This window comes from Erythrolamprus reginae, chromosome 1 (assembly GCF_031021105.1).
Source record: "Erythrolamprus reginae isolate rEryReg1 chromosome 1, rEryReg1.hap1, whole genome shotgun sequence".
Taxonomy (NCBI): Eukaryota; Metazoa; Chordata; class Lepidosauria; order Squamata; family Dipsadidae; genus Erythrolamprus; species Erythrolamprus reginae.
Window position 1 is genome coordinate 232,484,981 of NC_091950.1, and position 72,089 is coordinate 232,557,069.

The 72,089-nt window shown below is 43.3% G+C and overlaps 2 protein-coding genes across 2 annotated transcripts in view; one reads left to right on the forward strand and one right to left on the reverse strand.

Moving 5' to 3' along the window:
* The first annotated feature begins 18,305 nt into the window (after positions 1 to 18,305).
* On the forward strand, positions 18,306 to 49,274 carry LOC139156646 (cysteine-rich venom protein LIO1). Its single transcript, XM_070732518.1, has 8 exons — positions 18,306 to 18,339; positions 21,279 to 21,337; positions 22,349 to 22,462; positions 26,504 to 26,591; positions 44,461 to 44,609; positions 45,456 to 45,550; positions 48,090 to 48,178; positions 48,773 to 49,274. The coding sequence occupies exons 2-8, from the start codon at positions 21,281 to 21,283 to the stop codon at positions 48,898 to 48,900; spliced, it is 720 nt and encodes a 239-aa protein (XP_070588619.1). The 5' UTR covers positions 18,306 to 18,339; positions 21,279 to 21,280; the 3' UTR covers positions 48,901 to 49,274.
* Positions 49,275 to 62,843: 13,569 nt separating this feature from the next.
* FAM161A (FAM161 centrosomal protein A) overlaps positions 62,844 to 72,089 on the reverse strand; it is a 9,255-nt gene continuing 9 nt past the window's right edge. The window contains exons 1-6 of the mRNA XM_070732520.1: positions 71,796 to 72,089; positions 69,653 to 69,888; positions 67,400 to 68,563; positions 64,979 to 65,078; positions 63,514 to 63,674; positions 62,844 to 63,103 (exon numbers count right to left, since the gene is read on the reverse strand). The exon at positions 71,796 to 72,089 is cut by the window's right edge and continues 9 nt beyond it. Coding sequence (XP_070588621.1) covers positions 62,869 to 63,103; positions 63,514 to 63,674; positions 64,979 to 65,078; positions 67,400 to 68,563; positions 69,653 to 69,888; positions 71,796 to 71,930 — 2,031 coding nt within the window. The 5' untranslated portion in view covers positions 71,931 to 72,089 and the 3' untranslated portion in view covers positions 62,844 to 62,868. The remainder of the gene's footprint in view (positions 63,104 to 63,513; positions 63,675 to 64,978; positions 65,079 to 67,399; positions 68,564 to 69,652; positions 69,889 to 71,795) is intronic.

Below are 72,089 nucleotides of genomic sequence, written 5' to 3' on the forward strand. Positions count from 1 at the left end.
TTAATTTTATTGGATCCTGGATCAACATTCTTCAAATGAGAGTGTCTTTTCCTGAGATTGGTGATCTTCTTTTTTAAACTTCAGGTTTGACAAAAATTAATTTAGAAACATACCTGATTTGTTTGTTTGTTTGTTTTTATAAAGTGTATTAGCTACCCACCTTACCATCAGGTAACTCTGGTAATCTTATAATAATAAAATATAAATATATACATATATTATAATACATACATATAATAATAAAATATACATATATACATATATTAAAAACATACATAAATTAATACAGCAACCCTAATCTTCATAAATCATTGTGTTGGTCAGCAATCCCATTTATGTTGGCCTGACTACAATAGTCAATCATCAAGCTAGCAACAGAAGCGTCAAAATATGACATACATTTCATAGTATAATTTAATATCATTGACTTTAAATCATCAAATTCAAGAACATAATATTGATGTTTGTGATGCATAGAATCATAGTGTATTTACCTTGAAATTTGTGTTTCAGAAACTAGTTAAGAATCTAGTACTGTAATTGCGATTTGAATGCTTTCCTGTTGAATGATAAAATAAATTGCCCAACAAATATTGGTTGACATCTTACAATACTATGATTTGAATTCAGAAACATCAAATGCCTGGATTTTTGAGTGTGAAACAGCGGTGGGCTATGAACTGGAATGCTAAATTGCACTCACCGCCGCAGCTCGTAAGTTCTTTTGGGACCAGCGCGATTTTGATACTGCATCTGTGGAGATAGCAAAATTGCACCCATGTTTCGGCGAGGTTTTACCGCTGGTGAAAAGTATATAAGGAGGCTTCAGGGCCAAGCTGAGGAATTTGTTCAATAATTAAACTACTGTACTTAGTTATAATCACCCAAGCTCGCTGCTCCCAATTCTAAAGGTCTATAAGGCAAAAACCACACCTGTGCTAACATATGGTGCGGAATTGTGGGGCCTGTTAAAGGCTGCACCACTGGAACAAAACCAAGCATACTTTCTAAGAACTATCTTGGGGACCGACAGAAATACACCCACAGCAGCAGTAAGAGCCGAAACTGGCATCCATTCCATCTACAGTTTAACAGTTATTAAAGTCTTCAACTATTGGTGGAGGGTTCTCTAAATGGAACCTGATAGACTTCCAAAAATCTGCTTAGAAGAACAGATGGGCAAACCCTAACCCACTACATGGGTCAATCAACTTTCTCAAACTACCCTACATTTTGGCTTTTCAATGCAACACCTGCTTTCAGCTGGACATCAGGCCAAGGCAATATTCAAACAAAGAGTTTTAGATGTTAATGCACAAACTGACATTGACGCACTTGCAGGCCACTGAAATGGCTAGCCAAGAACAAAATATCCTTTCAACTAGAAAAATACCTGACAATGGGTCTGACCCAATACCATAGAACAGCTCTCACTAGAGCAAGATTTGAGCAGTTAGATTCTATGGTTAAATATGGACGATTCCACCAAGTACCATATTTTGAGAGAACATGCATTTGTGGTGCACCAGAAATAGAAGACACTGCGCATGTGCTACTCAATTGTAAATTATACTCTTCAGTAAGACCTCAGGATTTACAGCCCCTACTTGACAAAATCATACACTGGGACTGTAATAAAGAATTATCTTACTTTCTTCAGGGTACAAATATATATGTAGTTTCTAGAACCATTAAGTTTATAGTCAGGGCTTTTCAAATGAGAATACGGTTTATAGAATATATTGGGGTGGCATGCAAAGGAGATGAATTCACTTAAGAATATTTTATATCAGTACCTTACATTTGATTAATATAATCCTTTGTATGAGTTATATTCTCATGTTTTACTACTCAGGTTTAGCATATTATACTGCATTTTAACTTATTTATCCAAATTCCCTTTATTTTATCCAATTTTATTGTATTTTAACTAGTCACAGTTTTATGACAACCGATGTGGTCCCTGTTTTTGCTTTGATATGGTCGATTGACTAATCAAATCAAGTTGATTGTTGTTGTTGTTGTTCAATACCTGGCAAAGAAAGTCACTTGGATTCATTTCCAGTTGGAATCATGTGTGGTCCAAGTCCATATGAGATGCCTGGGGGGGGGGGGAGTCTGGAAACAGTTTGATTCTTTGGATCTGACAAAGTGGACAAGGTCCTTGAGGATATCAGTGCACACCACTTACCGATTAGATGCTTGTCCCTCCTAATGTCCAAATATCCAAAATATCTAATATTTCGTTTTCAATAATAAATTCCCAACATCTAACAAATCTCATTAAAACAGCCATTAATAACGATTCAACACAAGTAATTGCAGAAATTACATTTCCATCCTAATGCTAATTAGAGAAGCCTAGGAAGATTCCAGTATTAAAATTATGAGGAACGTTACCTTCATTTTTTGAAAACATTATTACTCACAAAATAAATCCCATAGATTTTAAATTTCTCAAATATGGTACAGAATAAATTATTATGTACCATTGATATATGACAGCAGAAAAATTATCTACAATGCATAAAGGTCCTTCAAATGTATATTGCAATGTCAACAACAAAAAGGGTTGTTTTATCATGCTGGGATGTGTAAAAACCCTAGAAGGCTTTGGGGTCAAACATACCCACAGATTGAGAACATTGTTTTACACACATACAAGCATACATACAGTACATACATACATACATATTGTACATAGATACAATTATTACATGGCCAGTAATGGAAAGGATAGATAATACGTACAACAGAGCAGTAGTTGGTGAACATGATAGATAGAACTTGCTGAGATGACCAAATTGACCTGTGATGAGAGAAAAAAACAATCATCTACATTTATTAATGTCAGGAAACCTTATGGACTTTTTGTTTAAAACAGAAAAACATACTTACACACTATGATTTTGACAAGTAGATAAGATAAGGTTACAGAAAGAAAAGAGTCACAATGTAATTTTAGAAAAAAGGTAAATCTATAATTGTATTTAAAAGTGCTGCAAAGAAGATTGGAAGCCACTTCTTTATATCTTTTTTCTCTCTTTTCTATTTTTCTTGTGTCTTTTTTCTTTTTTCTTTTTAGCTTTCTCTTTTATTTCCTTTTCACTCTCATTTTAGTTTGCATTAATTTTTACTGTTTAAAAACTTTCAACGTTATATTTTTTAAAAAAGTGGTACAAAACAAATTTTATAAATTTCAGATCCAGCAAACAATGGTAGTTTTAAAATGCTTGCATTTCTGCACAGTTGTGAAAGGCTAACTTTTTTTTTGCTTTGGATCTTTTTATTCATATACAAAATTCAAGTAAGTTTCCAGCCAAATGTGACTCTAAAAATAAACAGCCTGGAGGAAAAATGTTAGAATGGGAATGAAAGGGCACTTTCATTTAGAAACTCCTAGTAGTTTGCTAAACTGCTTCTTTATGCTTACTCAGTTTAACTCTGCAATCAAACAAGACAAACCCAGACTTCAACAGATAATTAGAACTGCAGAAAAAAACAATTGCTGCCAACCTGCCTTCCATTATGATTGCTTTTTATATTAAGGGTTTCTAAATTGTTTTAATCAATTGGATTTGTACTGTTTTATTGTTGTGAGCCGCTCCGAGTCTTCGGAGAGGGGCGGCATACAAATCTAATAAATAAAATAAATAAAATTGAGGACCTATATACTGCACGAATCAAAAAGAGGGCTGACAAAATATCTACAGATCCCTCACATCCTGGACATAAATTGTTTCAACTTCTACTCTCAAAATGACCCTATAGGGCACTGCACACCAGCTAGACACAAGGACAGTTTTTTAACTATTTACTAAGACTGCATTACTATTATTCTTCTCATCCTTCCTATTACTTATCTCCTCCCATTTATGACTATAACCATGTTGCTTGTATTTTTACTATTTACATTGTTCTGTTTGTTTCCTAATGTGATTTGCTTATTAGTAACCTATGACTATCACAAAGTGTTGTATCATATGATTCTTGATTAATGTATTTATTTATTTATTTATTTATTTATTTTTATGTACAAAGTCAAATTCCTTGTGTGTCCAATCACACTTGGCCAATAAAGAAGTCTGTTCTGTTCTACTCTACTCTGCTCCAGTCTAGTCAACTCTATTCTATTCTGTGTAGAACATTCATAAGAGAAATCCCATTACTGCAGTTTAGATATAGCAATGAAATGTCTACATATATCTCCAGTAGGTGATGCCCCCTCTCAGAATTGGGAAATTTTGTGTGGGTTTTAATGAAAGGAGCCATATGAAAAACACTGATTCTTCCTTTGTTTTTTTATATAGTTTTGCAAAAGCACTTTGGGCTCCCCAATCTATTTCTCTTTGTCTTCTCCACTTTGTTTGTTTTTTTTTAAGAAGGAAAAACTGATTCCAAATTGTCAGAAGAGGCAAAAGAAAAAAAAAGTAATTTGGAAAGAAGATGACATTCTCTTAGATTAGTACAATGAGCTTTGCAAATATTTACAAAATATTAGATGTTCAATTTTATATGACATTCATGTCATTTCTTAAGCTTTAAGTAAATCTGCTCTGATTTGTAAGCCTTAAGCTTACTTAAAGACCTAAAGAGGTGTTTAGTCTGGATGTTGTAGCATGGCCATGTGAAAAGTAATATTGTACCATCCTTGGTGTGGTACTAAGACCAAAAGGCACTATGGATGTCCTATGGATAGATTTGACAGCAGTACCCAAAATGTTACAAGTATTTGGGTTCCATATTAGACAGGTGGTTATTGTGAGTATTCTGTGGCTAAATTTGGTTGTGATAGTCAGACTAACACAGGGTGTTTGAGGATCAATGTTCCTTTCCCTAAAATTTCACAGAAACACCTTCAGATATCCTTGAGTCAATCTTGATAGATGTCCCTAGCAGGTAGTGGCTAGGTCCACCTGTTTGACAGGGGCAGAGGTGGGACGCACCCTGTCCAAATCAATCTTCAGCCAATGGCCCATTAACATTTCAGCTGGGTTAAGGTTGATTAATGGGCCCAGGGTGGAATGTTGAGCCAAGAGGTATCTATCTAGGTTGGTCTCCCTGGCTCCAGGCTCCAATTTTGCCAAGGCACCCTTCACTGTTCTAACGGCCCTTTCAGCTAGCCTGTTACTAGATGGGTACCACAGAGATACCATGGTGTGCCGGATCCCATGGGATGTCAAAAAGGTTTGGAAGTGGGCTGAGAGCAACTGAGGTTTATTGGATACCGTAACATCAAGCAGGCCATGTGTTGCAAATAGACAGTGAATGATCTTTATGGTGGTCTCCACCGTGGTGACTTGCAAGCAGACCATTTCGACCCACTTAGGGTAGGCATGAATAATTGCCCATGAAAGGGTACAGCGAAATCCATGTGGATTAGGGACCACAGGACCTTGGGAATCTCCCATTCCCTAGCTGGTGCCATAGGGGTGCCAGGAATGATTGCTGACACTGTGGGCAATTTCCTACCAATTTGGCTATATCCTTATCCAACCCAGGCTACCACAAATAACTGCATCTGAGGGCTTTTGTCCTGACTATGCCAGGATGACTTTCATGCAAAGCCCTCAGTAGTGGCATCTGCAAAACTTTTAGAATTACTACTCTATTTCCCCAAAGCACACACACACGTAGTACTGACAGCTCATAATGTCTAGATCTGTAGCAGAGAAATTCCCTATCTACGTCCTCAACAGAGGACATAGTGGTAGTTCAACAAAGTCCCAACCCGGGGTGTGTTCCTCCTGGTTTGGACTAGTTCACCCGAACTAGTAGTGACCCACTGGTGAGATCATGATGACATCACTGAACCAGGTCGGTCAGTGCTGGTCCATGGATACTACCATCTTTTTTAAAAAAAAAAAAATTCCTTCTGCGCATGCGCAGAAGCCAAGTTTCTGGCACTGTGCATACAGTCGCCATGCAAACCCCAAATTGAAGCCTGTGATATGCAAAGCCATCATGATGTTTGTGTCTCCATTGTGGCTTGGTCCACAGAGAGTTGCTGATAAGCCTGTTATAAATTCAGCTTAGCAAATAGGTATCCCTGTGAATGCAATAAATGATGGACTAGGGATTTGCTTCCAAAGCCTTGTTCAAAGTTGCTTTGTAATCAGCACAAATCTTGATAGGGCAATTGGGTTTGATAGAGACAACAATTGGTGTTTCCCATTTGGCATAATCCACAGGTTCTAAAACCTCTGTGCCAACAATTTGTCCAATTCCTGATCCACTCGGTGGTGAAGAGCAAAAGGGACCCATCTTGGCTGAAGCTTGATTGGGGCAACTGCAAGATCAAGATTGAAAGACAGCCGTGTGCCCTTGTAGTGGCCCAGTTTTCATCAAAAAAATCAGAAAACTCTGACAGTAATGGGCCAAAATCACAGTCACTAAAGGCATGGATGCTGGTCACAGCAAATCCAAAACATCAACCGGATTAATCCCAATAATGAGGGATTAATTGTCAACAGCAATTACTTTCAGGCAGTAAGGAAATCCTTTGTATTTGATGGGAAATTTCCCACAACCCTCAACGGGGATCTGATTACCTTGATAATCTTGAAGGTGCAATTATTGGTAGAAGCCAATCACTGTTTGGACATGGAGGGTACTGAAATGAATGAGACTCAGACAGGAGTGCAAGATGGTTCCGTTTATTCAGCTCTCTCGAAAGTGACTTCAGCAAGGAACGCATCTGAGCTGTCAGTGTCAGAACAGCCCTTTTTATACGTTTAAGGCTCGCGCCTAAAAGAAACGGCCGTGCGTCTTAGCCAATCAGACGCGGCCAAGGTTTATTCATAGTTTAAACAGTATTTACAAGGTCTTTTCTTTTACAGAGTTTTACATTGGTTATATACAGACTTAACACCCCTCCCTCATTAGTTCAGCCAAACTGTCAATCAGTAAGCCAAGTGACGTAGTCCTCCAATCGATTGGGCCGGCGTGACGTGCGCTCAGACCTGCGCAGATCATTACCGGCTGGTATGTCTATGGTGGAGGTTGGCTCGTCGTTGTCTCCTGTCCGCGGCTGGGCCCAAGTTGGGGCTCTGGCCTGCGGAGACAAGTATGCTGATGGCGCACCGTGCCCAGAAGAGGAGGAAGGCTCGGCGTCGCTGGAGGAAGCATCAGGCCGTGGTAAGTCCTTTTGTAATTCCAAAAGTTCGAGTTGCGAATTAATGTCTGCTTGGGGGGAAGAATTTCCGTTAGCGGCCGGCTCTTCATTTGGTGTTATGCGCCCCCTTAAATGATCGATGTGCCGCCTCCATGTGCGGCCATCTTCCAATTGTACCACATAAGATTTTGGGGCTGTTTGTTGCAATATTTTTCCTTTCAGCCAACTCAACCCCCCGTCAAAATTTCTAGCAAAAACCAGTTGCCCTAGGTACATATTTCTTTCAGGTGCTGTACATGTTTCATTATTTACATTTTGAGTACAATAACGAGGGTGCAACCTGTCCAGGGGGGACCTTATTTTTCGACCCATTAAAATTTCTGCTGGGCTTTTGTTTGTGATGGAATTTGGGGTGATATGCTGCATTAATAAAAATTGATCTAATTTGTGTTGTATTTCCCCTGGGCCTGCCCTGCGCAAGGCTTCTTTGGCCACACGTACATAACGTTCTGCAAGGCCATTAACCCATGGCGAGTAAGGGGATGTGAGTGCGTGTCTGACCCCTAAGTTGCTTAAAAAACACTCAAATTGTCTGGCAGTTAATTGTGGCCCGTTATCTGAAACTAGGATGTCTGGGCACCCATGTGTGGCAAACAAATGGTATAATGCTTTAATGGTGGCACAAGTAGTAATGTTTTGCATAGCAATGATTTCCACCCATCTGGAGAACGCGTCTACCACAATTAAAAAGTTTTGGGTTCCAATAGGCCCTGCGAAGTCAATATGAATGCAGGACCATGGCCCAGTGGGTCTTTCCCATTCCAGAGGTGTTGTTTTCGGGGGATTGGGCCGTGACTCCTGGCAAGGGTCACAGTTTGCTACCCATTGCTCAATGTCCCTATCTAAACCTGGCCACCACAAATAGCCCCTGGCCAACCCTTTCATTCTGACAATGCCTGGGTGGCCTGCATGCAACATACTTAGTACCTTCTGTTTTAAGGTATTGGGAATGACCACCCTGTCACCCCATAACACGCATCCCTTCAAGTAAGATAATTCCAACCTTTTAGATTTAAATTCTGACAGCCCAGTTTCCTCAGAGTCTCCCACCCATCCTTTTTGAATACAATTGATTATTTTTAACAATAGTAAATCCTTCTTAGTGTGCTCAGCCACCTCTTTGGCAGTGGTCAGGCAGTTTTCCTCAAGGTCAATTAGTAAGACATCCTCTGTAGGGGTTGGATCTGAGACTAACTCGGGCATGGGGCATCTACTTAACCCGTCAGCATGATTTATTGATTTTCCCCCCTTGTGTGTTAGATGGTATTGGTATCCTGACAGGAAAAGGGCCCATCTTATTAATCTAGGGGACATGAAGGGAGGAGTTGGTTTATTGGCAGCTAGAAGACCAAGCAGGGGTTTGTGATCTGTTATTAGTTCAAAACTCCTCCCACAGAGATAATAATGGAATTTCTTAACGCTAGAGACTAGGGCCAATGCCTCTTTGTCTAATTGGCTGTAGTTTCTCTCTGCCATGGACAATGTTTTAGAAAAGAAGGCGATGGGGGCCTCTGTATTGTTTGGCATTATGTGAGCTAATACCCCGCCAACCCCATACGCCGAAGCGTCGCACGTGAGCCTTATTGGCAAAGTTGAGCTATATTGAACCACTACGCTTTTAGAGGTCAATAACTGTTTTATTTTATGAAAAGCTTCGCGCTCCATTGTGCCCCAGGTCCAGGGAACTCCCTTCTGCAGCAGTCGGTGTAGTGGTTCTGCTGCCGTTGCCTTCTGTTTAAGGAAGACAGAATAAAAATTAAGGAGGCCCAGAAATGCTTGGAGTTCTGTCTTATTATTTGGCTCGGGTGCTTTGGTTATGGCCTCTAGTTTGTCTGCTGTGGGGTGTATTCCCTCACTGTCTATTCTATAGCCCAGAAATTCTATGCTACTTGCTCCCCATACACACTTGTCTGGTTTTACTTTTAACCCCTTAGCTTGCAGTCTAGCCAATACTTCTCTGATGCGCATGTTTAATTCTGCTTGGCTTTTTCCTGATATGAATATATCGTCAAAATATGGGGAGGTTCCTTTTATACCTGCCAATAATCGTTCCATGAAACTTTGGAAAATACCTGGGGCGGTACTGACCCCGAATTGCAGGCGGGTGCACCTAAAAGCACCCCTATGGGTCACTATGGTCTGGGCCAGGGATGTGGCCTCATCGACCGGAAGCTGTTGGTATGCCTGTGCCAGGTCGATTTTCGAAAATACTCTCCCTTCCCCCAAAGAATGAAGCAATTGTTGGACCACTGGGATCGGGTATGGATGGTGTTGAAGGGCCTTATTGATAGTGGCTTTGTAGTCTGCACAGACCCTTAAGGAGCCATCAGGTTTAACTGGAGTGACAATGGGGGTTTCCCATGGCGCTTGTTCTACAGGGACTAAGATGCCCTGGGCAATCAATTTGTCCAATTGGATGTCTAGTTTAGGCAATAGTGGTAGGGGTACCCTACGAGGCTTAAGTCTGACTGGGGGTACCTTGGGATCTAGAGAGAAGGAGATAGGGGCCCCATTATAGGTGCCCAAAGTAGGGCTGAAAACCTCAGGAAATTCTTGGATAAAGTTAGGAATATCAGGTTCAGCATTTACATGACAAAGACCCAGTATTTCAATTCCCAAAGGAGACATCCATGTTAACCCCAGGAGGGAGTGTTTGGCTCCCTCAACCACAATCAGAGGAAGAAAATATTCACAATTTTTAAATTTCACAGGCACATCTACTTTCCCCAAAACAGGTATGACATTACCTTGAAAATCCCTTATTATTAAAGTTGAGTTAACAAAATCAGTTTTAAGAAAATTTGGCATATACATTTTGAATTTGTCCCAAGGCATAATAGAATGCTTAGAGCCTGTATCTAATTCTAGGTTACAAGGTTTGTTATTTAAAAGTAGTGAGATGATAATCTTGTTCCCTCCTTTAGCAGTTGCGCAATTTACGTAAGTTTGTGCTTTACCTCGTGCGTAGTCACGGTTAGCGGTAGAGTCGTTTCTGCGATTGAAGCCTCTGGAAAATTTGTTGTCTCGCGGTTGTTGTGCCTGGTTGTTGAAACGCTGTTGGCGGGGTGTAGAGAAGGACTCCTCTGGAAGGGGCGCTCTGCAAGCCTCGACGATGTGCCCGCGTCGATTGCAGCGGCGGCAAATGGCGTCCCTGAAGGGGCAACGCTGTCGTGGGTGATTTCCTCGGCAACCGGGGCATGGGTTGGAGGGGCGTTGGTATCTGGGTTGTCTGGCTTGCTCGGAAGGCAGCAGGAGACAGGTGTCGTCGTCCGTGGCAGCTGGGCTGAGGTCATCTGTGGTTTCGGCGCGGGAAACAGCAACGGAGATTTTGGAGACGGTGTCTTTCTTTTTGTGTTCCTTGAGTTCTTTGGCGGCCGCGTCAGCTACTTCGGCTGTTTGAGCCAGCTTGATGACTGACTGAAGCGTTGGGTCGTCCTCTGTTAGGATTTTGTTCCGGACGGTCGCATTCTTCATCCCAAAAATCAGAGCGTCTGTGAGGCGAGCTTCTGGGCTGTCAAATTTGCACTTTGACAGCACCGTGCGAAGTCTCGTGGCGAATTGATTGATTGTCTCAGACTCACGCTGGGTCATCCTGGAAAATTGATGTCTGTAGACTACGGCAGGCTTCGTTGGTTTGAAATGGTTTGCCAGTCTTGCTTGGAGGTCGTCCCACGGAACGGATTTAGCTGGAAGCGGGTCGGTAAGCGTTTGGACGAGGTCAAAAATCTCAGTCCCGCAATAGTTCAAGAAGATCGCCCGCTTCCTGTCGTCCTCAGCTTCTCCCATTCCTGCCGCTTCTAGGAAGATTTCAAATTTCGCCATGTAGGCGTCCCAAGACGACTTCTCGGGGTCGAAGTAGTCGGGAGCCCGGCCGATCTGGAGGTGATTCATGCTTGACTCGTGGATTCTTCGTTCTCTCGTCGCCAGTGAAATGAATGAGACTCAGACAGGAGTGCAAGATGGTTCCGTTTATTCAGCTCTCTCGAAAGTGACTTCAGCAAGGAACGCATCTGAGCTGTCAGTGTCAGAACAGCCCTTTTTATACGTTTAAGGCTCGCGCCTAAAAGAAACGGCCGTGCGTCTTAGCCAATCAGACGCGGCCAAGGTTTATTCATAGTTTAAACAGTATTTACAAGGTCTTTTCTTTTACAGAGTTTTACATTGGTTATATACAGACTTAACAGGTACCAAACTCTTCAGGGTGCTTCAAGAAATGATAGAGAGGGAAGATCCAATATCAATTTCCATCTTATAGGGTTTTCCCTCCAATTCTAGTGTGAGGTAAAAAAAATTGGCGACTTCTGTGACGATGTGGCCAACCACAGCTTCTTTATGGCTGGAATCCCTGTAGATGGTAAAACAGTCTTTGTTTTTCCACTCTTGACCTCGTGTCTATGCTGGGCTGCACAAAAGGATTGTGCTGAGGTGGTCCTCGGAAAGGAAGGTTGACCCACTCAGCAAATGTGAGCTAAATGCCACTTTCTGCCACAAAGCCTGCAGGTTGCATTTTTTAAATGGCAAAAGGAGCACTGATGGGCCCCTCCGCAACTTTCCAGAATACTTACGCAACCGTCTTCTGCCGCATGAATCCCAGCGGCCGATTAGGCCCCACAGAGTTGGCCTTCTCCGGGTCCCATCGATTAAACAATGTCGTTTGGTGGGAGCCAGAAGATCCTTCTCTGTGGTGGCCCCGGCCCTCTGCAATCAACTCCTCCCGGAGATTCAAACTGCCCCCACCCTCCTCACCTTCCACAAGATGTTGAAGACTCATTTATGTCACAAGGCAGGGGGGGGCTAATCCCCCCCTTCTGACTTGTAGCATTTGAGTGTGGTGTGATTGTGTAGCATTGATTGTTTTTAGTAATAATGGGTTTTAACCTGTTCTTTTTAATATTAGATTTGTATTATATTGTATTGCTATTGTTGTTGTGAGCCGCCCCGAGTCTTCGGAGAGGGGCAGCATACAAATCTAATAAATTATTATTATTATTATTATTATTATTATTATTATTATTATTATTATTATTATTTCACAGTTCACCTGGGGCCACTTGGCATCTTATTGTCAGGTCATTGCTGGTATAGTTTGTAGTTGGCTCACTTTGTCTTCCTCCTCAGTCAGTCATTTGACCTCCTCCTGGTGTACAGTGGAAGTGTTTTTGCCAGAAGAGAACCCTGCAGACTTTTGCAATTCTACTGCAGATTGAGTGGACATTTCAGAGGCTGTAGCTTCCTCTAATGCTGTTTGGAGAGTGACATCCTTTTTTGCCAACAGTCTCCATTGGAGCCTTAAATCCCTAACCCCACATACTAACTGGTCCAAGAGGATATCTTCTAAATCCCTAAATTTGCAATATTGGGCAGCTGACCTCAAGGCTGCCATATATAATAATAATAATAATAATAATAATAATAATAATAATAATAATTTATTAGATTTGTATGCCGCCCCTCTCCGAAGACTCGGGGCGGCTCACAACAAGCGATAAAACAATATTGTACAGGCACAAATCTAATATTAAGAAAAAACTAAAAACCCTATCAATTTAAAAAACCAAACAACACATACATACCAAACATAAATTATAATAAGCCTGGGGGAAAGGTGTATCAAATCCCCCATGCCTGGTGGTATAGATGGGTCTTAAGTAGTTTACGGAAGACAAGGAGGGTGGGAGCAGTTCTAATCTCCGGGGGGAGTTGATTCCAGAGGGCCGGGGCCGCCACAGAGAAGGCTCTTCCCCTGGGGCCCGCCAGACGACATTGTTTAGTCGACGGGACCCGGAGAAGGCCGACTCTGTGGGACCTTATTGGCCTCTGGGATTCGTGCGGTAGTAGGCGGTTCCAGAGGTATTCTGGTCCAATGCCATGTAGGGCTTTAAAGGTCATGACCAACACTTTGAATTGTGACCGGAAACTGATCGGCAGTTGTTGTAGAAACGTGGGCGAATCTGGGAAGCCCCACGATGGCTCTCGCGGCTGCGTTCTGCACGATCTGAAGTTTCCGAACACTTTTCAAAGGTAGCCCCATGTAGAGAGCGTTGCAGTAATCGAACCTCGAGGTGATAAGGGCATGAGTGACTGTGAGTAATGACTCCCTGTCCAAATAGGGCCGCAACTGGTGCACCAGGCGAACCTGGGCAAACGCCCTCCTCGCCACAGCCGAAAGATGATGTTCCAATGTCAGCTGTGGGTCGAGGAGGACGCCCAAGTTGCGCACCCTCTCTGAGGGGGTCAGTAGTTCCCCCCCCCAGGGTAATGGATGGACAGATGGAATTGTCCTTGGGAGGCAACACCCACAGCCACTCCGTCTTGTCTGGATTGAGTTTGAGTTTGTTGACACCCATCCAGTCCCCAACAGCCTCCAGGCACCGGCACATCACATATATTGATTAATAGTTTCTCCTTCCGAATGATATATGTAACAGAAGTCATGGCGACTTGCAATTTTCAAAGGCAAAGGAGCCTAATGCCCTTGTAATTTATAAACAGTCAAATCTATCTAGAAACAAATCCCAGGAATCAGTCTTTTGGTTAAACAGAGCAAATGTCAAGGGAGTGGCCATGCTGGCAACAGAGACTTCTGAGGCGATTCTGTGGCTGCATTGCTGTTGCGATGTCTCATCACTTTGGGGGGGGGGGAAGGTTTTCCTCAGTGTTTCAGCAGTGACTTTTTATTCCCAAGCTACCTGGATCCCACCTTTGTTGCCAGTAATATGTTTGCTAATGAAGTGCTAATGAGTGAGGCGAGGCTCAGAAAAGTTCAATTCTTTATTTGGGGGCGTCGGCCCCAGCTAGCCAGTGACTCACTCCTTGCTAACATCTGATAGAGAGAGCGGCAACCTTCTGCATGACCGCTCTTTTATAGTCCCAGCTGTCAATGCCTTAACCAATCCCAGGCCAGCAATCTCTCGCTTTTGTAGGAGCCAATCAGCAGGCACCTCCTTGGTCATGTGGTCGTGTGGTCGTGCTGGACATGATATCCCTGGTCCTCAGAGAGGGGCGGTGTTAAATCAGTAGTCAGGAGACTGGATTCGTTCAGTTCTTTTTATTTTAACGGTGCACGACAGCAAACTACTTCACTTTAACTGAAACCCCAACAAGGAACAGTGGCTAAGAAGCTGCTCTATTTATACCTTTACAAAACGCGGGAACTTTTGACAGCCGTTTGTTTTGGCGGCAATTTTCACTTGCCGCGTCGGGGCCAATCAGAATTGGCCTCTCATGGAATGATCAAAGACATAACAGGCAGCATACAAGTCTAATAAATAATAATAAATAATAATTTGTCAAGAAATAGACAACCCTGGTACAATGTTCCCTCTAATTTTTTTCGGTGTGGGTGGAAAAGTATGGTGTCTGAGCAGCAGTCCCTTCAGGACTGGGCAACATAGAAGTATAAATGAATGAATGAATGAATGAATGAATGAATAAATAAATGAATAAATAAATAAATAACACGGCTATTAATAAATCCATGCTTTAAAATCTTCATTTCTTAAATATTTATCACAGTATTATAGGAATCTAATAATACTATGAAAATATATCTGAACACTAATGCATCAATTAATATACAGTATTTCCATATTTACGTTTCTATAATTTCATCCAATATTTCTAAGCTCAATTAATTTTCAGGCACTTAACATTTACTATTATTAACTTTCATCAATCTTCTACATTTCCAAGTATATTTTTAATTCATAATGCAAAGTTATAAAATCATGCATCATAAATAGTGTTGGCGAACCAAACTTGCATAGTTCGGGTCCGTGCCGAACATTGCAGTGTTCGGCATACCGAACCCGAACCCGAACTTTTAAAAAAATCCGTGTTCAGGTTCGGCGTTCGCTCAAACACTGGGATGGGCAGGAGGGGGAGGCGGGGAGGGCTCTTAGTCAGCCAAGCTGGCTGAGGAATTCTAGGAGTTGAAGTCCACAAGTCTTAAAAGTTGCCAAGGTTGGACTAAATAAATAAGTAAGTTAAGGCTCCTTCTCCTCCTCTTCTCAGATGATGACAGCCGGGCGGCGGTGCAGAGGCTGGGGGGGGGGTGTCAGGCTTCATCAAATGGGCGATGGCTGGGAGCTGGGGCTTCCACCCTCCTTAAAAGTTTTCAGGGGTAGCGGCAGGCAGAGGGGAATCCCCCACACTCCCCCAGCCTCAGTGCAGCTGCCCGGCTGTCATCTTCTGAGAAGAGGAGGAGAAGGAGCTGGGCGCCGGTGGCGGTGGAGGAAGGCGAACGCCGGGGAGTTGTCAGCCAGTTGGGAGGCTGGGAGGGAGATGGGAGATGGGAGGAGGAGTAGTGAGGGGAGATGTCAGGCTCCATCAAATGGGCAATGGCCGGGAGCCGCCAAGAATCCCTGCCCCTAGTTCTCTCTCATTTCGGAGGCTCCTGGCCATCACCCGCTTGATGGAGCCTGGCACCTCCCCCCCAGCGATTCACCTCCCACCGGGCAAGAGGGCTCAGGAGGCAGTTTCTGCCGGCCGGCTATTCAGGATTCCAGCTGGCAGCTTCAAGCGGACGGTGGTGGGCAGGAGGGGGAGGCGGGGAGGGCTCTGACTCAGATCGAGATTTTGTCCAGATGGAGCTGGACAAAAGTGTAAGTGTCTGAAATCTGCAGGGAGCTCCTGGATTTGGTATTAGCCCTCAAAGCCGTCACCGCCAGCCCCAGATAACCTCAGCAGTGGTGGCTACAGTTAAAGAAAACAAAAGCGAACTGATCACAGGGAATTAATGGGGCGCCCCAGGCTCGATCTCCACCTTCTTCTGTGAGCTGGATCAAACTGGCCACTCTTTGCTTCCTACAATTTAGCCAGTTACCAATACAGGACAAGACCCGTCCTCTAATTCCATGGCTGAAGAGTTTTTTTAGGAGCCTTTGGTGAGGGACTTTGTCAAAGGTCTTTTGAAAGTCAAGATTTATAAAGGGTCCCCTTTATCTATGTGTCTATTTATACCCTCAAAGAATTCTAACAAGTTAGTAAGACATGATTTGCCTTTGCAGAAACCATGTTGATTTTCTTTCAGCAATGCCTGTTTTTCTATGTGCCCAGTAATTTTATCTTTAATAATGGTTTCCATCACTTTACCTGGAACTGAGGTTAAAGTGACTGGTCTATAATTTCCTGGGCCACGTCTGGATCCTTTCTTGAAGATCGGGTTTAGATTTGCCTCCCTCCAATCCTCAGGTACAGTGCCTGATCTTAGAGAAGGATTATATATTTTAGGTAGAAGTTCAGCAATTTCACAATTGAGTTGCTTGAGAACTCTAGGGTGGATGCCATCTGGACCCAGCGATTTGTTGACATTTAGTTTAGAGAGGCATGCAAGAACATCTTCCTTGTTTATCCCTATCTGGTTTAATTCTTCTAATTCCCACCCTGAGAAAACTAATTCAGCGATAGAGGCAAATGCTCTCTATCCTCCTCTGTGAAAATAGAGGCAAAGAAGTCATTTAGTCTCTCAGCAATCTCCTTGTCTTCTCTGATTATCCCCTTCTGACCATTGTCATCAAGTGGCCCAACTGTTTTTTTTTGGGTTCCTGCTTCTGATGTATTTAAAAAAGGTTTTGTTATTATTTTTAATATTCTTTGCTATATACTCCTAAAAATCTCTCTTGGCTTTCCTGACTATCACCTTGCATTTGGTCTGTCAGAGTTTGTGATCCTTCCTATTCTCCTCGGTAGGGAGAGCCTTCCATTTCTTGAATGAGTTTTTCTTCTTTCCAATAACCTCCTTTACCTCATTCGTAAGCCATACTGGTATCCTCTTGGACTTTCCAGTCCTCTTTCTTCTTTTAGGAATGCATTTTAGTTGAGCCTGTTGCAACATATTTTTAAACAGTTTCCAAGCATTTTGGAGGGGTTTGACTTTTTTTACTGTCCCTTTTAGTTTCTTCTTTACTATTTTCCTCATTTTGGCAAAATTCCCTCCATGAAAGTTTAAGGTCTCTGTGTTAGTTTTCACTGACAGTTTGCTATCCATGGTTAAGTTGAAGGTTATTGTGTTGGGATCGCTGGTTCCTATGGGCTCGGTTACAAAGACATAATGAACCAAATCCTGTGCGTTAGTTAGAATCAAGTCCAGGATCCCCTTTCTCCTGGTTGGTTCCATGACCATCTGCTCAAGGGAATAATCAGCTAACATGTCAAGGAACCTTGTCTTTCTTTCATGTGTACAACAAGAATTTACGCAATCTATTTGGGGATAGTTGAAATCCCCCATTATGACTACCCTATTTTTTTTTAGGCCACCTTAAATTCATTTTCCAAATAGCAATCTGGAGTTTGGTTGGGAGGGCGATAGCAGATTCCTAACGTCAGATTAGTTTCCTGTCCTGGGATTTTTATCCACAATGTTTCTGTAGATGAGTTTGAATTTTCTTGAATTTCAAATTCATGAGATTCTAACTCCTCCTTTTTGTACAAGGCCACACCACCACCATTTCTCCCTCTCCTGTCCATCCTATACAGTTTGTAACCTGGAATCCTTGTGTCCCATTGGTTTTCATCTGTCCATCAGGTTTCAGTTATGCCAACTATATCAATATTATTTTCTTTCGCCAAGCATTCCAATTCCCCTATTTTTGCTCGAAGGCTTCTAGCTTTCGTGTCCCATGCCTCCCTCATGGCATTGTTCCGTGTACCACTATAAATCAAGGTTATCATTCTCCATACTACAGTATTAGTGTATAGAGTTTAAATGATAACATATCCAATGTGTATTCTTTTGCCATTTTATCCTGAAAAAAGACAAAAAAAGTCACAAATCTGTCACATGATCGTGAATTACCGTAACCAGATGTAAATGTAAACTGATTGCCAAGTACTCAAAATACAATCATGTTACCAGGATGGATGGATGGGTGGGGTGGGTGGGGAGCACAGTCATCTCTTCAATGATGGGCTGTAAGCAACTATTTTTGAGTCTGTTATAATGTCAATGATTAAGGGAATGATTGACAACCAAAAAGGAAAAAAACTTGAGACAAATCCAAACTTCTGCCTTACAAGGCTTAAAGGATATAATTTACTGTTGAACATTGAGTCACTGTGAATTACAGGAAGCAGTGAAGGTATATAAATCTGGTATTGTCTGTCTGACTTCCACGATTTTCAGAACGCAACAAAGAAGTTACCTTCAGGTTTATTCAAAACAATAGGTAAGATTTATTATTTTACCACAGTGTGTTTAATTCCATTACTTGTAATTAAGCAAGCTGGGATAATTTGGGGGGGGGGGGGTGTCATACTACTTTTATGAATTGTTTTCTTTTGTTCCATTTTTGAGAATATGTTACATCTATTACCATCATACATTAGGTTTTATACCAGCTTAAATAGCATGACATTCTTTTTAAAAATCTGATACTGCCATTTTTTGAAACAGCCAGTGATCCTATTAGGCACCCCAATCCTGGGATCTTCCCTTACTAAATTAACATTTCTAAGATTCCCCGGAAGGAGGAAATTATAATTAAAACTGTTTCTAGGCTACAGATCTTTTTGTGCATTTATATCAGTGCTTCTCAATTACTTTCTGTTACAACCCCACCCCAGAAAGAAGTAAACATTTTGCACCTCCCCAACTCTCCGCCACAGCTGTAAATAGTCCCCAAATTGAGCCCCATCGTGAGTCACGTTCCTTGGCGTTGTGTCCAGGGCAGCCCATTCTAAAAAAAAAGTCTCGTGTGTTCAAGGAGTTTGATTGAACTCATTAGTCATTTTCTGTTAGAATGGGCTGCCCTGGACACAACATCGAGGAACGCGATGGAAGTACCAGTATAAGTGTCAGATAGGACGTGCGTCCTATCCCCTGTGGCAAAAAAAAAAAAAGCATGTTCCCCGGGGTCATGCACCCCCTCCTAGCATCACTCTGAATGCCCCTACTATTTTAGAAGCAGTGGTTTATATGGATGAAATGCAAATTGAACTCAATGGGACTAAGTTCCAAATAAACATTTGTATCACTGGTCTGTAAATGTATATTGTAATACATAAAACCTCAACTTAATCCTACCCTTTTTTGCTTTTTGGCTTAATACTTTTGACTAAGAGAAACTGAGCTCATAAAATTTATTATTTTTTCTATTTCCTCCTCTATGTTATTATGGATTTTGGCAGTCTGGTTTAGTGCCCCCCAATATTTTATGCTTGGTGCTGGAATTCTTATTCAGCAATGTTATTTTATTTTTAATTTATTATTACATTTATAAGCTGCCCATCTATTTTAAAGTTCATCTCAGCTTTTGCTTCCTGTAGTTTCTCATTAAATGCTACAGCCATGGAAAAGGGCCACAGAAAAGCCAAATCCACATATCATGGTGTCACACTACTTCCTACCACACCTGAGATGTTGGGAAGTCAAGTAAGAATCAGGTTAATCCAATCTGCTTACATGTTCTCAAGATAAAGGCTGCCAGGACAAATTATTGCAATTAGGAACAAATTCTGCTTCCATTGCCTCAGGAGCAATCTCCGTTGCCAAATGTGTAGCCTTTGCATCTGCAAATATAATTGATTATATCTGATATAAGGTAAAAGTTTGAGAAGCAATATATTCTATTTTTTTTAAAAAAAATATTATTTTTCAAAAGACAAACATTACAGACACAACACATAACATGAAAAGGAGCTACATTCGCGCCGCTCTTCATAGTACAAAAAGGAAAAACTTATTATTGTTTAGATCAATTCAGAGAATTTTAAAAAATACCTGTTACATTTCTCTATTTATAGACAAATCTAGTAATAAATTGAAATATATATATTTTCTAAAATCATTAAACATTTTTTTTTATTCAACCAAATATGAACCCTCTCCCAGATTTTATAAAATTCTGATTCCTCTTGATTGTTTAACCACCTACACAATATATTCTAAATGAGCTGTTTCCAACTTGGGGTCTTTCAGACATTATTGAATTTTAGATTCAATAATCTCTGATCGGTGTGATTTTTTAACGGGCTTTTATGGAAATGGCTGGGCTGAAAGTTATCTTTTACTGCAGTTAATCAATAAGGAAAAACTTTAGGAACTACAGTTATCCTTCAATTTTCGCGGGTTCAAACTTCGCGAAACGGCTATACCACGGTTTTTCAAAAAATATTAATTAAAAAATACTCTGCGGTTTTTTTTTCTATACCACGGTTTTTCCCACCCGATGATGTCATACGTCATCACCAAGAGTCACTTCTCTCTCTCTTTCTCTCTCTTTCCTGTCATTCTCTGCTTCAATCATTTTCTCATTTCTTTTTTTTTTCTCCCCTTTTTTCTATCATTTCTCTCTCTCTCTCTCTCTCTCTCTCTCTATCTTCCACTCTCCCCCCTCTTGCTCTCTCGCTCTCTCTCTTTCTCACTCTCTCTCTCCCTCTCTCCTTTCTATCTCGCTCTGTCTGTTGCTCTCTCTCTGTGAGAACGCCTGCCCCGCCTCTCCTGCAGCCCCCTCGCTGACAGCTGGGACAAAAGAGCTCTCAGCTAAGAGACTGCGAGAGGGGCGGGGTGGGCATTCTCAAAGCGCTCAGAGCGGCTAGTGGCCGAATGAGGACGAGAAGCCGTAGCTGCCAGCGCTGCTGCAGGAGGACCCATGCCCCAAGAAAGCCGGTGAGAGGGGCGGATCGGGCGGGTGGGGGGTAGCAGCGAGGGGGCCGGAGGCACTGGGGGGGGTGGAGGCGGCCGACATTCAAAATAATCTTTGCCGGCCTCCGCACTTTCGTCGCTCCCCACCCCCAACTTCAAGCTTGGCTCCTTGCGCGGCCTTGGAAAAGGGTGCGTGGGGGTAGTTTTTGGCTGTCCATAGCAAAAAATTGTGTTTTTACTTCTGCATCTCTACTTCGCGGAAATTCGACTTTCGCGGGCAGTCTGGGAACGCAACCCCCGCGAAAATCGAGGGATCACTGTATTGTAGAGATGATTTGTATATAAATGATTTACATGTCCTTAGAATGAACCATGGATATATAGGATGCCTGTTGGAGTAAAATGGAGTAAAAGTGAGAAAATACTTAAGAGTTAGAGTAACTTTGTGTCTTAGGAGATATCTGAACTATTTCCATTAAGGAGATTAAGCACTGATATATCTCAATATTCTTTTGGTTTTAGAAATGATTGTCTTCATCTTGCTAAGTTTTGCTGCAGTGCTGCAACAGTCTTTTGGACTTGTAAGTTTAATAATTCTGTATCACATATAGCAGTTCAATATATAGAATACATAACTTTCTCTTACAATTAGTCATTCATTAAACTGCCTAATATGTGCTGTATTGTTCCATATGTGTGCTGGTTGATAGAAACAATCTTTAGGAACAAGAAGAGGAGATGCAGCTGAGACGACAGTGAGATAAATCTGAATCCAGACTTTCAACACTCTTGTTGTAACAGTGTAACTTTGTAATCAAATAGTGTTAGCATTTATTACTCTGGTCTGTTAAGTGAAGCTTAGTCAATCTAACTGTGCATTTTCATTCGTAGATATATTCCAGGGCTGAACATGCAAAGCAAACAAAATCATGCTGAATGGGGCAGTCAAATATAATTAAAATGGGCACATTTAATGAAAAGAATATGGCTAATTTTAATGCTTGTGTTGTTTAACAGAACTCAAGTCCCAATCCTCTGGAATATCCCCCCACACATATGAGATTTGAGGGATCCCTACCCTTTTAAGACTTCCAAAGGGCAGTGAAGACCTGGCTCTGCCAACCCCCAAATTTTGGGCTAGGATGGGAATTCAATGAGGCTGATTGGTTTGGCCTTTGATGAGTAGGATGGCTCTCTTTTTATTCCTATTGTGAGCCACTTAGGATCATTATTATAGGAAATAGACAGCTGTATAAGTTCATTAAATAAATACATACATACATATGTACAGACATACATACATATATACATACATACATGGAAATGATTAATTCATTTAACTTGGCTCTTTGATCATCTGTTCCCTATGTTGTGCCTAGTGTCTTTCCAAATATAGACAAATAGGGCCACTGTTTCATAGCTGGGAGTCAAAAGAAAATTGCAGGGTATAGAATGGTGATAGAAGGAGATAGAAAGCAAAGCCATTCATAAGGACTGGTGCTGAGTCCTGAGGCCACTAGTAACCTCTTCTATTTAAAGCCATACCATTTTTAATTGTTTTTCTTCTCTTTTCTTTTGCTTGTTATCTTAAGATTGATATTGATTCTCAGTCACCCCGCAGACCAGAAATACAAAACCTGATTGTTGACACGCACAATTCTTACAGAAGATCTGTCAGTCCAACTGCTACCAACATGCTAAAAATGGTAAACTAAATGTAATTATATTTGTCAGTGAATTTGGAAGTTTACGTTTTTTACTAATATAATATCATGTGATTTACTAATTAGGATAAGATAATATACTTATTATTTATTGATTGAGTAATTCTGAGTTTTGTTTCATTTTTTTTGCCGAAATAGGTTTAGGGGTTTCTATAGTTTTATTTGAATCTATTAGTTATAATAACACTCAGGGAAATATATAATGGGGAAAAAAATCTTTAAAACATATGCCGTAATCAAAGTAGGAAATTGAGGGGGGATTAAGTTAAGAGGGTCTTTAGCAATTTCTAGTATCTCCCTATAGCTGTATTTTTTACATCTGGCCTGGGTGGGACTGGGGATGCTTCCACTTTTGCTAGTAGTTTTTTTACTAGCACTCTGCTAGCAAAAATGGAGCTTGAGGGCCCTGTTCCTCCCCTCAACTTCACTTTCAGATGTGACAGCCTCTTGCAGCCCCCCGTTAGCAAAAACGGTGACTGTGTGTAGCCCGAGCTCTGTTTTCGCTGGCAAAGGTGCTGCAGGCCAGTCCTTTGCTGTTTCCAGAGTGGCCTCATAGGCCAGATCTAAGCATTCTGTGGACTGGATCTGGCCCCCAGGCCTTGAGTTTGACATCCCTAATATAGGGTCTCCTGCTTGGGTGAGTGGGGGGTTGGACTAGATGACCTATAAGGTCCTTTTCAATTCATTAATCTGTTTAAAATGAGAGTGTTGTGATATATCCCTCAGCCCTTACAATATGCATCATAAGATTCAGCAGATGTTGCTGTATAAATTATCAAAGAAGAGTCATACATTAACTGATCATGCAGAAGCCTTGATGAGATTGGTAACTGGGCAGGAGACAGCAGTCCTGGGCCTCTAATATGTGGGGTACCATAGGATTGTTGCCTCTCCTCTCCTCTTTAACATCTAAATGAGATAGCTAGGAGAACTCATCCATCGCCATGGAATGTGATATCATCAATATATTGTTAATATTCAATTCTACAGTTCTGTCCCTCACAAATTAAGTGATGTTCTGGTTGGGGAATAACTGGCTTCACCTGAACCTAGAAAGACTGAGTGGCTTTAGGTTTGTGACCCTCAAGGTCTGGGACTATAACTTCTTTGGTGCTGGATGGCATTATACTGTCCTATGAATGATCCTATGAATGATCTGGGCTTCCTCCTGGACTCACAACTCCTGCTTGAGGGGCAGATGGCAGTTGTGGCTAAGAGAGCCTTCACACAACTTCACATTGTACTCCAGTTGTGACCTTTCCTAGTTCAAGGAGCTCTATTCATAGTGACTTCCCTTTAAAGTCCTACATGGGATGGGAATGAGCTATTGGAGAAACCGCCTCTACCCAGTTACATCTTCCTGTCTCACCAGATCTAATAGAGACGGCACACCGTGCATTTCATTTAGGGAGCTACATTTGGGAGGCCTTAGGCATTGGGCTTTCCTGGCTCTGGTGCCCACATTGTAAATTATCCTCTCACCACCATCACCACCACAAGGCTGAAAAGACCAAGGAATTGGAAAATTATTGAGACCAGTCTATTATTATTAACATCCCTTTGTTAATTATTTCTATTTTTATTCAAATTATTTCTATCTTTAGCTATATTTTATAGTTTTAAATGTTTAGGGTAGTATTGTTGAATTGTGTTGAATTGTTATTGTGAATTACCATATTGTTTGGAGTATAAGCACATTAGTTTTGGAGGAGGAAAATAGGGGAAATATCTGCTTACCAGGTGTTCATCTAGCTAGTGTCCTTAATCTGGTCAGCTTCAGCACATCATTTTATCCTCTGGTTAAGGGCTTAAAAATTATTCTGAGAGAGTAACAATGAAAGAGCTTACAAACCAGTAAAAGCTGGCAGCATCATTAGCACTTGGAAGGAAACAGTCTGAGCAAGTAGAGCAATGGAAAAAATCCTGCATAGACTTAGGGCTTGGAAAACATTCTTCTTTGCAGAAAATAACAATGAAAGAGCTTGCAAGTGAGTAAGAGCTGGGAACATTGTTAGTACCTGATTAGGGCTGGAAAGAAACTTACTTAGAGCAAGTTAGAGTAATGAAACAAACCCTGTAGACTTAGAGCTTGGAAAACATCCTTCACAGAAAGAAATAATGAGAGAGCCTGCAAGGTAAGAGCTGGGAAGATCGTTAGCAGCTAGTTAGGGCTGAAAAAAGCTACATTCGGAGTATAAGACGCACCCTAATTATCAGCCATTTTTAGGGAGGAAAAAGGTAAGTCTTATACACTGCTTTTTAAATTTTGTTTAAAAATACCACCATATTTTTGTTAAATGGGCAGCTATATATATTTGAATAATAAATAAATAAGGTACAATAATAATGGTTGAAATGTTCCAAATATCATCTCTTAACCTTATTTTTTTTCTTGAATTGGAAAAGGTCATTTCTTTCTTTGGCTCCTGCATGTAAAGGCAGTCAACATGCAAACATCAGAGAACTTAATCTAAATTTTAACACTTATTGGCAGTCATCAGAGTATACATAGGTTGCCTGCACACAGGGATGGGCAACAGGCACCACAGGATGGAACGCTGTTCCACCAGCGAAAATGAAGCTGTATGCACAGCTCCAGCAGATCAGCGGCAGTCACTTCCGTGATTACCAGGCTCGCCTCTCCTTTTTTTCCCCAGCTGCTGCTGCTGCTGCTGCCTGCACTCCTCACCTCCTTCCTCCTTCCTGGTCTCAGACGAGCTTCACTCTCTCCTGCCCAGCTCCCCTCCAGCCTCACATGGACACCTCCCAAGGCCAGGAAGGAAAAAAGGGAAAAAGCGAGCAGCATCAGGGGGGAAAGAAGGGAGCCACGCCGTGTCAAAGCCTTTTCATTTTCAAAGCCTTGCTCTTGTGAGGTGGCGCAGGTGCTCCTTGGCAGAGGCAAGGACAAGCTTGGCGTTTCCTCTCTCCAAACCCTCTTCCTCTCTACCCACCCACCACCACCTTTCTCCCATCTGCCTGCGATCTTAGCGGCTCCTTGCTTTTCTTTGCCTTTCTTCTGCCCACTCCATTCTGTGAGCTGGAGTGCCGAGGAGGCACGGCAGAAACACGTGAAAGTGAGGAAAAAAAACCCAAAATAAACGCAGAGTTCCAGCCAGTAAAGGCTTCGCTGCGGGGCTGCCGACGAACAAGAGGGTGCAAAACCGAGGGGAAGAAGGTTTTCCTCCCGAAGGGGCTCCTTTCCCCCACCCCTTTCCCTGGGTCTATGGGAGAGTCTCTCATCTTCAATGCTGACAGGTACTCCTCTGGGCCCGCTCTCTCACCCCCTTGCTTCCCCCCTGCTTTCCCGAGGATTGTGGTGCCCTTGGGAAGCTGATCATGCTTTGAGCCTTAGGAGAGGAGGAGGGAGAAAAACCTGGAGACAGGGGACAGAAAGACTAGCTAAGGAAAATGTTTTGGATCAGATTATGTGGAAACTACCCTGCTCTTCTCCGCTGCCCAAGTAAGCTTGCTGGAAGGCAGGGGGGGAACCTACATTTAAATGTGTGGCGCGAAGGATTGCTGGGTGGCTGTTTAAGCCTCACCCCCCTCTGCCCAAACTGCCACCCAAATCCCTCTGCCCAAACTGCCATCTCCCTTTCTCCTTCCGTTCCTCTGGCAACTCACAGAAACAACAAAGTATTTAATAAGAAATTTTTAGGTGGCAGATTCCCCCATTGCAATTGCAGAAAGGGTGCCCCTGATCATATGATTGCCAAGCCACTCCCGCCTGGGTCACACAACCATCAAGCCACACCCAGAAAATAAGCCACACTCACAGTGTGGCAGTAAAAATTTTGGCAGCCCATCACTGTCTGCATACAATGAGTTGGTTGTCAAAAAGGGTTGGGAGGGAGCTTTACTCTCCAGCTCAAACTATTCAAAGGATGTTTTAAAGAATATTGCTGTAACTTCTGAATTCTTAACTATAGGATTTGAAGGAAGTCAAAAGGTAGACAAATATTTTCTGCAATTTTAAATTATATCTCATTGATTATTGTTGCTGTTGACTTCTGTTCTATTCAGGAATGGTATCCTGAAGCTGCTGCAAGTGCAGAACGTTGGGCTTATCAATGTGTTTATGATCACAGCCAAGACTATGAAAGAGTTATTGGTAAGTCAATCTAAAGGCAAGGTATAGCTTTAACTGGTTAGACAATTAAATAGTATTTTTCACATTAAATAGCATATACAATCAATTTTGTTCTTCAATATTAGCAGCAAAAGTAATACTTATGGATCCCTTCCATGTAAATGATTGGGTGGAAGAAGGATTAAGATGGTAATAATTTTCTTAATCCCCCCCCCCCGAGTTTGCAAGAAAAATTGTATTTGAACAATGATGTTTTTCATTTCTTCTTAAAATATTACATTTTTATATTATGTACATTGCTACATTTATAGCCCACCATTCCACCACCATCCCAAAAGATGCTAAAGAGATTGTCCTCGCCATAGTTCTTTGTAATGGTAAATACCAAGCCCAAAGAGCTTCAAAGATTTCCATGGTCAGTGGAGAATTAAAACTGAATCACCCTAATCTCAATACCAAATTATGTATTGATGATGTTCATCCATCCTGTTCGAAGAGGATCTTGACATCTAATGGCTTGTGGGCTGTATGTGATGTGTCCACAGGTGGCTGGTGAGACCTATACGGGCATTAAATGTTCTGACACACATTGGGCAGACATGTGTGGGCACCATTGTCACAGTGTTTGCAGCTCTGGCTTTGCAGAGTGCTTGCTTCTCTTCTGCTATGAATGTTCTTCTAGCCTCAGATGTTTGGCAGTCTTGGTAGATCAGCATGCACCATGTTCGTCGATCTTGTGCCAGGGTTTCACAAGAGGTGGTGTCAATATCAAGGGACTTGAAGAAGGCTTTCAACATGCTTTTGTATCACTTCCTTTAGACAGCTCCCCATAGAGGAGCTGTTTAGGGATGTGATGGTCTGGCATCCTAGCAACATGGCCTGCCCAATGTGTGTGGGCTTTTAACAGCAGGGTGGAAATTGATGGTAGGTCTGCTCTGGAGAGGACCTCAGTGTCAAGCACCTTATCCTGCCATTGGATCCTCAGAACTCTAAAGAGGCAGGTCATGTGGAAGTGGTTCAATTGCCTAGCATGCCTTCTCTATACAGTCCAGACTCACTGGTATGCAATAGAGAAGTTAGCACTACTGCTAGGTAGACTTTGAGCTTTATAGCAAGGCTTATTCCATGTCAGTTCCACACGTTGGTCATTAGTCTGCCAAATGCAGAGCTTGCCTTGAGGAGTCTGCAGTTGATCTCAGTGTCAATTGTCACTGCATGGGAGAGGGTGCTGCCAAGATATATAAATGCTTGTGACTTTTGTCTCTTTATTGTGATGGTGGGCTCTTGGTATTTGGCTTTGGGAACTGGCTGATGCAGCACTTTAATATGTTGATAAGGAGAAAAGTTGTTGCATGCGGCTACAAAATTATCCACACTGACTTGCATTTCGTGCTCTGATCCAGCATTCAGGACTCAGTCATCAGCAAAGGGGAAGTCATGTAGCACAGTCATCTTTATCTTGGTAACAGCCTGGAGTCTTCATAGGTTGAACAGTTTCCCATTGGCCTTATATCTTAGACTAACTCCCAAGGTACTGTTTTGGAAGGCATCTGACAGCATGGCTGAAAACATTATGCTGAACAAGGTCAGTGCCAATATGCAACCTTGCTTGACACCATTTGTGATGGAAAAGGTCTCATAAGCTTCTTCATTGTCCAGCACATGGGCCATTATACTTTTGTGAAATTGATGTACCATCAGGATGAATTTATCAGGGCACCCAAATTTTGACATGATGTGCCACAGACAGTGTCAAAAGCCTTAGTAAGATCCACGAAGGTGGTGTACAATTCACAATTCTGCTCTTGACACTTCTCTTGGAGCTAGTGGGCTGCAAAAATCATGTCCACAGTACTGTGCTTTTTGTGGAAACCACACTGTGCTTCAAGTAATAGATCCTGTTCCAGGTGGTCAGTCAGGTGATTCAGCAACACTTATGTAAGGATCTTGCCTGAGAAGGAAAGCAGTGATATTCCTCTAGGATTATCACAGACTTGTCAATTCCCTTTCCTCTTGTAGAGGTGTATGATGGTCACATCTTTCAGTTCCTGAGGAATGGTTCCTTGATTCCAGAGAGACTGGAACAGCTGAGTGAGTTTGTTGACAAGCACTGCACCACCATCCTTACAGATCTCTGCTGGTATTGCATCAGATCCTGGAGCTTTGCCACTGAACAGCTGGTTGATGGCATGTAGGGTTTCAGTCTTTGATAGTGGGGAGTCCAAGCTATGGTTGATATCTATCTGGGGCATTCTGTCAGATCGCCTCATTGTTGATGGAAATTCGGCAGTTCAATATAGATTGGAAGTGCTCAGCCCAACGCTGTAGAATCAGGGTCTTCTTATTGATGAGAGTTGCACCATCTGTGTCCCGAAGAGGGGAGCTCCCTGAGGGCTGAGGTCCATACATGGAACTGAGGGATTCATAGAATTATTTAACATTGTTTCTATCAGCAAACTTCTGAATTTTATCTCATTTGGTATTCAACCAGGAGTTTTGTGAAGCTTGCTTTGTATGATCCTGCAAATTTGTTGAAGGCATTTGCCAAAGAGACGGAGTAACGACACGGACACAAGAGCTGGATTTAAACTTGGGTCATTTTTATTAATTAATAATTTGCATAATTTATTTAATTAAATTAGCATAAATTAGCATAAATTAGCATAAATCAACATGCTTAACTATGACCCAAACAGTGGACCTGCAGGGTCAAACAAATACTTCCGGGGCGGAAATGACGTAGCAAATCAACATTCCTGGGCAACTATGGGCGTAGCTCAATGCTAGTCCAGGTGAGGGACCTCTCCCTCACCTGAGACCCTGCCATGCTCTCGCATGAGGGGAGTCCCGCCGGCGCACCCCTACCCGGGGACTTCAATGTGCGGGACCCAAAGACAGGTGCCCCCCAACTGCTCAGGTAGCACCCCACCATGAGCTTGGAGAGAACCTGTCAATCATCCCCAAAGATGCCCAAGGGAGAACGCACAGTTGCTAACCACCACCCAGATTTCCGCCCCTAACCTGCCACGGAGCGGGGGTCAGATCTCTATCTTGGCCCCCCGACTCCCCCCTCTATCTGCGCCAGCTCACGCAGAGACCGCTGCAGGTCCTGTAAGAAAATGGCGTTCCCCTGTTCTGACAGGTGAACGCCATCGGCCCGGTAAAGCCATGGCCGATCTACCGTGATGAGGGGATGGGCCACTACAACCCCACCTAATTCCCTAACTGTTTTACCCAGAGCCTTATTCACTCTACGCCTGACCCGGTGAATGGCCCTAAGGGAAATGGCGTCCCTCCATATGATCCTTGGGAGGATCTCTGACCACACCACTTGCGTGGTTGGCCACACAGTGCGAAGCCACCGCAGGTCTTCGCGCGCCTGGATGATCAACGGTAGACCACCAAGCAGGCATAGGTCATTGCCACCGAGGTGCAAGACCAGCCATCTGGGTGCGGCTATGGGCTGCCGCCCACCCAGTCCCCTCTGAGCGCGACCCTGGGTAGCCGCCCGCCCAGCAGCACCGGGTACAGCCCTGAGATGCCGCCCTCCCAGCAACGTCGGTAGGAGCCCCTCCCACCGCATACCTCTCCGGCCCATCCAAACAACATTGACCCAACGTCCCAATGACAACTGGGTCCCGATGGCGCTTCTGGCTGCTGAGCGGCCGGCCCAAAATACCATGCTGTGGCCACACAGCAGCGCCGTCGGTTTCTGATTGGCATGGGGACCTGAAAGAGGACACACACAGAGAGGTTACCTAGCCTAAGCCCTGCCTAGGATCCTCGGCGGGCCTAACATAACCCAAATATGCCGCCGACCGCCAGCGGCCGATCTCCCGAATCCGATGGGCCGGGAAACCAGAAAGCGCCGCACTAGTGGCGGCGCCGATACGGAACGAATGCGTTCCATATCCGGCGGGATCCATGCCCACCTGAGCCATTGCCTTAGACACTAAAGCCCAGAATTGATAACGGGTCAGAGGGGTACCGTCCTGATGCTTAAATAGGTACCCTTGCCCTGACCCCCTTAAGGCACAAAATTGCTGCAAAGCGGCCACCGGGCATACAGACTGATCGGTGGCTGCACTAAGTTCTATCTTAACCCCTCTGTGCAACTGATCTGTCTTGGAATGTCTCACCAAAAGTGAGACACCCCCTTGTCTGAAGGCCAGATCAGTGAACTGGAAGGCACGGAGCGACAAGTCAGCCTGTGAGGAAGCTATTGCCTCGCTGACCCTAAGGGCCCCAAAAAACATTACACAAGTGGCTGCCCTAAAAAGACGGGCCTCGTACAGAGAGGCACACAGACTGTCCAAGGCCTGATTAATCAAGGACAGCTGCTGAACCGTCAGGGCCTGACGAGTGTCAGAAGGGACCCCCTGTCGCTCCCTCAACCAGCCTTCCAGCATCTTCTGAATGCGGAAGTCACCAGAAAAATCTCTGAAGCCCCCCGCCTTGGACAGAAAGGCGAGGCCGGCTAACCTGGACCTAATAGTCCTAACTGAAAGGCCACGCTGCCTCAGCAGGACACAAAATTCCGCCAGGTGTTCAACTGGGGCAGGCCAACTATGGGGGTAACCCTTACCCTGCCTGAAATCCCCAAACTCCTTACCTACACTCTGGTAGGCCCGCAGGGTGCCCGGTGCTACCGAAAGGGCGATCGCCCTGGAGGCCTCGTCTCTCCAACGCTCGGGAGCCCGCCCAGGCTCCAAAGGTGGACTGGGAACACCTCTGGCGACTCCCGTGCCCATGGGGCCAGGGTCCGAAACCTGGACAACTGACCACGGGACAAGGCGTCAGCCACTCCGTTATCCAGCCCGGGGACATGTCTGGCCAAAAACAAGGCGTTTAGGGACAAGGACTTGTGCACAAAATGGCGGACAAGCCGCATGACCCTGTCACTCTTAGAGGACAGGGCATTAACAACATGGACAACCGCTAGGTTGTCGCACCAAAAGTGCACAGTCTTGTTCCTAAACTGCTCCCCCCAAAGCTCTAAGGCCACTATCAAGGGGAACAGCTCCAAAAAAGTCAGGTCCTTAACCAGAGAAGAGGCACTCCATTCCGGAGGCCACACCGACCAGCACCACTGGTCACCTAGCACTACCCCAAAACCACAAGTCCCCACAGCATCCGAGCACAGCTGCAATTCAGCTTCCAAAAGAAGCTCCTGCCTCCAAAAAGACAATCCATTAAAGTGCTCCAAAAACTCCCGCCACACGCAGAGGTCAGCCCTGACTCCTGCGCATAAGCGGGTACGATGATGAGGCAAACGCAGCCCCTTCATCGCATCATACAACCGTCTGGAAAAGGCCCTGCCTGGCACTACTACCCGACAGGCAAAATTAAGGATCCCGGCCAGTTCCTGGAGCTGCCGAAGAGTCACCTTCCTGCAGCCCAGGACCGCCTCCAGCTTGCACCTGATTTTTTCCAACTTGTCCAGGGGCAATCTAGAAGATTGCTCCTCTGAGTCCAATTCAATACCGAGGAAGGTAATCCTGGTGGCAGGGCCTTCGGTCTTCTCAGAGGCTAAAGGCACCCCTATCTGAGCACAAAGGGCTTCGAAGTCCCGCATCAGCGCAAAACATTGCACCGAGTGCGCAGGCCCTGCCATGAGGAAATCATCAAGGTAGTGAACGACAGAGCCCAGGCCACTACGCCTCCTGAGCGCCCATTCCAAGAAGGTGCTAAAACTCTCGAAGAGAGAGCACGAGACAGAGCAGCCCATCGGCAATGCCCTGTCTACATAAAAACCACCTTCGAAATGGAAGCCCAGGAGCTCGAAGTCGTCCGGGTGTATGGGGAGGAGCCGGAATGCCGACTTAATGTCGCACTTACCCATAAGGGCTCCAACCCCGCACTTCCTAACCATGGACACAGCCGCATCAAAGGATGCGTACCGCACCGAACACAGTTCGTCAGGAATGAAATCATTCACTGACTCCCCTTTAGGAAAAGACAAATGGTGAATCAACCTAAATTCACCACTCGCCTTTTTGGGGACCACCCCCAGAGGGGACACCCTAAGATTCGGAAAGGGCAGCTCCGGGAAAGGCCCAAGGACCCTGCCCTCGGCCACCTCCTTCCCAATCTTGGCCCTAACAATGTCCTCATGTCCGACAACCGATCTAAGGTTGTCGGACATGAAAGCCTTCCTGACCCCCACATAAGGGATCCTAAATCCCTTAGAGAAACCTAGCAAGAGAGCAGCCGCTCTCGAGCGAGGGTGGTAGTCAACCAACCAACCCTCAAGCACAGAGACATTAATTGGGCTGGGCCCCTTTTCCCCCAGCTGATGCGGGAGGCTTTCCTGGACCCCCACCCTTCTTTTCCGCCCCCTTCTTGGGGCAGGGGCAGACAGCAGATGCATGGGGCCCCCCACAATTCCCACAGGCATGCTTATATTTGCAAAAGGGACAAAAACACGCCCCCTTCGCAGCAAATTCATGACAGGTGGGTGAGGCCCCCTTACCAGCCGCCCCAGGAGTCACCTTGGCCGGCGTGACCACCGCAGGCTCCTCCTCCATGAAATGACCGCTGTCGGTCCACTCACACCCCTCCTTGCCAGACATATGAGTGGCCCTGAACCACAGGTCCGGTACCACCATATCCCACGGCAGGTTGGGCTCCACAGCCATCCTCATCCTAAACCCTTTATCATAATGGCGCCATATGGTGCCTTTGTATTCAAAATTAGCCCTGGCGATCAAATCAATATACTTAAGCATCGCCGAGGCCATGGCTGGCTGCCTCTGAATCACCACTGACGCATATGTCAGAAAAGCGTACAGCCAGGAGCTGAAGCACTTGGTGACCTTTGTTTTCTTGGGCTTTTCCCCAGGAACTACTTCTTTCTCCTGTTTAGGGACCTCCCGATTGAGCAATGAAAAGAGGTCCACGTACTCCCCCCTCCAAATGGCCTCCTTCACGGACGGGTGAAGGTGGTACCCTAAAGGGGTGGCCGGCAGACCACACGGAATGGCCCCCGCCTTAATACTGGCGAACGGGTCCCACACCGTGGTGGCCCCCGGCCCCAGCACCCCAAAACCTTGGGGATAGGCCATCAATGGAAGCGGGGGCATAACAGCAGGAGCTGTAGGGGTCCAACCCCCCACCCCGGGCACCCCGGGCACCCCAGCCCCCACCGGCCCGAGCGGCGGCGCCACGCCAGGCGCAGGCGCCCCCGCCAACGGGGCCGGCGGCGACCATACCTGCCCGCATGCGCCCGCCTGGGGGCCCCCAAAGCTAACCCCATTTCCCAGCCCCGTCGGGGGAAAACTCGCACCAGCCAGGGGGAGAAATGAAGAATGTGTATTGTGTGGTGCAACCTCACCTGCCCCGTACGGGGTTGAAGACATCCAAGGGGGCCCCGCCACCGGAAAAGCCGTCAAGTGCCCCGACTGGGCCGCCTGCCCGGTGTGGGCCATCTGCCCGGTATGGGCCGTCTGTCCAGCCTGGGCTGCCGATGGAGCTGCTCCCAATGCCGCTGGTACCTGTTCGAGGGCCCCCCAAGGGCCCGAGCCGCTCCGCCAGTGCTCGAGCTCATCGAGCCTCTCCAACACCCTAGCCCAAGAAAGGGCAGGAGAAACATCAGAGTGAGGGGCTGTAGGTAAAGGCCCCACCGCCCCCTCCGCAGGCACCACCCCTGGGGCCCCCTCCATACTTGCCCGAGCCCGGGCAGAAGGCCTAAGGGCCCTCCTGGGGCGCGTAACCGCAGGCTGAGCCACAGGGGCCCTGGCTTGCCTCTTCTTAGGGGCCATGCCACCTTTAAAACAATATAAATGAAGAAAAAACCCCTTTTTTCCCCAAAAACCCCTGCAGCAAGGCCCAAACCTTGCCAGGAAAAAACCACCCTGGGGGATTAAACAATAGAACCTCCCCTGGAGTGACAACAGGGCCCCTTACCCCGGGAACCCCTGTGGACCCCAAGGCCAAGAACCCCCTGACCCCTGGGCAAGGCCCCTCCCAGCCGGGAGTGAATCACCACTCCCCCTCGGGCCCGAGGGGGACAAGGACACCAGCGCCGCCGCTCAGAAGCTGCTCCGGAGTCCAAGGGCACAGCTGGGCCTAGCAGAAAGGCCTCTTCACTGGATCCAAAATGGCGGCCGCAACACGAGGCCACCACAAAATGGCTGCCAGGAGCAAAACTCAAATGAGTGTCTGCTCCAGCTGCCGGTCCAAGCAAAGAGGCCTGGCCCAGGGCCTGCAGGCCCTTAAATAGGGCCTCCAAGCCCCGCCCCTGACCGGCAGCAACGTCAGGCCTTGTGGGCCTGATTTTCGCCCGAAATCTCATCTCGCGAGATTTCGGCCAAAAACAAGATGGCGGCCGCCATGAGGGAGTCCGGTGTCTGCCCGGTCCCTCCGGCAAAGGCTGCCAGCCAGTAAGTCGACCGGCGCTATTTTCTTAGCTGTTGATGATGGGTCAATCTGATAAGCACCATGAAGGCGGTGCCTTTCATCAAGTAGGGCCTTGATCTCTTTATCATTTTCATCAAACCAGTCCTGCTGTTTCCTGTGTGAGGGTCCTAGAACCTTTAGTGTAGAAGAGTGCACAGTGTTCCCAAGGTGTTCCAGCCCTTCTCAGCATTTTCCTCTAATTGCAGCTCTGAGAGTTGGTTGTCAAGATCTTCTGCTAGTGAAGCTGCTGTGTTGGGATTCCTCAGTTTACTGACACGTATCCATTTCATCGCAGCTTTGTTTCCCTGTGGACATCTCTTTGGCTTGATGTGAAAGCTTAATTTGGAGATAGAAACATAGAAACATAGAAGTCTGACGGCAGAAAAAGACCTCATGGTCCATCTAGTCTGCCCTTATACTATTTTCTGTATTTTATCTTAGGATGGATATATGTTTATCCCAGGCATGTTTAAATTCAGTTACTGTGGATTTACCAACCACGTCTACTGGAAGTTTGTTCCAAGGATCTACTACTCTTTCAGTAAAATAATATTTTCTCATGTTACTTTTGATCTTTCCCCCAACTAACTTCAGATTGTGTCCCCTTGTTCTTGTGTTCACTTTCTTATTAAAAACACTTCCCTCCTGGACCTTATTTAACCCTTTAATATGTTTAAATGTTTCGATCATGTCCCCCCTTTTCCTTCTGTCCTCCAGACTATACAGATTTAGTTCATTAAGTCTTTCCTGATACGTTTTATGCTTAAGACCTTCCATCATTCTTGTAGCCATAGTTCTCTCTAAGCTGAGCAGTGAGCAATCGCTCACTTAAAAATCATCAGAGTTTTTCAAACCTGCCCAGAAGCCGAGAGGGAAAGAGTGAGAGGGAAGGAGAGAGAGAGGAAGAGAGGAAGAGAGAGAAACAGATAGAAAAAAGAGAGGAAGGAAAAGAAAAAGAAAAAGAATGGGAGTAAGGAAGAGAGAAAGAAAATCAAAATCTAGTTTGAAACTAGCTCAACTATTTATTAAGTGGCATTTTGATATTGATAGAGTTGCCCTATTATGAGCTCACTGTTATAGACACAGAGTACAGTATTTTATTTTGAAATTCTCTGAGGCAAAACAGGGTGGGTTTTTTATTTGTTTGTTTGTTTGTTTGTTTGTTTGTTTATTTATTTATTTAATATTTCTGTGCTGCCCAGTCCCGAAGGGACTGCCGCTCAGACACTATACTTTTGCGCCCACCCCCCCAAAAAATTAGAGGGAACACTGCTTGTAGCCCATCTTTGGACCCGTTCAATTTTGTCAATATCTTTTTGTAGGTGAGGTCTGCAGAACTGAACACAGTATTCCAAATGTGGTCTCACCAGCATTCTATATAGCGGGATCATAATCTCCCTTTTCCTGCTTGTTATACCTCTAGCTATGCAGCCAAGCATCCTACTTGCTTTCCCTACCGCCTGACTGCACTGTTCACCCATTTTGAGACTGTCAGAAATCACTACCCCTAAATCCTTTTCTTCTGAAGTATTTGCTAACACAGAATTGCCAATACAATACTCAGATTGAGGATTCCTTTTCCCCAAGTGCATTATTTTACATTTGGAAACATTAAACTGCAGTTTCCATTGCTTTGACCATTTATCTAGTAAAGCTAAATCATTTACCATATTACAGACGCCTCCAGGAATATCAACCCTATTGCACACTTTAGAGTCATCGGCAAATAGGCAAACCTTCCCTACCAAACCTTCCCCTATGTCACTCACAAACATATTAAAAAGAAAAGGACCCAGAACAGACCCTTGTGGCACACCGCTTGTAACCTGACTCTGCTCAGAATACTCGCCGTTAACAATAACTCTCTGATGTCTACGCTTCAGCCAGCTGCAAATCCATTGAACTATCCAGGGATTAAGTCCAATCTTCACTAATTTATCTATCAGCTCTTTATGTGGAACCGTATCAAAGGCTTTGCTGAGGTCCAGGTAGGCAATATCCACGGCACCACCTTCATCCAACACCTTTGTGACATAGTCAAAGAAATCAATGAGATTAGTCTGACATGATTTGTCTTCAGTAAAGCCATGCTGATTTGGGTCCAAAAAGTTATTGTTTTTAAGGTGCTGATTTATCCTCTTTTTGAGTAGAGTCTCCATCATTTTAACTACCACTGATGTCAAGCTAACTGGCCTGTAGTTACCAGTTTCTTCTCTACTGCCCTTGTTGTGGATAGGCACAACACTGGCCATTCTCCAATCCTCAGGAACTTCTCCTGTTAACAAAGATTGGTTAAACAAATCAGTCAGGGGGGTAGCAATGACAAATCTGAGTTCTTTAAGAACTCTGGGGTGGATGCCATCTGGACCCATTGCCTTATTTATCTTTAATCGTTCAAGTTCTTCTAAGACATCGGCTTCTAAGATCACTGGAGCTGAATCCGTACAGCTGGAAGCAATGCTATATCCCTCTATAGTATTATTTTGTAAGGTGTCTTTTGAGAAAACTGAACAGAAGTAGCTATTGAAATGGTCAGCGATCTCCTTATTCCCATTAATGCATGTATTATTCCCAGTACTAAGCTTCGTGATGCCGCAGTTTTTCTTCTTCTTATCACTAATATATCTGAAGAAGGTTTTATCCCCCTTCTTTACAGATTTGGCAATTTCTTCCTCTTTTGAGGCTTTAGCAGCATATGTTATCTGTTTCGCCTTCTTCTGTCTCATTTTATACACCTCCCTGTCAGCTATACTTCCAGACTCTTTGTACCTCCTATAGGCAGCTTTTTTTTCATTGACTATAGCCCTTACATCATTGCTAAACCATAGCGGTTTCTTCTTCCTTTTACCTTTAGTTATTTGTCTTACATACAGTCCAGTGGCTTTTAAGATGGCCTTTTTTAATACAGTCCACTGGGTTCTCACTCCTGCCATTTTATCCCTCCCCTTTAATTCATTATCTAAATATTCCCCCATTGCATTAAAATTTGTTTTTCTGAAATCCAATACTTTGGTTGCATTATAGGATTGCTCACAATGTGTTTTTACATCAAACCACAAACATAGATGGTCACTGCAACCTAAATTTTCTCCCACCTTGACCTCTGAAACCCAATTCCCATTCGTAAAAACTAAATCTAGAGTATTCTCCCCTCTAGTTGGTGTCTTAACCAGCTGTGCCAGAGCTGCTCCTGTAAAGGCCTCTACTATATTCTTACTTTTGCATGTAATGGCACTGGGGATATTCCAGTCAACATCAGGCATGTTGAAATCACCCATAACCACAATATCTCCCTTTAGTGCCATTTGAGTAATTTCATCCACCATCTTGTTGTCATATTCCTCGGATTGCCCTGGAGGCCTATAGATCACCCCAATTCTAATGACAGAACCTTTATTTTGCATGCAAATCCAGAGAGTCTCCAGATCTTGATATGTATTTTGAATTAGTGTTGTTTTTAGACTTTCTTTAACATAAATGGCTACTCCACCTCCCCTTCTCTCTATTCTATCCTTCCTATACAGTGTATATCCTGGTATGGATATTTCCCATTCATTAGAATCCTTAAACCATGTCTCAGTTATGGCAACCAGATCCAAATTATCTCTAGATATTATGGCCATTAATTCACAGAGTTTGTTGCTCAAGCTTAGAGCATTCGTGCACATTACCCGAAGAACATTATTTTCATTATTAGTTTGCCCCTTTCATCAACAACTACATCTATTTTATTTGCAGCTCCCTTTTCATAAGCTTCCAAAAACTGATTTATCCTCATTGGTCGGGGACAGAAATCACCCACATCAGTTACATCTCTGTCCCCTTTACCTAGTTTAAATGCCTGTCCAAAAAAGTTCTGAATTCCTCACCGAGCACCTGGGTACCTCTGTATGATGGATGCAAACCTTCCCTCTTAAACAACTCCATATTAGACCATCTACTGACATCATGACTTACATATCCAAAACCTTCAGCTTTACACCACTGCCTTAACCACACATTAAACTCTCTGATACACGTTGTTTTATCCTCTTGGCCACAAACCGGTAACACCTCTGAGAAAGTCACTGAATCAGTTATTTTACCCAGCTCCACACAGACATTGAAAATCTCTTTTTACTACATTAAAATTTCTCTGGGACAAATCATTTGTGCCAAGATGCACCACCACATCAACGTTATTACCTTTACTCACAGCCTTGACAATGTTTGTAATCCGCCTCCTGTCGCTGCTGGCAGTGGCCCCTGGGAGACACCTCATCTCCTTCACCACATCCTTACTCTGTCCCAAATCAACACCTCTAACAGTCGAATCACCCACAAGAAAATGTGTCCTCTTTTTATTTCTACTAACTGCACTTGATGGTTTGGTGACACTATGTACCTCACTTAGAACAACTTCCCCTTTGAACATCCCCTCATTCTCTGCCTGAGGGACCTTGCTAATATCTCCAACATCCTTACTATTTAAATCCGAAAGATGATGAGTCTATAGTCAGTCCAACAGTCAGTGCTTGGCATGGCCTTGGTCACCCTTACATCCTGTCTATCTTTCCTCCACACAATGACATAATCAATAAAATGCCAGTGCTTGGAACATGGGTGCATCCAGGATGTCTTTTTGTGAATGGGCAGGTGAAAGATGATATTGCTGATGATCAGATCATGAGCCACACATCTCTTGAGTAGTAATATGCCATTGCTGTTACATTTGCCAATTACATTTTTTCCAATGACGCCATCCCAGGCAGAGTGATCGGATCCTACTCTCGCATTAAAATCACCAAATAGAATCAGCTTGTTGATGTGCTTCATGGATGAAAGTAGGACATTGAGATCTTCATAACATTTGTTCTTCATCCGGGTTCATCATTGCGGGTGTGTAGGCACTGATCAGTGTGGCTTGCTTTCCTCTTGGCCCTGGGAGATGCAGTGTCATGAATCGGTCATTCACTCCCTTGCGAAGATTGGCAAGTTTGCAGACAAGATGATTTCTAACCACAAAGCCAACTCCAGATTCATGGCATTCATTATTGCTGCGTCCACACCAGAAGAATATCTAACCACCTCTGTTTCAGGGAGGGGTAGCATCTCTGGTGTAGATCATGTTGTGTCCTTTTATGGCAACTCATTTTAGAGCAGCTCTTAGGGCAGTTCATTCATCTTTGATCCTCACTTGTCACCCAGCTCTCACCTGTGGCTCCTAGTAGCTGTAGCATGTGCAGCAGCCACATCCAGGGCAACAGCTTTGACAGGCTGGCCAAACCAGGTTGAGAGTAGCCATTGGGTCATTCACATTTGGTGAGACAGGGACTTGTCTATCCTGAGCATGTGAAGACAGATCCCAGCAGACTGAGCAGATGAAACCTACTAGAATAGGACAACAGTCATGAAGGCAGTCTCTGCAAGCAATGTGGTATGCTAAGAGCATGGCAAGACATCAAAGATGCCCTGGTCAACCACTGTGCCCAGCACGTCTCCAATTGTCTCAGTTCTTGTTCTGCTATTGGAGTAAGATGGAATCTGGGAAGAGAGAGTGAGGCTGACTACACGTACCTCTCCCTGTGATGATAGGTGAGTGTTGAAGCAGTAGGTGTGGATACTGGGAACTGTAGCCACGGACCTGCACACACACGACTCAGGTCTAATGGTCGTCTTCCTGTTGATGAGCAACAGCTGAATTTGGCATCTACCTGAGTGACTGAGAAGCCCTCTCTAGGATCACATGCTCACCTCCATAGTAAGAAGAAGGTGCTAGAAGGTGCAGTGGTTAAAGTGCATCACTGCAGGCTACTTCAGCTCCCCGCTCACTGTAGTTCAGCAGTTCAAATATCACCACCGGCTCAAGGTTGACTCAGCCTTCCATCCTTCTGAGGTGGCTAAAATAAGAACCCGGATTGTTGAGAGCAATATGCTGATTCTGTAAACCGCTTTGAGAGCAGCTGTACAAGCACTATGAAGCTGTATATAAGTCTAAATGTTATTGCTATTGCTATAGAAAAGGTGTCCTAAACATTGTTGCTTTATAGAACCCTGTCCAGCTTGCCGCGGTTGGAGGGGATCCCATTTAATGTGGCTGAGTAACAAAATCTCAAAGAAAACATAAGGTGACACCACTCACCATTGGCACATGGAACATATGTACACTTCAAGACAACCCCATAGAAAATCAACCAGAAAGAAGAACAGCCCTGGTCTCCAGAGAGCTGGCAAGATTTAACATCAATATTGCGGCCCTATGTGAAACTCGTCTAGCCAACACTATGTATTAACCAGCTGGGTTTCAGATATGGCATCAACCTCGACCCCAGGGAAGGGGGGGAGGAGTGGCTATTATAGCCAGGGAGAGCCTTTGCCTGCGTGGACTCATTGCTCCGGAAATTGCGGGTTGCGAGTCACTCTTGATGAGGTTGGACTTAGGGGTTCAGGTGGGCTTATTTCTCACGTACCTGCCTCCCAGCTGCGTGTCAAAAGCCCTGCCTGTGCTACTCGAGGAGGTAGCCGGGTTGGCGGTGGAGTTCCCCAGACTTATTGTCTTGGGGGACTTCAACCTGCCGTCACTCGGCGAAACCTCGGGGTTGGCACAGGAGTTCATGGCCACCATGACAGCCATGGACCTGACTCAAGTAGTACGGGGTCCAACTCATGAGGGGGGGCACGCACCTGACATGGTATTCCTTTCCGAGCAACTGAGTAATGGTCTGAGACTAAGGGGCTTAGAAGCAGTGCCTTTGTCATGGTCAGACCATTTTCTACTACGGCTTAACTTCCTGGCTCCAATCCTTCCCCGCAGGGAGGCGGAACCAATGAAGATGTTCCGCCCCAGACGCCTAATGGATCCAGAGGGTTTCCAGACGGCGCTTGGGGTTATTCCAGAGGCACTCATCCACAGTTCGGCAGAGTCTCTTGCGGAGGCCTGGAATACGGCTGCTGCGGAGGCTCTTGACCGGATTGCGCCTTTGCGACCTCTCCGTGGCGCTAGACCCCGTAGAGCTCCATGGTTCAACGAGGAGCTCCGGGAGTTGAAACGCCAAAAGAGACGTCTAGAGAAGCGATGGAGGAAGAGTAGGTCTGAATCTGATCGAACACTTGTAAGAGCTTTTATTAAGACTTACAAAGTGGCGCTCAAGGCGGCAAGATGCGCGTACCATGCCGCCTTGATTGCATCAGCGGAATCCCGCCCGGCCGCTCTGTTTAGGGTGACCCGCTCCCTTCTTAATCAGGGGGGAGTTGGGGAGCCCTTGCAGAGTAGTGCCGAGGAGTTTAACACGTTTTTCGCTGATAAAGTCGCTCAGATCCGGGCCGACCTCGACTCCAATTGTAAAACAGAGTCGACTGACAACGAGTCAGTCGAGGTGACTGGGGCACGTACTTGTCCACCTGTCTGGGAAGAGTTTGATCTGGTGACACCTGATGAAGTGGACAAGGCCATTGGAGCTGTGAGTTCTGCCACCTGTTTACTGGATCCGTGTCCCTCCTGGTTGGTTTCGGCCAGCAGGGAGGTGACACGGAGCTGGGCCCAGGACATTACCAACGCTTCCTTGGGGAGGGGAGTTTTTCCATCACTCTATAAAGAAGCGCTTGTGCGCCCCCTCCTCAAGAAGCCTTCCCTGGACCCAGCAGTACTTAACAACTATCGTCCAGTCTCCAACCTTCCCTTCATGGGGAAGGTTGTCGAGAAGGTGGTGGCACTCCAGCTCCAGCGGTCCTTGGAAGAAGCCGATTATCTAGGTCCCCGGCAGTCGGGCTTCAGGCCCGGTTACAGCACGGAAACCGCTTTGGTCGCGTTGATGGATGATCTCTGGCGGGCCCGGGACAGGGGTTTATCCTCTGTCCTGGTGCTCCTCGACCTCTCAGCGGCTTTCGATACCATCGACCATGGTATCCTTCTGCACCGGTTGGAGGGGTTGGGGGTGGGAGGCACTGTGCTTCAGTGGTTCTCCTCCTACCTCTCTGGCCGGTCACAGTCGGTGTTAGTGGGGGGTCAGAGGTCGACTCCGAGGTCTCTCCCTTGTGGGGTGCCTCAGGGGTCGGTCCTCTCCCCCTTGCTATTTAACATCTACATGAAACCGCTGGGTGAGATCATCCAAGGACATGGGGTGAGGTATCATCAATATGCCGATGATACCCAGCTTTACATCTCCACCCCATGCCCAGTCAACGAAGCGGCGGAAGTGATGTGCCGGTGCCTGGAGGCTGTTGGGGCCTGGATGGGTGTCAACAGACTCAAACTCAACCCGGATAAGACGGAGTGGCTGTGGGTTTTGCCTCCCAAGGACAATCCCATCTGTCCGTCCATTACCCTGGGGGGGGAATCATTGACCCCCTCAGAGAGGGTCCGCAACTTGGGCGTCCTCCTCGATCCACAGCTGACATTAGAGAACCATCTTTCGGCTGTGGCGAGGGGGGCGTTTGCCCAGGTTCGCCTGGTGCACCAGTTGCGGCCCTATCTGGACCGGGACTCATTGCTCACAGTCACTCATGCCCTCATCACCTCGAGGTTCGACTACTGTAATGCTCTCTACATGGGGCTACCTTTGAAAAGTGTTCGGAAACTTCAGATCGTGCAGAATGCAGCTGCGAGAGCAGTCATGGGCTTACCCAGGTATGCCCATGTTTCACCATCACTCCGCAGTCTGCATTGGTTGCCGATCAGTTTCCGGTCACAATTCAAAGTGTTGGTTATGACCTTTAAAGCCCTTCATGGCACTGGACCAGAATATCTCCGAGACCGCCTTCTGCCGCACGAATCCCAGCGACCGATTAGGTCCCACAGAGTGGGCCTCCTCCGGGTCCCGTCAACTAAACAATGCCGGTTGGCGGGCCCCAGGGGGAGAGCCTTCTCTGTGGCGGCACCGGCCCTCTGGAACCAACTCCCCCCGGAGATCAGAACTGCCCCTACTCTTCCTGCCTTCCGTAAACTCCTTAAAACCCACCTTTGCCGTCGGGCATGGGGAAACTAAACATCTCCCCCTGGGCACGTTGAAGTTATATATGGTATGCCTGTATGTGTGTATGTTAGTATTGGGGATTTTCTTAAACTTATAATATTTTAATTAATTGGATTGTATTGGATTGTTTTTCACTTGTTGTGAGCCGCCCCGAGTCTTCGGAGAGGGGCGGCATACAAATCCAAATAATAAATAAAATAAAATAATAAATAAATAAACATACAAGTATACCCACAATAGGGCATCTGGGTTCTAATTTACTTCTAAATAAACTATATTATTGTTTTTAAATGCTCATCAGAAAACAATTGATTACTACTTTGAAAGATTAAATGTTCTGCAAAAGCATTACAGTAAGAAATCTGGGCACAAAAAAATGTTCATTTCCTTTCCAATAGTGTAGCAAAACGATCGCATCATTATTTCTGGAGAGATAGCAAATGCACAGCTATCTTCTTTCTGTTGTCCTTTTGCCTCTTTCAAAACATGTATTCACTTGTGTTTTCCTGCTGTTGCTTTTTTTCAACCCTACTCACTTTTAGATGGAATACAATGTGGTGAAAATATATTCAAGTCAAGTAATGTCAGGCCATGGACTGAAGTATTGCAGTCTTGGTATGATGAATACAGAAATTTTGTCTTTGGCGTTGGAGCAAACCCATCAGATTCTGTTATTGGCCATTATACTCAGGTAGTACTTTTTTTGTATCTTTGCCATTTCTATGTTCACCAAGTATAAATCCACAAAAATGGGTGAGATAAAAAAGGTAGAATCCCTTGAATTAAGCTTAAGTCCATGGCTGATCCTGAATCACTAAGCTAGGCCAGGCCTGGTTGTTACAAGGGGAAATCATTGCTTGAGGCTAGACTGGAAAATTGAGAAAACATCCCACAAAAAGTTAATAGCAAAACATTTTCCTATGCTATGGCCAAGAAAACCAATTTTTCCTTACAATCACTAAATAATTCCATAGACCTGAGCACAGCAGGATCTTGGCTAAAAGCCATAGTCCCAGTACATGATAAAGAAAAGGCAAAACTAGACTAGATTAAATGTTGCACTATTTTGTTTTTTAAATACTGATATGGAGTAAATGAAGGATTGCAAACATACTAAATGGGTTATTTGTTATTCACAAATAGCTGCAGATTCAGACCTTGGCTTTTATACAGCTGGGAAGGAGAAAATAGCTTGCTGGTCATAGCACTTGACACGTAGACTGCTGTGGATGTGATGGTGCACTTTAGAAAGAGATGGTCTATAAGTTCAGAATGGAACAGTGTTGTATTTTTCATTTTAAATATATACATTTAAAGCACAGAGGATGAAGCCTTATTTGTTCTAACATTTCTTTGCTTTGGCATTTATATGAAATGATTAGAGAAGTATACACATTGTTATTGTGGTATACTGTATATACTGCAACATGCTCGGGTCTGGGTTTATTTTCTTACATCAATATTCTGAAGTCCATATGTTTATTATCAATATTAAGCTTCTAGCATATTAACCTGTGTGTATTTGTTGTATCTACAGATAGTTTGGTACAAAAGTTACCGTGTGGGTTGCGCTGTTGCCTACTGTCCTTCAAATCCATACAACTACTTCTACGTTTGTCAGTACTGCCCAGCGTATGTATCAGCTATGATTTCTATTTTTCTCACATTTATGGCAAGTCTAACTAGAGTGACTCTGATTACCCTGAAAAGAAAACAATGAGCTTAAATAAAAAATTTACTCAAATATGATTTACAATCTTACACCCAAATAAAATATAAAGCTGTGTACAATATAAAGAACAAAATAAATGTGAGCGTGGCAGTCCCTATCTAGATTTATTATATGTTAATTAGTTGCAATATGTTTTGCATGCTGATAATTCAGGTTTAGCCATAGTGTATGGTTTTTTTGGGTTGATATTTTTTCATTTTCATTGAAAATGAAATGTATCAAGACACCAAGGATTATTTGAAATAGGGATTCCGACAAATAATTTCTAAGTGTTATATTCTAAGAAATGGGCCAGAGGCATATCAGGCACCTGAGGTACCTTTCTATGTAGGTGATTTTCCTAAATCTGACTCTGAAGATGAAATATGGAATTATAGGAATGAAAAATCTCAGGTACCATTTACTGACCTTGCTAGTTTGAAGAAATATAATTTCCTAATGCTACCCTCAAAAGTAATTTACTATGTTCCACTTGTGCTTCTACAAGAAGAATTATTTTTGCTAAGAATGAACATAGCCTCGTTCCCGTCCCAGTGTCAGAATCCAGAATGGCTCGTCTTTTCTTCAATAATCTTCTCTAGTGGTATGGGCTGAAATGTTATTTAGCAAAGATGTTTGAACTGATAGTTGTCATGATGGAAAAAAAATAGGTATTATGACGATACAATGCAAACCCTGCCCTTTTGTTCTTGTGCCCTAATTAGATACAATATGATAAGCCACAAAGTTTGTGCTGTAACATCATTGTTCTTTCCTGTAGATGCTTTTATCTAGCAATAAAGTTAAAAATACTTGACATACACTCTTAGTTATATTTTATTTCAGGAGATCTTCCAATTATTTATCTCTATTGTTTCTGCCCTGGATTATGAATAGAGTTAAATCAAAACTGACTTTGGGTTTTTTAAACAAAAGGCTACACAGATACTCCTCATTTAGTGACCACAATTTGGACTGGCAACTCAATCATTAAGCCAAGTGGTCACAAAGGGGAATAATTGGTAGCAACATTGTTTTTTTGTTACCACCATAATTGCAAATGTTTGCTGTCTAAGTCAATAATTGAATGAAGACTACCCATATAATTCTACAATTTCCCCGAAATATCCTTCTGTGTTGGTCATGATGTGGTAGGATGTGCTTGGATACCTGTTTTTTAACATGGTATTGTTTCTTTAACTCATGAGGCTGAACAGAATTGTTGTGAAATTGAGTAGCCTAGAAATTCATTCAACCCATCCATCCATCCATTATTCCATCCATCCATGGATGGATGGATGGATGGATGGATGGATGGATGGATGGATGGATGGATGGATGGAATGAATTTCGAGGCTACTCAATTTCTTTCCCCTTCTAGACCTGGATATATGGATCCCCCAGAACTCCAATTTACTATTTTTGATATGAATAAAGAGACAAAATATTTACTATATGGAATTTACTATTAGATTGCATTTAATTTAATTTCTTTAATTTGAAATTTTAATTAAATTTAATTTTTGTCCTAATCCTTTCACTGTTATGTATTCATTTTGATTATTTTTCCATTCACCTTTTTAAAAAAAAATACTTGAGTGGAAATTCCAGGAACGGAACTGGAAATCACCAACCTGCAGTCACATACTTTGACACATGGTCCATCCCCACCTATGGACAATATCTGAAAAAACTTTGCATAAGAAAATATGCAGAGTAACAGCATGGATGGCATGTATAGAAGGCAAACTTGCATCCTCGAACTGTCATGGCCTATGATTGGCAGGAAAGGAGGAAACCCTTTCTGTGTTGCTTAGAGAGAATGGAGAAAGAGAGAGAGAGATGGAGAAAAATGTTAATAAAGAAAGAGGGTAAATGGAAGAGCAAGATATGAGGAGAAAGTCAAAGTTTCCCTCAATTATTTCTTTAACAAGCAGGGGAAATCTTTTTTTGCTCTGTCACAAAACATGACAGAATTTACTGTCTTTTGGAGAAGACTTCAGAAGTCAGATCTTCCCCTCTGATGGTGGAGCTTTCTGCTCTTTCAAAACTGGAAACTCAAACCAGAGATAAAGACAATGCAGCCAAAGTCAATTATCTATTGATATGGCTTGGAGTTTTTAGAAATCACAGATGTAAGAGTAATAATAAGCATTACCCCCATCTGTTTGGCCTTCCGGAAAGCCGGAAAGACCTAGCTTTTCTGACAAGCCTGGGGCCATTGACCTTGTGGGGATGGCTAGCGAGGTTGGCCCATGAATGCATGGATGGCTGCAATTATTTAAAATTGAAATGTTTTTATACTGATTCATGTTTGTTTTTGTTGTGAGCTGCCCTGAGTCCCTATGGAGTTGAGCAGCATAGAAAAATGAATGAATGAATGAATGAATGAATGAATGAATGAATGAATGAATGAATAATAAATATATGGCACCATTCTGTTCATCTTTTTCATTCCAGAGGGAACTTTGCAGGTCAAACTGCTACTCCATATAACTCAGGGCCAACTTGTGAGGACTGTCCTTCGGCTTGTGACGACAGACTATGCAGTAAGTTTTTTTTTTAAAGCTCAATTATTAAACCAAAATTTTTAAATGTCATGTCACTCAAGAACAGATTTTATATGAACAGCTAACCGTCTCTAGTTAGAATATCAAGCATAATGGAAGATGGCCAGCTGTCCAGCAAGACAAACCTAGGCAAGACAGCTGGACTACCAAATACAATACATGAAGCATATTATTGTGGGATAACCAGACATCTAGAGTTGCCTTGATGATGCTTCTATATGCTCCACTCTTGTGGTTGATGAGCCCAGGCAATTGAATCAGAAAAGATGAGGATGATATCAATCCATTTTAGTTTATTAAGAACTTAAAATCCATACCAGATTTTTGTTGATTTTGTTCAGGACTATTGGAGAAATTAATAATTCAGCAGCTGTATATATTTAATATATACTCTAAAATAATTGCTCTAAGTACTATTTCCGTTTTAAAAATCTTCAGGTTTGAATCTACCCCTTTAAAAAATAAATAGGCTTGATTTTGAGCTCTAAAACATTGCATGTAAAAGAGTTCCTAGTTTTACTTTTGGTAATGTCTCACTTTTATTTACATTTCTTCTCTTTTAAAAATTTTCAGCAAATCCTTGCACACGTCAAAATGATTTCACGAACTGCAATGACTTAGTACGACAAAGTGGCTGCCAGGATGAATGGATGAAGTCAAAATGCAGTGCTTCTTGCTTCTGCAAAAATAAAATAATATAGTTGATCTACCATTCAATATTTGTGATTTTTGCCAGAAAAACCTTTTAATCGTGGCATCCTTTAGTATCAGCAAATTCTTACATGACATTTGATTTCATATATTCTGCATGTGTGACCTATGGATGCCTAAGGAAATGTAAGCAGGAGTAGAGGCTAGGGGTGAAAATTGTAAGTTCAAAAGCTCATAGGAAAAATCACAGGCCTGGCTAATACCAAAAAATGGCCACACTGTAAGCTTGATTAAAAGAAAATACTGAAGGCCTGAAAATAAGATCACCAAAATTCTTTGTATTCCAACTATACTACAAGGATTGCTTAAATGCTTACTTTAAATCTAATTTAGAACTGATTTAATGTCATTCATGCAAAGTATATGCCAGGTTTTGGTGTTTTAAATGTTTTTAAACAGTTGTGGTTTGTAGTTTAATATGCTTTTATGATTTTTAATTTTTGATTGAAGTTCCCCAGAGTTGATTGAAAGATTGACAGTTTTATCAATGTTAAATAAATAGATAAATAGATAAATAAATAAATAAATTCTGTTCAAGAGCAAAATGTCCACTTGATGGCTCAATGTATTGTGTATATGTATCGATGCGAGTGTTTGTGCATTTTGCAATTTGATGTTACAATCTACCAAAAGGTAACCTTCATGAACCGGTCTAATATCCCAGGTGAGACTCTTAAACCAGACATTCAACCAAAGACCATTCAGTGCAGTAAATATTTTCTTCTACATACATTTTTTAGTGTTTTCCTACTTAAACAAGAATTTCTACATTAAAACATCACCTTGTAGTGCAGAAGTTAAACATCACAAATTCAATATGATTTGGAAACAAACATAAAAGGTAAAATCACCCCGTTGTCAGACTCAATACCTAGTAACAGTGGAGGTACAGGTAGGTCTACTGTATATGATTTGCTTGGAAACATATGGAAATGGCCTTGTATTGCCACCTTCTAAATGCTTTTAACTTCAATCTTGTCCAGCCTATAAATTTTTGATGGTCTCCTATCCAACTGCTAACACAGTCTCCCTTTGCTTAGGCAGCTCAGGAATGACCCCGTTTATGACTGAGCTCTTTCTTCACTGAAAACAGAACTGCCAGTATGAGATTGCTGTTACACAAATCTATGGTGAGGACATTCTTGAAGTACTAGATATAATTTTTATTTAAAATGGATATTACAGATCTTAAAAGATACTAAAAGTACCAGCCAAAAATCTTAAGAGATACAGGAAGTCTCCTGTAAAAAACGATTTTATATATCCTGGGGGGGGGGGGGGGTATCTGTCTCTCTTCACACCAAGAGAGACAAAGGAGACGGGAAGTATATTCCCAGGTTTTTTATAGCTGCCTAGCTCACAGACATGACTCAATAGCTTAAAACAATTAAGTACAAATTAAAATAACACCATGGGAGAATGGATCAACATCTTACCTATCTCGGGGATGGTAGAGGGCCAGAAGATCCTGGTGCTGCTGCGGAGAGGCAGATATGGTGTGAGCCATGGAGCTAGCCATTCCAGGGGAAGGAGACATAGTTGCTTAATAGCAATCCCTTGTTCTGGCTCCATGAGCTCAACCCAGAGTACTGGTGATGAGTATAATCCTGGCCCTGGGCTCAGGCTGCTGCTACTCAATGCCAGGTCAGTGGTAAATAAAGCTCTCCTCATCCGGGATTTAATCCTGGAGGAGGAGGCCGACCTGGCATGTGTGACTGAAACCTGGCTGGGCCCAGAGGGAGGAGTTCCTCTCTCTGAAATTTGCCCAGCCGGGTTTCAGGTATGGCATCAACCTCGACCTCAGGGAAGGGGGGGGGAAGGAGTGGCTATTACAGCCAGGGAGGGCCTTTGCCTGCATAGACTCGTTGCCCCTGAGATTGCGGGTTGTGAGTCCCTCCTGGTGAAGTTGGACTTGGGGGTTCAGGTGGGCTTGTTGCTCATGTACCTGCCTCCCAGCTGTGTGTCAACATCCCTGCCTGTGCTGCTCGAGGACATAGCCGGGCTGGGCGTAGGGTTCCCCAGACTTATTGTCTTGGGGGACTATAACCTACTGTCGCTCAGCAAAACCTCTGGACTAGCACAGGAGTCCATGGCCACCATGACAGCCATGGACCTGACTCAAATAACACTGTTCCCCGTAAGCTGCACGCGCACGAGCATCCCCCAAAATACGCCCCCACACACCCTTTTCCAAGGGCGCGCAAGGAGCTGGGCGTTGGAGTTGGGGGCGGGGAGCGATGAAAGTGCGAAGGCGCCGTGCACGCTCCCCATCCCCCTGCCAGCCCGTGGGTGGAAGGAAAGGGAGCTGTGGCCGCCCCCGCCTCCCCTGGCCTCTTGCCACTGCCCCCTGCCCACCAGATCCGCCCCCTCTCCGGCTTTCTCCACCTCCTGCCTTGGGGCGCAACTTCTCCCATGGCAGTGGTGGCGGTGGCCTCTCCTCCTCCTCATCCGCACTCCCAGCCAGGGGGCTGCGAGAGGGTTTTCTCCACGCACTTCGGGAATGCCCGCCCCACCCCTTTCGCAGCCCCTTTGCTGGGAGGACTTTCGGCCCGAGCTTTCAGCAAGGGGCTGCAGTAGATGCAGGGCAGGTGTTCCCAAAGTGCTCAGAGAAAGCGCAAACAAGCGAAACAAGAGAGAAAGAGTGAGAGAGCAAGAGAGAGAGAGAGCAACAGACAGAGCGAGATAGAGAGGGAGAGAGCAAGAGGGGGAGAGAGAAAGAGAGAAATGACTCTTGATTTAAAGCATATGGTAAAAAGCACCCAAATAATAACAGAGAAAAAAAAACCTTGTGTGTGTGTGAACTCTTGAACCATTTCCAATAGCCCTCACCTGTTATTGGAAATGGTTCAAGAGTTCACATACACACACACACACACACACAAGGGGGGAGGAGACAGGGATGGAAAAAGAGGAGAAGATAGTAATAATAGTAATAGATTTTGGTTTTGTTTTATTATTAATTTCTTTTAATAAAAAAGAAGGGATTTTTTTTCTTATTTATTCATTCATTTATTCATTTATTTATTTATTTATTTATTTATTTATACTTCTATGCCGCCCAGTCCCAAAGGGACTGCCGCTCAGACACTATACTTTTCCGCCCACACCGAAAAAAATTAGAGGGAGCGCCACCACCTTCTCGACAACCTTCCCCATAAAGGGAAGGTTGGAGACTGGACGATAGTTATTAAGTACGGCTGAGTCCAGGGAAGGCTTCTTGAGGAGGGGACGCACGAGCCCCTCTTTATAGAGTGTTGGAAAGGATCCCCTCCCCAAGGAAGTGTTGTGCGCCCCCTCCTCAAGAAGCCTTCCTTGGACCCAGCCATTGTCAACAACTATTATCCAGTCTCCAACCTTTCCTTTATGGGGAAGGTTGTCGAGAAGGTGGTGGCGCTCCAGCTCCAGTGGTCCTTGGAAGAAGCCGATTATCTAGGCCTTCAACAGTCGGGATTCAGGCCCGGTTACAGCATGGAAAATGCTTTGGTCGCGTTGATGGTTGATCTCAGGCGGGCCAGGGATAGGGGTTTATCCTGTGCCGGTGCATCTTGATCTTTCAGCGGCTTTTGATACCATCGACCATGGTATCCTTTTGCGCCAGCTGGAGGGGTTGGGAGTGTGTTAGTGGGGGGTCGGTGTTAGTGGGGGGCAGAGGTCGACCTCTAGGCCTCTCCCTTTTGGGGTGTCTCAGGGGTCGGTCCTCTCCCCCCTGCTATTTAATATCTACATGAAACTGCTGGGTGAGATCATCCAGTGGCATGGGGTGAGGTATCATCAGTACGCTGATGATACCCAGCTGTAATCTCCACCCCATGTCCCATCAACGAAGCAGTGGAAGTGATGTGCTAGTGCCTGGAGACTGTTAGGGTCTGAACGGGTGTCAACAGGCTCAGACTCAACCCAAATCAGACAGAGTGGCTGTGGGTCTTGCCTCCCAAGGACAATTCCATCTACCCATTACCCTGGGGGTGGGGGGGAATTACTGACACCCCCCCTTGAAGAGGGTCTGCAACTTGGGCATCCTCCTCAATCCATAGCTAACATTAGAGCACCATCTTTTGGCTGTGGCGAGGAGGGCGTTTGCCCAGGTTCACCTGGTGCACCAGTTGCGGGCCTACTTGAACTGTGAGTCACTGCTCACAGTCACTCATGCCCTCATCACCTCAAGGTTCGACTACTGCAATGCTCTCTACAAGGGGCTACCTCTGAAAAGTGTTCTGAAACTTCAGATCGTGCTAAATGCAGCCGCGAGAGCAATCATGGACTTTCCTAGATATGCCCATGCTTCATCAACACTCCACGGCCTGCACTGGCTGCCGATCAGTTTCCGGTCACAATTCAAAGTGTTGGTTATGACCTATAAAGCCCTACATGGCATCGGACCAGAATACCTCCGGGACCGCCTTCTGCTGCATGAATCCCAGTGACCAATTAGGTCCCACAGAGTTGGCCTTCTCCGGGTCCCATCAACAAAAAAATGTTGTGTGGCGGGACCCAGGGGAAGAGGCTTCTCTGTGGTGGCTCCGGCCCTCTGGAATCAACTCCCCTCAGAGATTAGAATTGCCACCACCCTCGTCTTTCGCAAACTCCTGAAAACACATCTATGTCACCAGGCATGGGGAAATTGACATACCCCTCGCCATGAAGATTTATGAATGATTTGTCTGGATTGTATGGTCATTTTATGTGGGGGTTTTAAAGTTGTTTTTAAAATTGGATTTGTAGATGTATTGTTTGTTTTGAGCCGCTCCGAGTCCTCAGAGAGGGGCGGCATACAAATCTAATAAATTATTATTATTATTATTATTATTATTATTATTATTATTATTATTACACTTGCACTACCCCCCCATGCTCCTCCCACCCCCATACATGCACGCAAAGACTACTGCTAGCTGGCAGGAGGCACACACGCATGGACAGTGGGGGTGAGTCAGGATAGATACCCACACAACCCAAGTGGTGTTAAGAGTGTCCTATCCCCAGAGTATTTCTTTCTATAGAGTAAGTCATCCTGCCAATTGTCTGCACAAACGGGAAAGTGAAACTCTGCAAACTGGACCCTCCACCAAAAGAACTTTTGATGTACCAGTAGATACAGCAGAGCCAAAGCAATGGGAAAATGAGTTCTTGCAACCAGTGGAAAGCTGAACTCATGGAATGTATCATGAAGGCAGAATCTAACCTTAGAACCACCTTTCTCTTATGGAAAACACATAACCTGCGGTTGACAGATAACGTCTCCAACTATGAAACCCTTCTAGGGGAAGGGATTGCAACAAAGAACAGGACAGTGACAGAATGCTCTCTGAAAGACACAATGGCCAAAGGCTCAAATGGTGCTTTCATGATTACCTTGAGGACCTTGTTCAAATCCCAGCTACAGAAGCTGTGGATAGTTGGGGGCTTTAGAAGCGCCCTTCTACCCCTACCACCACCACCACCACCCATTTTGCCATTTTCTCAAATTGCGTATGGGACTGGAACATAAACTCCTGAGCTGGGCTTTGCTGCACCTCCTCCACCCCTGCTGAAATAGGATGGCTCTCCTCTGTGGCCTCCATATTTGCTTCACCTAGGTTGGGGGTGAAGGACAATCCTGGGTATATGGGCTGAAGCTGTGGGGAAGAGGGTGCATGATCCAGTTAGGCTATGCTGCACTCAATCAAAGGCCTCTGTACTGGCCTAATCAGGGTCCTTTCACTCTCCCATAACATCATGAATAAATGTCACTCTAGGATGCCGCACTCACTCTCATTAAAGGCCCAGGCTTTCCAGAGTTATGGTGGAATACACCCACACACCAGGGGTTTCTTCCCCCCACAGTGTTTGTGTGACAAGAAAACTATTTGAGATGAAATAATCCACTTAGATGCAGGGGTGTCAAACTCACATTATGCCTACCCCTGCTTCACAAAAGCAAAAAAACCCAAACAACAATACAAAAACACTGTGTCATGTGATACAATCAAACAAGTTTGACACCTATGCACTACAGAGTTGCAGTTTTTCAAAAGTCAGCTTTAAATTCGTCTGGAATTCAACTCAGAGTTTATTTTATTTATTTTCTTCTCAATCCTTTTTTTACAATCTCAGGAATTAATTTTATTAGTGTAATATTGTACTTTATAGCTGTTGTTAAAAGATAATGAATGTGGGGTATATTCTGTCCACTTTTCATTATGTATATTAGAAAAGTGTGGAGTGGAGCTGCAGGTGGGACAGCAATGGTGGTAGATGGGGATTTAAATTGTCCTTTGTTGATATGATATTAGACACAAAAATCAGGTTTTCTGAATATCAAATGTGCTTTAGGCAATGTATTTTACTCTGAGATAAAAGTGACAGAAAAATAACTCTTCTGAAATCATTCATACACCCAGTAGCAGCTGTATTGATAGAATGTTTTTGCTACTCAGGTCCCAATAAAGGAAATGGAAAATATCTATCTAGAAAAACATCTTAATGGAACATGATATTCAAAGAAACATAGATATCTCAGACATATATAAATATGAGGAAATACTGTTCATTAAAGACAGAAGGGAAGCTCTGTATGCTTTCTTCCTGCAACTTAGAGGGGACGAAGAAGATTTGTACATTGTTTGGGGAACAAAACTCAAGAACTCCAAAGATTTGGAGTATATGGAAAGCTACATCAGGCTACATGTCCAAAGCCAAAGTAGTTTCTTAAGACCTCTGACAGCGAAAAGGGGGCTGAGAGTGAACACACAAGTGAACTTCCAGTTGGCCCATTGGCCCGTTTTCACCGTGGGGAGAACGAAAACTGCCGAAAAGGCTGAAAATCAGCTGGCCAGCACACGCATACATGCTGGACCTGATATAGGGCAACACTTCGTGTGCCGTCAGATATGGCCCCATGCCCACCTGTGGCACGCATGACATACGTTCGCCATCACTGGTCTAGGGCAGTGATGGCAAACCTTTTTTTCCAAAGAGCATGGGGGCGCGCTATCACACATGCCTGAGTGCCCACCCCCATAATTCAATGCCTGGAGAGGGCAAAAATAGTTTCCCCTGCCCCCCAGAGGTCCTCTGGAGGCCAAAAATGGCCTGTTTCTCAACTTCTGGTGGGCCCAGTAGGCCCATGTTTCGTGCTCCCTAGGCTCCAAAGGCTTCCCTGGAGCGCAGGGAAGGTAAAAACGTCCTGTTCCATCCTCCCAGAGGCTCGCTGGAAGCCAAAAATGCCCTCCCTGAGCCTCTGCAAGGCAAAAATCAGCTGGCTGGCACACACATACACATTGTAGCTGAGCTAGGGCAACAGCTTGTGTGCCAGCAGATATAGCTCCACATGCCACCTGTGGCACCCGTGCTATAGGTTCGCCATCACTGGTCTAGGGTAATAGCGATTCCTGCCAGCTTAGTATGATCTGGACATTTGGTAAATTCCTCTTTTATTCCTCATCTAAGTCATTTATGAAGATATTGAGCACTGGGCCTAAGGGTACTGTACGTACCTTGTGATACCCCGGTGCTTACTTTTCTAGATGTAGATGTAGGCCATTAAGTACTGGTTGAGTACAGTTTGTCATCTAGTTACCAATCCATCTGGTGGTGATGCTATCTCTCCCATTTTTTTCTAGCTTACCAGGAATAAGATTGTGGTCTATTTTGTCTAATTCTTGCTAAAGTCTAAGTATAATATGTCCACAGTATTTCATTGGTCTACTAATTCAGTCATTATATTGAAGAATGAAATGCAATTGATTTGGCATGATCTGTTTTTAACAAACCCATCTGTGTTTAACAAACCCATAAAATAATGCTATCATTATTTTACTCATTTTTAGATGTTGGCAGATTTTTTAAAATTATATTTCCCAGTATCTTCCTGGGTATTGATGTTAGGCTGAGTAGTCTATAGTTTCCTGGGTCTGTTGTTTTTCCTTTTTTCAAGATGTGAACCACATCAGCTCTTTTCCAGTCCTCTGGTAGTTTCCTGGTACTCCAGGATAGATAGATTAGATAGGAGAGAGAGAGAGAAGGGAAAATCGGCCGTGGGGGGGGGGGGGGATGAATTTTTGGGTTGGAACCCAATTTGGTAGTGGTCAGAGGTTTTTGTGACCAGAGGTTCTACTGTATTTGTTAGCAATATCCTTCATTTGACCAAATCAATCTTTTGTTGATGGAAACAAATTATTGCAAAAATCCAGCATAACACATTGCAGATTTTCAAAAAGCAATCGGGAGATATTTGATCCTTCCAGGCCTGTGGTTGCCAAAATTACATTTTGAGCAAAGGTATATAGAATTTACGTGTTGAAAAAGTGTATTATTATCCATATAAGGAAAATTTGAGAGGAAGTCCGCTTTGTAATGCTATCATTTTGGATTATTAATTATTTTTCAGTGCAATTCAATCAAGAACAATACCGAAGAACATTCAGCATACTCCACTAAGTATACTGAGTGTAAAACAGCCAGAATTCGTGATTTGATTGTTTTTTAACTATTACAAAGCAATACTGATTTAGTCAAAATGTACATCATTTTAAAAAAGATAAAGAGCTATATATAACACTAAGAAGAGTCAGAAAGGAATCTAAATCTAATGTGAGATTATAAACACCAGTTATGTGAGTAGACAGATTATGTAAATCAAGAATTACCTAGAAGCATAGAAGACTGATGGCAAAAAAAGACCTCAAGATCCATCTACTGTAGTCTGCTCTTATACTATTTTTTGTATTTTATCTTAGGATGGATATATGTTTATCCCAGGCATGTTTAAATTCAGTTACTGTGGATTTACCAACCACGTCTGCTGGAAGTTTGTTCCAAGGATTTACTACTCTTTCAGTAAAATAATATTTTCTTATGTTGCTTTTGATCTTTCCCCCAACTAACTTCAGATTGTGTCCCCTTGTTCTTGTGTTCACTTTCCTATTAAAAACACTTCCCTCCTGAACCTTATTTACCCTTTGACATATTTAAATGTTTTGATCATGTCCTCCCTTTTCCTTCTGTCCTCCAGACTATACAGATTGAGTTCATTAAGTCTTTCCTGATACGTTTTATGCTTAAGACCTTCCACCCTTATTGTAGCCCGTCTTTGAACCTGTTCAATTTTGTCAATATCTTTTTGTAGATGAGGTCTCCAGAACTGAACACAGTACAGTGATCCCTCTATTATCGCGAGGGTTCCGTTCCAAGACCCCTCGCGATAATCGATTTTTCGGGATGTAGGGTTGCGGAAGTAAAAACACCATCTGCGCATGCGCGCCCTTTTTTTCTATGGCCGCGCATGCGTAGATGGTGGAGTTTGCGTTCCCTGCCGCCCACGCAAAGGGGAAACCCGATTCGGCTCCTCGCTGCTGCTGCGCTACCGAGCAGATCAGCTGCTGGGCAGCCGAAGGAACCTTCCCTGGGTCTTCCTCCTCTTGCTGGCGGGCGGGCGAGCGGCGGGCATCAGCGAGGAGCCGGGGTTTCCCCTTTGCGTGGGCGGACGGGAAGACCCAGGTTGGGGGTTCGGGGGGTGCTGGGAAGCCCCCCAGGCCGGCTGCGACCTTTTAAAACAGCCGCGCCGCTTCCCAGCTGAGTCCTGAAGCCAAACGCGGAAGTTCGCCTTTGGCGTTTGGCTTCAGGACTCAGCTGGGAAGCGGCACAGCTGTTTTAAAAGGTCGCAGCCGGCCTGGGGGGCTTGCTGGGAAGCCCCCCAGGCCGGCTGCCACCTTTTAAAACAGCCGCGCCGCTTCCCAGCTGAGTCCTGAAGCCAAACGCGGAACGGGTTTTTTTAAAAATTAATATTTTTTTAAAAATCGCGATATAGCGTTTCGCGAAGATCGAGATCGCGAAACTCAAGGGATCACTGTATTCCAAATGTGGTCTCACCAGCGCTCTATATAGTGGGATCACAATCTCTCTCTTCCTGCTTGTTATACCTCCAGCTATGCAGCCAAGCATCCTACTTGCTTTTTCTACTGCCCGACCACACTGCTCACCCATTTTGAGACTGTCAGAAATCACTACCCCTAAACCCTTCTCTTCTGAAGTTTTTGCTAACACAGAACTGCCAATACAATACTCCGATTGAGGATTCCTTTTCCCAAAGTTCATTATTTTACATTTGGAAACATTAAACTGCAGTTTCCATTGCTTTGACCATTTATCTAGTAACGCTAAATCATTTACCATATTACAGACGCCTCCAGGAATATCAACCCTATTGCACACTTTAGAGTCATCCGCAAATAGGCAAACCTTCCCTACCAAACCTTCCCCTATGTCACTCACAAATATATTAAAAAGAATAGGATCCAGAACAGACCCTTGTGGCACACCACTTGTAACCTGTCTCTGCTCAGAATACTCACCATTAACAATAACTCTCTGAGCAAATCCACTGAACTATCCAGGGATTAACTCCAATCTTTACTAATTTATCTATCAGCTCCTTATGTGGAACCGTATCAAAGGCTTTGCTGAAGTCCAGATAGGCAATATCCACGGCACCACCTTCATCCAACACCTTTGTGACATAGTCAAAGAAATCAATGAGATTAGTCTGTCATGATTTGCCTTCAGTAAAGCCATGCTGATTTGGGTCCAATAAGTTATTGTCTTTTAGGTGCTGATTTATCCTCTTTTTGAGTAGAGTCTCCATCATTTTAACTATAATGATGTCAAGCTAACTGGCCTGTAGTTACCAGCTTCTTCTCTACTGCCCTTCTTCTGGATAGGCACAACACTGGCCATTCTCCAATTCTCAGGAACATCTCCTGTTAACAGGGATTGGTTAAACAAATCAGTCAGGGGGGTAGCAATGACAAATCTGAGTTCTTTAAGAACTCTGGGGTGGATGCCATCTGGACCCATTGCCTTATTTATCTTTAATCGTTCAAGTTCTTCTAAGACATCGGCTTCTAAGATCACTGGAGCTGAATCCGTACAGCTGGAAGCAATACTATATCCATCTATAGTATTATATTGTAAGGAGTCTTTTGAGAAAACTGAACAGAAGTAGCTATTGAAATGGTCAGCAATCTCCTTATTCCCATCAATGCATGTATTATTCCCGGTACTAAGCTTCGTGATGCTGCAGTTTTTCTTCTTCCTATCACTAATATATCTGAGGAAGGTTTTATCCCCCTTAGAAACATAGAAACATAGAAGTCTGACGGCAGAAAAAGACCTCATGGTCCATCTAATTTGCCCTTATACTATTTTCTGTATTTTATCTTAGGATGGATATATGTTTATCCCAGGCATGTTTAAATTCAGTTACTGTGGATTTATCTACCACGTCTGCTGGAAGTTTGTTCCAAGGATCTACTACTCTTTCAATAAAATAATATTTTCTCATGTTGCTTTTGATCTTTCCCCCAACTAACTTCAGATTGTGTCCCCTTGTTCTTGTGTTCACTTTCCTATTAAAAACACTTCCCTCCTGAACCTTATTTAACCCTTTAATATATTTCTTTACAGATTTGGCAATTTCTTCCTCTTTTGAGGCTTTAGCAGCATATATTATCTGTTTTGCCTCCTTGTCTCATTTTATACACCTCTCTATCAGCTATACTTCCAGATTCTTTATACCTTCTATAGGCAGCCTTTTTTTCATTGACTACAGCCCTTACCTCATTGCTAAACCATAGCAGTTTCTTCTTCCTTTTACCTTTAGTTATTTGCCTTACATACAGTCCAGTGGCTTTTAAGATAGCATTTTTAAATACAGTCCACTGGGTGCTCGCTCCTGCCATTTTATCCCTCTTTTAATTCATTATTTAAATATTCCCCCATTGCATTAAAATTTGTTTTTCTGAAATCCAATACTTTGGTTGCAGCATAAGATTGCTTACAATCAGTTTTTATATCAAACCACAAACATAGATGGTCACTGCAACCTAAATTTTCTCCCACCTTAACCTCTGAAACCCAATTCCCATTCATAAAGACTAAATCTAGAATATTCTCCCCTCTAGTCGGGGTCTTAACCAGCTGTGCCAGAGCTGCTCCTGTAAAGGCTTCTACTATATTCTTACTTTTGCATGTAAGGGCATGGGGATATTCCAGTCAACATCAGGCATGTTGAAATCACCCATAACCACAATATCTCCCTTTACTGCCATTTGGGTAATTTCATCCACCATCTTGTTGTCATATTCCTCAGATTGCCCTGGAGGCCTATAGATCACCCCAATTCTAATGACAGAACCTTCTTTATTTTGCATGCAAACCCAGAGAGTCTCCAGATCTTGACATGTATTTTGAATTAGTGTTGTTTTTAGACTTTCTTTAACATAAATGGCTACTCCACCTCCCCTTCTCTCTATTCTATCCTTCCTATAAAGTGTATATCCTGGTATGGATATTTCCCATTCATTAGAATCCTTAAACCATGTCTCAGTTATGGCAACCAGATCCAAATTATCTCTAGATATTATGGCCATTAACTCACAGAGCTTGTTGCTCAAGCTTTGAGCATTCATGCACATTACCCGAAGAACATTATTTTCATTATTAGTTTGCCCCTTATCATCAACAACTACATCTATTTTATTTGCAGCTCCCCTTTCATAAGCTTCCAGAAACTGATTTATCCTCATTGGTCGGGGACAGAAATCATCCACATCAGTTACATCTCTGTCCCATTTACCTAGTTTAAATGCCTGTCCAAAAAAGCTCTGAACTCCTCACCGAGCACCTGGGTACCTCTGTATGATGGATGCAAACCATCCCTCTTAAACAACTCCCTATTAGACCACCTACTGACATCATGACTTACATAGCCAAGACCTTCAGCTTTACACCACTGCCTTAACCACACATTAAACTCTCTGATACAAGTTGTTTTATCCTCCTGGCCACAAACCGGTAACACCTCTGAGAAAGTCACTGAATCAGTTATTTTACCCAGCTCCACGCTTAGACATTGGAAATCTCTTTTTACTACATTAACATTTCTCTGGGACAAATCATTTGTGCCAAGATGCACCACCACATCAACGTTATAACCTTTACTCACAGCCTTGACAATATTTGTAATCCGCTTCCTGTCCCTGCTGGCAGTGGCCCCTGGAAGACACCTCATCAGCTTCACATCCTTACTCTGCCCGAAATCAACACCTCTAACAGTTGAGTCACTCACAAGAAAATGTGTCCTCTTTTTATTTCTACGAACTGCACTTGATGGTTTGGTGACACTATGCACCTCACTTACAACAACTTCCCCTTGGAACATCCCCTCATTCTCCGCCTGAGGGGCCTCGCTAATATCTACAACATCCTTACCATTTAAAACCGCAAGAACATTATAGGAATTCGATATAGAGAGACAAAAATTGCTATGTTTTTGCTCCACTGCACGTAATCTTCCTGAACTGACAGTTGTCCACACAGCCCTCCTCCTCGGGGGGGGGGGGGGTGCTGTGGAAGTGGAGGCTGCACACATGGCTGCATTATAGCATGTGGCTGGGACAATCTTTCCATTTCTGACTGCAAGCTACAAACTAAGGACTGCAATCTAGAGATCTCGCCATATAAACTGTGTCCTTATGCAAAGAGAGCAGCACCCCAAGTTCCACAAGGTACTACGGAACGCAACAGCCAAACAAGTGTTACACTGCACCAAGCCAGATATCTTAACAATTTATTGAAATCCAAGTACTTAGCAAGAAAATCAACAACCCTTATCACTACCAAACTTTGCTGATTTAGGTTTATAGTTATATGATTCACGCGCCATTACTATCTGTTAATATCTGCCCAACCTCCTTGAATTCAAAAAATACAAAATGTCTTAAAAAGCACTACCTTTCTCTCCTCCTTCTCTGTGATCTGAAAGTGCAATTTAAAATGGCTTTTCCCAATCTAGTCCCGCTCCAGCCTTATCTGTGAGTGGTCTGTGCTTGAACTCAAACTGCCAATAAAATTGTCCCTGTACTAGGATCAATAAATAAACTATGAGCATCAATACTCAGAGTAGTAGCAATATATTTTAATCAGCCCTCATAATCACTGAATTTTTCTACCAAATCTTTGTAACCATTTTCACTGTCATGCTCAGGAGTTTTTTGATCAGCATGATCTGACTGAGTGGCAGTATCTTCATCTTCTTTCTCTTCCTCTTTCCCTTCTTCCTTCTCCTCCTCCTCTTCTTCCCCACTATGCTGAGCTGATTGGAATTGGGAATTATATTCTCCTTCAGATTCTCTTTTTTCTTCTTGTTCATTGTCACTGTGTCAAAGGGGGAAACAATAGGCCCACTGAATAATAATGTACGTATTGCTTTAGAAACATATTACACCAGAGAGCATAAGCAATAAGGTCCCCTTTTCAAACTCAGCAAGTAGTTTTCAATGTCTCAGGGACAAACCAATAATTAAATTTTAAACTACTGAATATTATAAATTTGGTAGAAAAAGACAAAATATTTAATATAAGCAAAAAAATTATCACATTTTTATTCTGCTTTTCAATTTAAAAAAGGCTGACTTCAAGCTTATAAATTGACAGATTATGCATTATTCCTCTGGAAGGTCAGCTTTTCCTAACCACAACCAGCTATATAGACATTTCATATTTAGAATGAAGTAAATTAAGAAGCTCAACAATAGTACTATAAACTTCCAAGCTAAAATATTTACCTTTCTATATTTGCTGACGAGCTTTCAAAGCTATTACTGTAGGAATTCTGCAAAAACTCTTCAGAAGCAGTTTGGCCTTTCTTTGAAATAAAGTCTTCACACAGTCCCACTTCTTGCAGCAAATCAGAATAATGCTGCGATGCTGCTAGTCGTGCATTCTTCTACATTAAAAAAACAAAAACAAAATTAACACATCTGAAATATATCTCCAAATTTAAAGAAATCACTCTACATGTGTTCCTAAATATCCTTTATTTTACAAGATAAGCGATTTCAATCTACAGGTCACTTGATTGAAATCTAACTAAATTGTTCAGACAGCAGACAGCTTTACATCTTGACATTTTTAACTTCTCAACTGCAGCCTTAAACTGGCAAACATATTATATAACCAGATTCCATGCCATGAGCTGCAAATGGCTACTTCTGCCATCCACAGACGAGAAAAATAAGAAATGTAGAAATCAGTTTGAATCATTTGTATTGCTGGAAGCAATAGCAATCACATTTAGACTTATATACCATTTCACAGTGCTTTACAGCCCTCTCTAAGCGGTTTACAGAGAGCAAGCATATTGCCCCCAACAATCTGGGTCCTCATTTTACAGACCTTGGAAGGATGGAAGGTTGAGCCTATTGAGATTCAATCTGCCAAACAGCTGGCAGTGGGTGATCGGGGAAATAGCTTGCAGTACTTACTTATTTACTTGCTTACTCACTTACTTATTTATATGTATTTGTATGCTACCCAGTCTAATAGGACTCAGGGCAGCTAATAATAATTACTAAAACAGTAAAAATACAACAATGATAAAACAGCAATATTATAAAAATATGTAAGGATTAAACTTAAAAACCATATATACATACAGTCATTCTTAATTCCAGGCCTACCAGAAATGCCAGGTCTTAATGGCTTTCCGGAAGACTGGTAAGGTGGAGATAGTATGGGGGCAGATGGTTCCCAAGGGCGAAAGCCACCACAGAGAAGGCTCTCCCCCGAGGTCCTGCTAGCTGACATTGTTTGGTAGACGGGACCCGGAGAAGGCTAACTCTGTGGGCCCTTACTGGCTGTAGCAAGGTATGAGGCAGGAGGCGGTCCCATAAGTAGTCTGGCCCTGAGCCATTTAGGGCTTTAAAGGTGATAACCAACACCTTGAATTGCATCCAGAGACTAACTGGTAACCAATGAAGCTCGTGTAAAGTTGGTGTGATACAGGCATACTTTGACACACCAGCTGAAGTCTCTGAACACTCTTCACGGGTAGCCTTGAAGAGCGAACTGCATTTTAACCAATGGACCACTGAGACTCTTCAGCACTGGTAAATGAAGTTAAGGCCAATAACATGGCAAGTGGCAATTACTAGCGTTACCAACAATTATTAAACCCAACATACAAACAAAAGGTAGTAACTTAATGAATAGATAAGATATTTATATAGAAATATTAGAGATGTTAATAACCTGTGTGGCTTGTTCCAACAACAGAGGCCTCTTTTCCACCCTTTCTTCAATTTCTTCCAGTTCCTGCAGATATTCTTTCTTTCTCTGTTTTTCATGTTTCCTGTTTTTTTAATATACCATGACATGGAAATGGTATGGAATTTAAATATGAATCTTTTAGCAAAATAAAAATGGAAGGAGCAAGACTATATGGAACTGCCTACTACTACTAAACTAAGGATCCTGTATCTAAGGGGTCAGGAATCAGGGGATATATTGGAGAATACCTAAACAATTTTAACTTTGAGTTAAGCATCTTGGCTAGGCTCTGATGTGGATCATTTGCCTCAGCCCGAGTAGCTATAAGCCTTTGTAGCTTTCTTGCTCTCTCTCTTTGCTTTGCTTCTCTTCTTTTATGCTCTTCTTCAACCTTCTTTTTTTCCTCTGCCGATTTCCTGAATAAAAAAATAAACTTAAGTCTAGCTAATGCAATACAACTTTTGTGGCCCTCTTTCTCAAAATACCTGTATGGGTCAAGATATTTATATAATATTTATATTTATGTTCGCCCTAGAACAAGGACAGAAACACCAGCCTGAAGATGACGAGTGGGACCTCGTCGAAACGTCGCCAGAAATTTCCAAATCCTACACGGGAAGATATATGTCAAATGTTTTTTTAGCTGGAATTTTAAAATTAAGGGAGACTAGGATGGTACCATTTCGGCCTTGTTCTGGCCTCATCAGCTAGCCACACCCTTCCTTACTGGGATTTGATCTGGTGGACTCTGCCTTGATCCGACATAAATATAAATATAAATATAAATATAAATATAAATATAAATATAAATATATATATATATATATATATATATATATATATATATATATATACAGTATATATATATATATATATACACACACACGCGCGCGCGCACACACGCACACACACATATATTCCAAACCTCCACAGGTCATCTTGTTCATGAACCTGAATCTTTTGTCAAATGAATTATGTTGTGATTGGCAAATCTTTCAGCCCCATCAAATTCAGTCTAGGATAGAAGTACCAAACAATTTCAGTGACGACTGCACCAGCATTATGGTTTCCCTCGAAGGGCCAATTGCATGTAAGACTAGGTATCATATTAGTTCAGAAGTGCATTATGTCTAGGGCTGGGTATAAGGGGGCTGGGGTCACTGGGATGGGGTGGTGGTCAGTCTCTCCCAGCAAGAGAGTCATGTGATGGGATGGTATTCAGGTGGCTGGTTGGCCCTTCTTCCACCCACACCCACCCCCTCTCTCATTGCCTGGTTCTCCTTCCACCGCCTATGCTCCTTTGTTGGTTCCTCTGCTTGCCTTCCTTTCCCTCCAACTCTTCCCTCTCTCAGGCTTGCCTCACAGAAGCCTCTCCTCCCTATCCCCTTCTGTCCACCCTCTCATTTTCTTTTATCTTCTCTCCTTTCTCCCGCCTCCATCTATTCATTAGAAACAAAGTCGGAAGAACTGGATCCACTTTTGCTTCCTTGAATTCCTCCCATTTCTTATAGATTTGCAATGGTTTTTAGGCTCCTTTTTCTTATCTCAGTTGCAGCTTTCCACAGCTTGGATTTAAACAAAAACTATTTTCCTTTCAAAAGAGAAGCAGAGTTGAGAGGATAGAGGAGGCCTAAATTCTGGTGGGTAGTAACTCATAATGAAACCCAAATACTTTGGCCACCTAATCAGCAGGAAGGACTCGCTGGAGAAGAGCATAATGCTGGGAAAGGTTGAGGGCAACAGAAGAACGGGACAACGGAGAATTAGGTGACTGGATGGAGTCACTAAAACAGTTGGCATGAGCTTAAATGGATTCCAGAGGATGGTAGAGAACAGGAAGGGCTGGAGGAATGTTGTTCTTGGGGTCAAGATGGGTCAGACACGACTTCGTGATTAACAACAGTCACTCATCTTGAGATAAAAGATGTACAGCAGATAGACATAGAGATAAGAAGAGATAAACATATATACAAGTACAGATATTGATGTAGATGTAAATAAAGATGTACATGTAGATATATATTCAAACCTTTGCAGTCTGGCTGACATATAGACTAGGAGCTGATAGACTAAGATGAGAGGCATCGAGTTTGAAGCATCAGTAAATGCAAACCAAGGTAGTTTCACAACAAAAGTCATAGGCCTTTTTCAACTCCACGAACAACAGCAAAATAAAACAAGTGGAACCGTCGAACACCAAGAAAAAATTGTGCATTCCTTCTTCAAAAACTCTCACATGGGATTTGTTTCACTCAGAAACAGTCACAATGGCAGGTTGGAACGTCCTTGCCATGGAAACATTTTTCCATACTTCTCTAAAAGAGATATTTGTATTTTCAACATCTGCATGTTTTACTTACCACAAAGAACTGGGATTAAATACATAGCATGTTAAAGGCTTACCTCATGGCTTCCAGACGTTTTCTTGTAGATGTTGTAATTCTTGGAGATGGAGACAGTGTACAGCTTGAAGGATATGAACTTGCATTCAAAGTTCGAGGGGGACATCTTGTAGAGACATAAGGCCAGCGTGTTTCTTTTAATGTTGCTTCATCCATGTCGATATCCTCAAGAATCTTCTCTTTATTGGATGAAATAGGTGGTGTATAGAGTTTGAAAGGCTCACTGATTGTGACACTTTTCACATTCTTCTGTGTTTCAAGCTGCTTCTGGAATTTTTTATGTAATGTTTCAAAATCAGGGATTTTAACTTTGGTCTTTGACTTACATATTGAATCTTCACTTTGTTCAAAGCAGTTTTGCTGCCTAGGCCTAATGGTGCCTTTATTTCCTAATCTGCTATTGGGAAGTGATGAATTACGTAAGAGCTCTTCAGATCTAGTTTGAATTCTAATGTCTCTATAGAGCTCTTCTTCCTTTAGTTTTTCTCTTATGTCTGAGCTGGAGACAAATTTAGGAACTGGTTTGGCTTTAAACATTTTTGCTTTTTTTTCTGGTGAGGAAAACTGCATTTTTCTCAGTTCTTTCTTTTGTTCTTCTCTTTCAATAAACTGAAATGGCTTTTGTGTAGCTAGAAGAAAATTTCCCCTACTTTCTCTAAATGACTTTCTACGTTCTTCATTTTCCTGCATTATTTCATGATAAAGAGGTACAAAAACATGTGCGGGTACCGGATTGGCTCGAAATTGTTTTTGGCATTCTGCCTCCTCCTCTAATTGTTTCTTCAGCAAGTTATTTTCCAGCTCCATGAGTGACTTGGACTTGATGTTCTGTTGCTTCCTCTTAGTTTCTCTAATAGTCATCTGGAAAGGTTCTGGTACTGTGAGCTTTGGGAACCATTTTTTCTTTTTCTTGCTTAGCTTCAAAACATTTAATTTGGGTAAAATAGTTTTAGGGCAGAGTGAATAATCCTCCCAAAAACAGCCATCCCATGCATTTTCAGTCTTGTCCGGTGTTAGTGATCCATCACTGTCACTTGTTTCTAGCTCTAGTTTTTCATCAGTCACATCAGAGAAATTCAATGAATGGAACGAATTGTTCAGATCAGATGCAGAAAATGATCTATGCATGTTCTGAAGTTGAAATGGTTTAGTTTCCCCTGCTGATCTAAACATAACAAAAATGTCATAACAAAAATGCATACTTGTCTAGAGTTAGTCAATTAGACATATTAACCTGATTAGTAATAGTTGTGGAACATCTTGCCAAATTGAATAAAAGAGAATGTATAAAACAATTATTTGTTTATGAATATATTGAACTTTAGATTAAAAGAATACCAATTCTAAATAATGTTAAATTGATTTCTGAATCTTGTGCTTTCTCCATATTTTTCTTGGAGTACAAATATGCATACTGACAGGCTATAATTAACAATTGTAATTTCAATAAAATTTATTAATCTAACTGATAAAATGTAAACCTGGAAAGGTGAAAATCACAAAAAAACAAAAAAGAAGTTACAGTAATACAATCTTTTAAAGGAATATTTCAATTGTTTTTGACTTTTTAAGAGCAAAAACTGCCAAAATCAATACTAATAAACATTCATATATAATCAGGCGTGACATCTATTCTTAGATATTTTTTTTAGATTTTGATTGGCGATTGCAAGATACGGAATGCTGATCGTGATGAGCCTTTAATCTGATCTTTCTAGACTCTCTTACTCTTTTAATATTTACACTTTATTGTTGCTAATATGTATAAGTCAAAAACAATGCTAAGACAATATTTAATTGGGGTTACAAGTACTTTTATACCTATAATGAAGAGCCAGTTTTTAGTTATGTTTTAATATTTTATAGTAATTTTTAATATCAGTCACAGCCAATATTATGTTCAATCACACTTCAAAACAAAAATGGGGGGGGGGGGAGAAAATATAAGCAGTCTGATGCCATCTTCTGTTTTTCTTTAGAATTGGTCAAGGAATTGCTGTTGTTAAACCTTTACTAACATATAAAGCCTGAGAAAGATCAATAATTATCTCTCACTAATTCATTTTACTCTTGCTTCCCTAACCAACTCACAGTGAATTAGTTAAAAGTTAAATGTATTTTAGAAACCTGTGCGAAAGACGGGTGGGGAAGGCAAGCGGAATCCACCCCTGCAATGATCACTATATTTAATTTATACAATAACCATTTTGAGACAAAAAGATAATTCATATGCATAGATTATCATAAAAATTACCTGCAAGTCTTACTATAAATCACATCTGTGTTAGTTAAAGGTTGAACATCGTTTAGAAACAGCTTATTTTGATACATTTCTTCCAATTTTGCCATGGTTTCCATGTGAGCATTCTTAAGTTCTTCCAGCTTTAAATAATATTCCTGATTTGAGAGATACATGTTTGAGAGATCTAGCCAATCTTTACAATCAGCACACATGATGGAACCATATTCTCTTCCAGGACTTAGAGATTCCTAAAATAAAAAATTGTCATGTTTGTTTTATGTCGCTTGGAAAAAAATATATTTATTAAATTATTGGCAATGTAATAAGTTTGGTGTTCTAAAAGCAGTTAAGAAAGATGTAAGACTTCTCTATTTTCTTGGATTTGCAAAGTAAAAGTTCCAGGTGCTGATTAACCCACATTACAAACCTGACAGAGCTTAAAACCAATATATAATTTTGGATCGCAAATGGTTAAAAATTCCCTACAAGTTAATACAGAGTATCTCCTATGTAATATATAAAGATCTAAAACCTGAAGTTATTTCCTATGACCAAGACATAGGAGGTGGATTTTGGAACAGGCTTCTAAATGTATCAATGAGGGTTTTTAAAATAAAAATTAAAAGGATTTAATATAACAAAATTAGAGGCGGGGTGATGCATTGGTTAGAGTGTAGCACTGCAGGCTATTTCAACTAACTGCTAGCTGTAGTTCAGCGGTTCAAATCTCACCACCAGCCTTCCAGCCTTCCAACTGAGTCAGGAGCCAAGGTGGCACAGTGGGTAGAGTGCAGTACTGCAGGCCACTAAAGCTGACTGCTAGATTTGCAGGTCAGCGGTTCAAATCTCATCACCGGCTCAAGGTTGATTCAGCCTTCCATCCTTCCGAGGTAGGTAAAATGAGGACCAGGATTTGTGGGGGCAATATGCTGGCTCTGTTAAAAAGTGCTGTTGCTAACATGTTGTAAGCCGCCCTGAGTCTAAGGAGGAGGGCAGCATAAAAAAACCAATCAATCAAACAAACGAGCAGCCCAAAGAACAAATGAATGAACGAACGAATGGACCCAGATTGTTAGGGGCAATATGCTGATTCTGTAAACCACTTAGAGAGGACTGTAAAAGTGGTATATAAGTCTAAATACTATTGCTATTGTTAACAGTTACATAATCACCTAAATCTGTCAAGTCTACAAAATTGTGTTCAGTGCTGATAACCACTGCAAATGGTGCAAAGGCATTTTCATTAAGAAAATTCAAATGACAAGGGGGAAAAAAATCAGGAATCTTGGAGGTGAGGAAAAGACGAAAGAAATATTTTCTTTCTAAGACGTTTTGGCTTGATAAGGCTAGAATCTGCCCTGAGTCTACAGAGAAGGGCGGCATAGAAATCCAACCAAATAAATAAATCATTCTTATCCAAATGGATAAGAATCCCTACACAGGGTTCAATTAAAACAGAATGTGGGGTAAAATTGGGTGAGGTTCCTTAAAGGACGGGTTCAATGGTTCTCAATCTGGGGGTTGGGATCCCTTTGGGGGGGTGACGAACGACCATTTCACAGGGGTCGCCTGAGAGCATGGGGAAAGACAAATGTCCCATGGTGTTAGGAACCAAAGCTTCTATTCTGGGCTTTGGAACATATTTTTACAATCCGACCAATCAGGTGTTTACAGTAGGGGTGTCCCTCTGACCTTCCTGCCTATCAGCTTAAAGCTCTGTTGGGAGAATTGGCGCTAGACTTATGGTTGGGGGTCACCACAACATGAGGGGTCACAGCATCAGAAAGTTTGAGGACCACTGCTATAGTTACACAGGATGACCAGCACCAAGATGAATGCATTCAATTACAGTAGCACTGAAGGCAACGTTGGAATTGCTGAAGGGCCACGTTAGGGGCAGTTTGGGACAAAACCTAACCTACCTATATGGTCGCTAAGAGCGACTAGATGGCACCTAATTGTCATAATTAAGCTAGTGTCACGTGCGGCTGATGCTACTTTCTATCCGAAAGGGGGAAAGACCTGGACGAACGAAGGCGCCGGGGGGATTAGAAGCCCTCGCGAAGCCATTTCTGCAGAAATCCCAGCTCTCAATTCCACGCTCAAGCCACCAGAGGGCAGCAAACAGCGGGCGGCGAAGACACCATCCACCTACCTGCTCCACGCCATCTTCAAGCGAGGCTCTTTCGGGTACCCGTTCGTAAAGCGCCGCCGGAGCCTTGGTGCGCGGGTTCACCGGCGTATGCAGGCAGGAGGCGGTGAGCAAAGCAGCTCGGTGAGATGCGTCCATGGGCTTCTCGAAGGACGGGAGGCCACAGCCAGCCTCCTGCTAGCCTGCTTACCAAGCCCCTTGCCTGCGTGTTTGGTTGCTACGGTTACTTGGCTCAAGAGCCTTCAAGACGTTACGGCAGAGGTGGGGAACGACGGCCCTTTTATGACTTGTGCAGAC

Coding starts and splice junctions, on each gene's coding strand:
- LOC139156646 (XM_070732518.1), top strand. CDS start 21,281: ATGATTGTCTTCATCTTGCTAAGTTTTGCTGCAGTGCTGCAACAGTCT. Junction 44,610..45,455: donor TTATTGGCCATTATACTCAG/GTAGTACTTTTT, acceptor TTGTATCTACAG/ATAGTTTGGTACAAAAGTTA. Junction 45,551..48,089: donor GTTTGTCAGTACTGCCCAGC/GTATGTATCAGC, acceptor TTTTCATTCCAG/AGGGAACTTTGCAGGTCAAA.